Source organism: Drosophila elegans, unplaced genomic scaffold (genome assembly GCF_018152505.1).
Source record: "Drosophila elegans isolate 14027-0461.03 unplaced genomic scaffold, ASM1815250v1 contig_814, whole genome shotgun sequence".
Classification (NCBI taxonomy): Eukaryota; Metazoa; Arthropoda; class Insecta; order Diptera; family Drosophilidae; genus Drosophila; species Drosophila elegans.
The window spans coordinates 18,864,418-18,929,703 of record NW_024546167.1 but is presented as its reverse complement, the minus strand read 5'-3'; the positions used below and the strand labels follow the sequence as shown (position 1 = coordinate 18,929,703).

At 38.4% G+C, this 65,286-nt stretch overlaps 2 protein-coding genes across 2 annotated transcripts; one reads left to right on the top strand and one right to left on the bottom strand.

Annotated features, from left to right (window-relative positions):
• Positions 1–7,073: 7,073 nt before the first annotated feature.
• Positions 7,074–50,568, bottom strand: LOC108147946 (roundabout homolog 2). Its single transcript, XM_017274730.1, has 14 exons — positions 50,037–50,568; positions 23,713–23,903; positions 22,601–22,703; positions 20,891–21,175; positions 20,451–20,591; positions 18,856–18,987; positions 17,586–18,523; positions 17,403–17,522; positions 16,930–17,326; positions 13,239–13,334; positions 12,920–13,166; positions 12,665–12,828; positions 10,632–10,935; positions 7,074–8,219 (listed from the first exon to the last, which is right to left on the bottom strand). Exons 1-14 carry the CDS (start codon positions 50,329–50,331, stop codon positions 7,178–7,180), a joined length of 4,455 nt encoding a protein of 1,484 aa, XP_017130219.1. The 5' UTR covers positions 50,332–50,568; the 3' UTR covers positions 7,074–7,177.
• Positions 50,569–61,253: 10,685 nt separating this feature from the next.
• Positions 61,254–61,449, top strand: LOC108147904. The gene is given in 3 exon segments (XM_017274665.1): positions 61,254–61,301; positions 61,304–61,393; positions 61,396–61,449. Coding segments are annotated over 3 exon segments (192 nt in total).
• The last annotated feature ends 3,837 nt before the right edge of the window (positions 61,450–65,286 follow it).

The following is a 65,286-nucleotide window of genomic DNA, read 5'->3' as shown; positions in this document are numbered from 1 at the left end:
TTCAGTCTCTAAAACTCTGCGTTTAAGGATTGGTTTGTAATTTCGGGTAGATTTTTTGTCATTTTTATGATGTAACCCCTTTCTTAATATCCGAAAAAATCGTGTTTGCAGAAAAGTGAGCAAAAACCTGCAGTTCTAAATCCATAACTTTTCTTTCACGCATCCGATTTCAAAGTTGTATATCTTTAAAGTCTTGTCGCTTAAGCCTCTTAAAATTTGCATTTAAATTTTGTTTTAAAATATTGTTTATTTTATTTTTTGACATATTTTCTTAATTATTTCCAAAAAAATCACAGTAAAAAAGTTTCCAAAAACCCGCAGTTTTAATTCCATAACTTTTCTTGCGAACATCCGATTTCAAAATGGCATATCTTTAAAGTATTGGGGCTTCAGTCTCTAAAACTCTGCATTTAAGGATTGGTTTGCAATTTCGGGTCGATTTTTAGGCAGTTTTATGGTGTTACCCCTTTCTAAATCTCCGAAAAAATCGTCTTTGCAGAAAAGTGACCAAAAACCTGCAGTTCTAAATCCATAACTTTTCTTTCACGCATCCGATTTCAAAGATGTATATCTTTAAAGACTTGTCGCTTAAGCCTCTTAAAATTTGCACTTAAATTTTGTTTTAAAATATTGTTTATGTTATTTTTTGACATATTTTCTTAATTATTTCCAAAAAAATCACTGTAAAAAAGTTTCCAAAAACCCGCAGTTTTAATTCCATAACTTTTCTTGCGAACATCCGATTTCAAAATGGCATATCTTTAAAGTATTTTGGCTTCAGTCTCTAAAACTCTGCATTTAAAGATTGGTTTGAAATTTCGGGTCGATTTTTTGCCATTTTTATGATGTAACCCCTTTCTTAATATCCGAAAAAATCGTGTTTGCAGAAAAGTGACCAAAAACCTGCAGTTCTAAATCCATAACTTTTCTTTCACGCATTCGATTTCAAAGTTGTATATCTTTAAAGTCTTGTGGCTTAATTTTCTTAAAATTTAAATTTTGTTTAAAAATATGTTTTATTTTATTTTTTGACATATCTTCATAATTAACAGTATTCAGTTTTTTAAAAAAAATAGTCTTTTATTTTGTTAAATATACTCCGTAGTAACTTTGAATTTCCTCCAGCTTCCTGCCTTCAAGACTTTGTATCCCCCAAGCTAATTGAAGTTTTCAGCCGAGTTTAATAAGCGTTGAGCTGTGAAAATTTGTCAGTCTTAGTCATTATGTGGGCGTGGCATGACTGGGCGAATACTTTGGGCCCCAGGTCAGAGCTCCGGGCTTAATGAGCTATAAGTATCTGAAAACTGTCGAGGCATTTGCATGATGATGTGGCAATCTCTGGCCGTTGTACTATACTGTATATATACTATATCTGGCTGCTACTAAGTATGCAACAAAGTTTTTGACAAACGACGACGACTCTCGACGGGGGCGTCACTGGCAATTAATTGTCCAACTTGATGAGACAGCACTGCGAAGGCGATCCAGATCCATGAGTGGCCCACTGAGAAATGGGATTCGTCCGCGTCATGGCCATCACATTACGTCTCATTAACGTTTTGAATGCATTCAGGAAATCATTCAGTTCCAAGCGAAAACGAAAATGAACAGAATTTTGACTGAACTTTGTGTAACTCTCAAAGTGATTTTTAAGCTAACAAAAAAGCGGCAATGACAACGCAGACTATCTACAAAACAAAACGAAAACGAAAACGAAAACCAAAAAACACAGAGTGAAAAGTCAACCCTCCAAAAAAGGGACAAAGAAAAAAAAACAGGAGGAGAAAATGTTTTTCAATTGAATTGATTTTGAATGCGCTCTGTCTGACTTGTGTCTGTGTTTGGCCCATTGAAAAGTGCGTACTTTACTACAACCAAAAATACCCACGCCTACCCTTTACACGGAGAATAATTTCTAATCCTAAGCTGAAAGAAATAAGTTACTATAAAAATGTAATAGTTAGAAATTAAAAGAAATTTAGGTAAAGTAAAATATGAAGTAATTGAGGTAGATTTCAATTTAAATCAATTGCAAAACTTTTGTTCGATCAATATTTACGTTTTTTACGTCTCAAAAATATAATTATTTTTATTTTATAAATATTATTCTTAAGAATTATCGATTATTTGAGTAAAGCAATCAACTAATTCCCTAATTTTAATTTTCGTTAAATACTGCACCAATTTAAATTGTTGATAAAAACCCATTGTTTTTTTCACTGTAACCTCCCCAGTTTTTGTCTGGTTGTGTCTGCCACGCCTACGGGAGCATTGCGCCACCCCCTGGGGATGTAGTCCGGCCCACTTTGCCCCGTGCCACGCCCCACCGCCTCCTGCCTCCACTCATCTGCTCAGCATCAATGCATTGATTGACTTTTGCGTTGACATTTGCGCCGGGTTATCACTTCTTTGGGGGATTCCCCAGCTGGTTCCCATACCCAATCCAAATCCCATTCCCCAGCTGAAGTTGAGTCCCCCACAATAAACGCATTATGTTGCCATTAGTTGAGTGCCAGAAGAGCCTTCCGCTTGTTTGCCAGCTTCCGTTGTTGTCCTTCGTCCTTTAGTCTGTCGTGCGTTTTGTTCGTTTGTTTATTTCCGTGTTTGTTTGCCTTTTCACCTAACAATAAAAAATTTCAATTCAAAAGAGGGGGGTTTTGAGGGGGGAAAGTTGAAAAGTTTTCATGCCTGGAATTGTTAATTTAGTTAAACAGCTCTCAAGTTGCTCATCGAGTTTCGGCTGATGCGTTTTCAAGTTGATTGAATTGGGAATTTTTGAAGCCTATCGATTAATTAAACTTTAAAGTTCTCAGAACATTGAAATGTCTGCCGTAAAAAGAACAAAGAGGCTAAGAATTAAGAGAAAAGAAATATTGATCCCTTGCAAAATAAAATAAATTAAAATATATAGAGTTTTTATACATAATTTTTAATGTGTCTTAAAATTTTTCTTTAAAGCTTCTATCACCTTGTTAAAATAGTATTCTAAAAATTATTATACAATAGATCACCTTTCACATAAACAACATTTTCATTTTGTATGAAATTCTCTGCTATTTTAGCTAACTCTTCATGCCAAACTTCCCATCATGGCTTATTACATCCCTTGAGCTTAAATTAAGCCACTTCAATTATGTAAACGCTCGAACAAAAATGGTTTTACTGCCCATTATAAGTTGCGATTAATATGTAAACAATCATGGGCAATTGCTGGCAGGAGTCTGTCCCTGAAAGTCCTTATCCCCATTCCATTTTACTTACTCCCTTGTGCTGTCAGCATAAAAATAACACATAATCATTTTATTAGCTCAAGGAGAACGATGCACTGAAGCATGCGAATCGTTACGCCGGATGGTCCATCCTGTTGCTATATAGTCGTCGGTTCAGTGGAACATCAGCTCGGCTCCGTTGTTATCCTTGCAAATCCTGCTTCAGCTCCTTCCCCTCGAAGTTAACATGTTGCATTAGGGCGGCTCCCATCCATGAGCCATGTGTGTGGGTGCCAGTGGAAGTTTTCTCGTTAGTGAAACTAATTATCCGTTGTCGCTGTCAGCAAATTTATCGTTAAACGTTAGGTGACAAGTTGAAGCCGAACGCATCTGTTGCCCCACCGAAAACCCATCTGTCTGTCCTTCAAGAGGATGCTGGCTGACTGGCTGATTTGCTTTGCTTTGCTTTGGGCACAAGATAAACAATGACTTTGTGTATTGCCACTTAAGCTATTAAATGATAATACATATATTGGACAGGACTAGCTAACTTCGAGATGTATCATTTAAACTTCAATCATTGAAAATAAGCTGATAAGATAATGTTAAACCTTTGGAACATGAAATTTAAAAAAATGTCACCAACTCTGATAAAAATAAATATCTTTTAAGCTTCAATAACTTCAAAAATAAGTTGCTAAGATATTGTTTACACATGGGCAGAAAATTTGATAAAATATTTTAGTAACTATTTATTATTCATCACTATTTAACTTTCGTCAAATTATTTTCTTTTCATATTTAGTTGATATTATTATTAAGACATTGGTTGCACTTGAACATAAAATTTCATTATTATTATTATTTATATTATATATTCTAATATTAAGCAGTCAAGTATATTTTCTAACCATTTTATATTATTTTGTTTAATTTTAATACTTGTTCTACTACTTCATATATTTTTTTAAAATTACAAACAGTTTTTCCTGTTTAATTACCTTTGGAATCCTTTTTTCTTCAACTTGTTTTTCCCTTCTCCTTTAGCTGATTAAATTATCATTAAACAATGTGATGCGTTCTTTTTCGCATTAAAAAACCGCAACTCACAAATGTTGTTCCGCTTTGTACCGCTCTCGCTCACTCTCCGTCCGGAATTTCATGCACCGGAAATGGTTGTCGATTTGCAACAAATGACCTCCGGATGTTGCCACATGGCGCACGTGGAAGCTTCAGCTTCGAGGGGCAAAAAATTACCGGATTTTTGTAACTCTAACCCCTTTGGGCCATTAATTGCCTAGCACGTAATTATTTTGTAGTTAAAATGGGCGCGGTCGCCACACACAAACATACACACACACAGAAAAACCCACACTGTTGCATTTGGGAGTCATGCATAATTTGGGTCCTGGAGTTTGCAGCTAATTAAAAGCGCGTTGCCGGCTGAAATTAGTCGCGCCATAAAAAGGATGGGTCATAGAAAACTCGTTGAAAATTCCAAAAAGGGCTGGCGATTAAGCGGGGAAAACAGTCACAGGTGGCAAATTGTGACTTTTCAATTAGCGAAATAAGAGCAAAACCGATTCTGTGGGTTTTGTTTGACGGCATTTAGGCAGCAGAGAAAAAGGGCATCCAAGAAAAATGGCATCCAAGAATGAAATTACTATTTTTGCAGAGGAAAAATTGAACCGGTGGATGTCAAGTTACATATATCATACCATAATGAAAAAAAATGGAACAGTAAAAATAAATACCTGACTTTTAAATTCAAAATTTTATAACAAATACTTAAATTTAATATTAAATCATAATAATAAATACAATTAAAATAAAAAAATAAAAGTAAACATTATTTATTTCATAAACCTATATTAGTATTCTCCTTTTTCCTTTAAACAACAATTAAAGTTATCTATGTACTTTAGTTACGCAAGAATAAAGAGATATCATCAATTAAGATAATATAAACATACTCACCATTTCATTTCAATCATTTCAGCTGCTGAATATTTACCCAACTCAAAGTCAACAGAGCCCAAACAGTAAATAAAAGCTTTTGTTTGTTTTAATTTCATAATTATGGCATTTTTTATTTTTGCTTTTGTAATTGCTACATTGTAAATACGTATTCAATATCAATAATTACAATTACGCATAGACACACATACAAACGCACTTAATTTCCATCAATTTGGGTGCAATAAACAACATGCTAAACGAACCTGTGTTTGCTGAAAATTCTCGAAAAGAGATATTTCGGCACAAATCGATGGATATATCTATAAATAATTGCCTGCCTGTGAGTACAGTTCATTAGTGCGAACCAAAGAAGTGGACAAAAATTGATTTCTTTGCTTTCCTTGGCTCGAAATTGAAGGATTGTTTTTCATATATGCCTTGGTGGTATTTTTGTTTAATGCAATTTCTATTACTATATGTATTCAAACAACAACTAATTTAAGGGGGTGTGTGTGTGGGCTGCTATAATTATTACATTTTAAATTACTATATGCACAATTTATTCACTTGTCTGTAACTCTTTATGTTTAAATATTATTTGTTATGTCTACTCATTTGTGTTCACATTTGCATAATTAGATTGAATAATTCATTTGATATTTATAGATGTATATGTATATGTATATGTACGTATAATTAACTACAGCTAGTGCATTACAATATGTACACTTAGTGGATAAACATTCATGGGTATAGAATCGATATAAGCCTAATTACGAACCCCTTAAGTAACAAACAAAATGCTGCCCCATCGATCTATCTAAGTTGGGTGTTTTCTATATATATGTATATGTATCCTAAAGCTAACGCAGCGTTTTGGCTATCATCGTCTGCATACTTGGAGGAACTTATCATACTTTTTTTTTCGTTTAATTTACAATGATCTTTGCTAGAGCTAACCTTAGTCTACAGTGTAACGAAAGCAGTTTCTTAGTCGGAGATTTAGCGCGAGTTAGAGAATAGGTAGAGTAGGAGAGTTGGAGAAAAAGGGTAATATGTCTATCACTAGCATAGGGCCGACAAATCGGCTTCTCATCATATAGAAACGAAACTTTGTAATACTAATCAAATTAAAAGTAATCCTCACACGATTCTCGCACTCTGTCAGTCTCAGTCTTGGTCACTATTTCAGTTTGTGACAATGGCAGCAAGGGAAACGAGCTACTTCTTTTCAATGAGATGATGTTTTTTAGTTTGTTAATGGAACAACCATTTTCTTGGTTTTAATGTGCATTTGACTTAAAAAGTTGGTTTTAAAACAAATAAAATAAAGTTATTGATCAATGAAAACGACATATTTTTTGAGATATGACCTTATTTGAATTATAACACTTGCTTGAAAAAAAATTGGTTGACTTGTTCTGCAAATTAAAATGTTGTAATTAATTTCAATCGAACTCGGATTTTAAAAACATATATATGGAATAGTACTATCCTCTCAAAAAATAGATTTCTTCTGCAAAATACATACTTTAAATGCTTTGATTTAAAAACTACTTATGAAATTTCATTTTTAAACCTTTAGACCAATAAGAAATGACTGCAAACCAATAAAATCTTTTCAAAAGTGTTTAAAATTGTTTTTTTCTGATTTTAATTTCTGTAACCCAAAAATGGATAATTTGTAACCAAAAACAGTTTACATCTAAAAAACACTCCTCGTTCCCTTGGCGCTCCTTTCTTTGCTTTTAAATCAGAACCCCTCTACCTTCGCATACCCTTTCCTCAGACATCAACCTCTGCAAATACCCTTTCCCTTTCCCAATTTATTCAAAGTTTTCCACACCTCCATTGTTGAAGCGTTCGCACCAGGCGAGTAATTCCCGCACTTCGCGTGCATAAAGTTGCTCCTGTGAGTGCAAATCGCTCTGGGATTGGGATTGTGATTGTGATTGTGAGTGCGGTTTCGATTGAGATTGGCCCAAGGATGCTGAACCAGAGGGCAAAGGTCAGACATTGTGGCCAGCTGGCTGACTGCTGGTGCCGCTGCCCGAATTGCTCAGCAAACTCCTTTCGCTGGCCACACTTCCCGGGGCATAGATCAGCTCGTTTGGCTCCTTGATGGACTCCTGGATGCCGTTCTTTCGACTGCCCCGTGTGCTCTGGTTTCGCCAGGATTGCAGATGTCCCTCGCCAGGATGTTGTGGCACGAGGGGTATAAGTTGTTGCTGCTGCAATGGCGGCTGTTGCTCATCCACCTTCACGTACAACCGCTCCATATCATCCAAATCTCCATCCGCCGTGTGGTACAGAGCATGTTCATCCTCATGCGACATCAACATGGCCATGGGCGATGGCGAACCGCCACAGCCCGAGTCCGCCAGACCATTGTAGCATAGGGACGAACCATCGAGATCGAGGAGATTCTGCTGGTTCTTGACCTGATCCGTATTGAGCACCTTGAAACGGGCACTATCCCTGCCAATGCTGCAATTTGGCGGCAATTGCTGTCGTCGCACACTGGCAAACTGCGAGGAAATGGGCGAGGATTGCTTGGCTCCAGGAGCTGCCTCGTAGGTATGACAATTGCTCAACTTATTCTCGGTTATGTGAATATGTCGCTGCTTATCCTTCGGGTAATAATACTGCTCCGAGTAAACGGAGCGTGGCGGACCCACATTCGTGGGATATATCTCGCTGGTGGTGGACATTTGCTGATAGATATTGCTCGGGGGTAGTTGCTGGTGCTGCTGATGTTGCTGGTGTGCCTGCTGTTGCTGCTGCTGCTGTTGCTGTTGCTGTTGGTAGTGCGGATGCATGGGACGTTGCAGGCCATAACCGGCCACTACTGGTCGCTGTTGATAACGCGATTGCTGTTGCTGTTGCTGTTGCTGCTGTTGCTGCTGATGCTGCTGGTGGGGCGTCAAAATCGAAGAGGTGGCATAGGGCGCCGGTGAGGCATTGCCGTGCCGCCCATATTCACTGGGGGCCTTGCCAAAACTGGACACTTCCGCATAGTCAGTGGGTATGTTGGAGTACTCGCCCACGTACCTGCAAATGAACAGATAAAAACAGAACAAAAAACACTCGGTTATTACTTGGCTTGTTTATTACAATATTCCCCTGAGTTGTGCCTCCCCACCCCCTTCCCACTTTGGTTATAAATTTGTGAAATTTATGACTCGGTTGGAAATTTGCATTCGGCTGCTGCTGCTGCCTGCGTGCTTTTCCAAGCGGGAAATATGTGAATTTAGTTGGGATTTCCCAAAAACATACATTTTCAAGGCACACATAGACCAAGATCAGGTGGGAAAATAGTGCTGGAGACGGTTATCCTTACATCCATTAAATAAATTACCAGCTTAAAACAAAGGTGAAAATGCTGGGAGCTTTCCTCGGAAAGCAGCCCCAATTTCCATGCCACACCCCTTCGTTCTCGCATTTTTAGCATTATTTTCGTATTTAAATACTGAAAACGGATTAACCTGGCGGGGGACCGACTCAAACTCAACCCGAAAAAAGGGGGAAAAAAAGCGATTTTAAAACTCTGAAAAGCTTGTAAAAATATATGGCGCATTGATGGAGTTGCCATGGCGAAGGGGATAAAGCCCAGCCACTCCACATAGAAGGCTTTTAATGCCCTTAATGAGTGCCGCCGAGGAACGAAAGTTGGTCCTGTGTACACGGAATAGTAATGAGCTTGTCAAATGTCTGGCTCAACGGCGGAAAAAGCATTTAAAATTATTAAACGAATTAATTATCATAAAGCTATTCGAGGAGAGCACTACATTTATTTCTTAAAAACCTTGGACTTTCGTTATCCTTGGCCTTCCTAGAGTAGAGTATTTTCAGCTCTGGTCAGCTCATCAACGAATTTTCGCCAACACATATGACACTCATTATTGCATGATTACTTTTATTGTTATGGTTATTATTTTGTTGCAATAATTATTAATATTTCTCTTATATTGCACACACCCACAGCGACTCATTTTCAATTTGCGTTTTAATGGCTAATTAAGTGTGCAAAAATAATTATAATTATCTGGGCTGTGTATTTATTTACAGTAGTCGCTGGAAAAAGTGCCAGACATTGCATTTTTAAATTAAACATTTTTGCTTTGCTTTTCTCGATATTTAACCCCTGCATTTTTAGTGTGACTTTTTGATGGCTGATTGGCATTTAATTGCCATTTGTTGGGCAGCAGCTGGGCTGGCATGTATATTTTTTCATTAAACAGATTTCATCATATTTTTCTGGTTGAACTGCTTTTAAGAGGAATGACAGCAAAATGTCATTTTTATAATTTAGTAATTTATCTTCGTTATCTTCTCACTTGAATTTAAATCTGGAGTATTTAAATCATATTAAAACCACTCGAAATAATTTTTGGTTCAATTTGCGGCCAGTATAAAATCAGCCGCAAATAAATAACAATTACAATTCGATGCCAGAAACATTGCGCCAAAACAAATTCAAGCCGATACAATATTTTCACTGCCCCATTTGGCAGTATTTTCATGCATTTGCCAGGGGCCAGACAAATAAATTAGATCGCCTGCTACATGGTTTCAACTTTGATTCGCCATCTACCACAAAACTAATTGCGAATTCGTGGCCAAATTATGCATAGCATACTTTAAACCAACCCTGAAACCTTTTGCAAATTTTTTCAATAACCTTAAATTTGTGTTAAAGCCGACACTCGGAGGCCTTAATTATTTCATTGCTCTTTTTGCGGTGCGAACTCAACTGGGCTTTGGCGAAAAATCAACATAAATAGCGTGGCCAACATTTCTATTCGTAACTTGATTTTCCCTATTGCCCAGGGGAGAATGAAAGAAAAACTCTGCCCAAAAGTGTGCTTTTTCGGTGTGTTTTCCTTTTTTTTTTTTTGATGCTCCTTTTTCTTTGCTTTTTTTGGTAGTCGCCGCGGCAGAAAAATGCAATTTCACAGTTTGGTGAATTTTTATTGTCGTCGCTTTGAGCTGCCGTCTCGCCGAAACACACTATCTTTGTAGGAGGTTTAATGTTGACGAGGTCTTAAGGTTTATGGATTTATTAAATCGTTTTACCTTAATATATATAGTCTTTAATTTTGAAATTTCGCACAAAATTAGAGAATTTGTTTATATTTATGTTAAGTTAAGCCGAATGTTTTCTAAAATTGCCAGGGCCCTTATTAAAAACTTTAATACAGAAATCTTTAGGGTTATGAAATAATTAACAAAGTGCCCAAGTATGCAATAAAAACAAGATTGTCGACATTTGTAATTAATCCATCAAACTTCCGCCTTAAAAATAAATTGTTGCATACTTTTTGACACTTTTATAATTGATTTTAAAACCTTAATTTTTAATTTTTTCAAAAGAGCATCCCTAACTCGTTATTGTTTTTAGCTCGTCAGCCTTTATCCGCCCCTCTATATTGTTGGATTGGTTTTTTCTGGGGTAAAACTTACCGCTGCTGATTGCGTTCGCTGCCGTGTCCTCCGTGAATGTCATCGCCGCCGCTGGCACCACTGCCCGCACCGCCGGATCCGCCGGAACCACCGGAACCGGCACCACCAGTACCGCCGGTGGTGGGAGAACCCGGGGCACCGCAAACGGGAGCATAGTCCGCGATGTGATCCTTTTGCATCTCCAGCGAATCGCCGCCGGGCGAGGGACGCCACACCATTCCGCCGGTGGAGGAGTCCAGCCAGTAGCCGTTTCCATTGCGAGTCGATAGACTCGGCATTTTAAGCACGTCGCTCGTGTGATTGCCTGCAGGTGGGTCGAAAAGTGGGAAAAAACGGAGGGAAAACGGGGGACAGTCAGTCAGAGCAATTAAATGTGGTGCAACAAATTGTGAGCCGAATAAATTGCTTTCCGGAAATTAAACAAAAACATACAAAAGAGCTGCCTAGACAATTGTGTGTTCCGCCAAAGGATTTCGATGGGATTATTTTAAAGAGATTCTGGGGGATAACGATTTCCAAATCAATTTTTTTCAAAATAACTAGCATGTAGTTTTAGAAATTTTCAAAATATTGTTTTAAAAAAATGCGGAACATAGGTTTGTTTGAACAGATGATATATTTAAATAATAAAATTGTGCCATTAATATTAATACAAAAAAAAATGTACATAAAATATATATAAAATCTCAAAAGAATATATTTCCCCATCGAAATTTAATCCTGGAACAGTTAAAAGCCACTGCTATAAATTGAACACATTAAAATAATATTATCCCCATTCAGTGAAGTCGCGGCTGGATATTTTCCTCACACTCACAGGCTACAAAATCAAATAAATTATTGTCAATTTTCCACTTGCGTTGCCTGCTAACAAAACACAACCAATGCAACGGCGGGGGCTGCATAAAAAATGCAACCAATTAAACTCTCCCCGGGTTTTAACTGAGCATCAAGCGAGTGTTTTATAGTCCGCCACCTCCTGTCTAGTGTTCCCTCATATTTTTGTCTGTTTTTTTCAGTTCAGTTGCCTGGCAGGTGAATATTCTGATCTCCCTTTCTGCAGCTTAGTTTATGGTAAATGGCGCCCATGAATATGCAACTTTTTTTGTATTTTTGCTGTCCTGTTTTAGACCATTTGGATTTTTTGGCTTTGGCTTGTCTACGCTATTGTCGAGTGCTGAGTTTTGACAGTCGAGAGAGCCGCTTCATTGTCAGCTTTAAAGATTAAAGTTCATATTCTTTTATTTAACTCCTTATTATCACTCTTTAAAGGCTTTAAATGCTTGAAAATCTAGGCCATTTCCCCGGACCATCCAATCCAAAATGCCCAGTTCCCCAGTGAACAGGCTACGTTCCCTTTCTCCCTTTCCGCTCACCTCGAAATGCTGCTAGTTTCAATTAGACCACAACCCTCCCTTCCTGTAGCTATACATATATAGCTGACCAGCACACACACAACTTGTTGGTTAATAATGCACACAAAACTAAATGCATAATTGCAATGGCAGCCATTAGGGGGTTGAGTCGAGGAATTCCGAACTAAGGGAAGTTGGCGTCACGTGCAAAATGTTAATTTCTATTATGTGTGGCATGTGAGTGTCGAGCGGCTTCTATGCTCTGCCTGCTAAAATATTTATTCGCACCTATTTCGGTTTCTTTTTTCTTTTCCATTTTCCGTTCCCCGCTCTAGTTGTTGTTGTTGTGTCCAACAATGGAAAATTAGCGTTATTTATATATGCAAATGTGTGTGTGGCGTGTCTGGCGAGGAAGGAAACGAAAACTAGCAGCTCGCAACGGATGCAGAGCTTGAGGGCCGCAGTCGGATGTCCACAAACCCCCAATAACTGTGGCACATGCATATGTATAGTGGAATAACGGAGGATTTACACCGAAAATATTTTTGTTTTTAAGTTTTTAAGCAACCTTTAAAAAGCAATTATTCGCCACAAGTATTATATTTGGCGCCCAATTTGGGACTTTCCTATAAAAGCCACACGTTGGGCGCCAAACAAAAAGGTTTTCAGTGCACTTACCACGCATGGTATTTAGGGCCGACTGCTTCATCATCATGTGTTTGCGCTTTACAAAGACCATTGCGCCAAAGGACAGCATAAGGATGGCCAGGATGGCGCCCAGGAGTATTATGAACCAGGGCTGTGTCAGCACATCGTTAACATGGTCCTGATTGATGGGATATCTGAGAACGAATAACCAAAATTATAAATAGAAATTATCCATTTACAGGGGGCAACAGATATAAACTAGTCCCAAAAAGGACTCCAACTTACCGCTGATTGATGAACGGATCGAGCCGCTTGGTGATGGGATCCAAACGCAAAGTGGCTGGGACACAGTAAGGACCGATTCCGGCATTATTTCCGGCTGCCACGCCCACCGTGTACATGACGCCTTCGGTGAGATTGGCCAAGACCAAAGTAGGCGAAGCGGCATCGATGGTGACGTTCGTTAAAATTCGAGAGAAATTGTGGGCAGTGTCTATGCCTCGCACTATAACATGATAGTTCAAGAGAATGCCTGAAAGAATATAATAAAATAAAAAATATTTTTAATATTTTCTATTGTTAGTGTATTTTAAGCTTTGCTTACCATGCCGATCCTTAAGTTCGGGTGCCTTCCATTTGAGGAACACCGCTGAGGAATTAAGCAGCAGAGCCTCCATTCCATATGGTGCCTCAGTGGGAACTGCAAAGGAAAACGAATTTTGGTTTGGTTAGATTTGAATTTTGATTTTGAGCTGGGGCAGAGATTGAGGAGCAAATTTAAATGGCTTTTTGATTGTGGTGCGTGATGTCACCCAGCTGACATCCGCTCTAATGAGATTTGGTGGCCGTAATTAATTAGCATTTAGTGTGTGTGTGTGTGGGTCGCAAAGGGGATCTGGCTGCAACTAGTTCCGGGTGTTGGCTTGAAGGGTTTCCCGACCATTGCACTACACTCAGACACATCCTGCCAGCACATCGAGTGCGTACAAAAAAGGAAACAGTTGAAAAGGAGTCATAAAATCCTTTCCTTTCTCCCAGTTGCAGCTCACTTCACACACATACAGAAGAGCTCATCTTCATTTGTTTATTTATTTCCTGCTGTCGCTTTATAGAAGTGGATACACTGTGCAACAAAAGCTTAACAAAAGTATATCCCTTTACTATCTTTAATTTTTTTAAATTTATAGTTTAAAAAATCATTGTTAAATGAAATTATTACTTTTGTGAGACTTTTAAATTGTAAGAATTAATTTATTTTTTTACTCTGTTCGAAGGACTTATATATTTTTGCCGAGTGAAACCCTCATCCCTTACTGCTCCTCATTCCCTGTGTTTTGTATCCTTTTTGTGTGTGCGGCTGAGTGAAGCAATTTCTTTAAATAAACACACACGTGCAAATTCTCAACGAGACAAAAGTGGGAGACCGGGAAAACAAAGCGGAGAAAGCGGGAAATCTCTAAATAGGCAACGTCTAGCGATATTCAACTGGAGTGTGAAGTGGAGTGCAGTAGTCCTTCTTCTGTCTTTTTTTTGGCTTTGTTGTGCTACCCAGCTCGCTGAGTTTTCCCCTTTCCCTTCGGCGACATTGCGACATGCTAAAGTGCTTGTCGTGCTTTTGTCTATGCGGGCGTTTTTCGTACCCCTTTGCTTTCTTCCTGGTGATGCTTTCTGCTTTTTCTCCTTTTCTTCCGCTGATGAGGCACCGCGATGCTTAACACGTATCTGCCATTGTGTGGCATAAATGACCCCCGGGCACACGAGATTCGACAATTGTCTCAGACACACACTTTCCAGCAATTGAAAAACTCCAAATTGGCTCTGTGATCACTTCGAAATGCAACTGCAACCGAAGACAGCTTATCTAAACGTGGAAGTCTAGTGGGTTTCGATTCAATAGCCTTTGCAAAAATATGACTCATCTTGTTTCGGGGGTTAATTTGATAGTGCAGAAAAGTGACTCAGATTGGGTTGCATGTGACTGATGGTTAAAGTGACCACTCCTTATTCAACATATTCGGTGTCTAACAAAACAAGGGAAACACTTTTGGAAGGACTTAAAAGAAAAATAACTATATATTTGTTTTGAAAGCATGCTTAAAGCAGAGTATATTTATTTCTATAAAAATTTAATGACTGAACCATATGTTTAAATAAAATATTCGGTGTCTAGCATAACAATGGGAAACACTTTTGGGAGGACGTGAGAGAAAAATGGCTAATATCAATTAACTTTAAAAGCATGCTTAAAGCAGAGTATATTTAATTCCAAGAAATATAAAGCACATAAAGTGAAATTATATTCATATATTTAAATACAGGGCATTCGCTAGTCATTAGTTCCCAGACTAATCTTCAAAATTAACCTCCTTTTGCTACCCTCTAACATTTACTCTGTGGAGCACACCTTTATTTGCCAACTTCCGACGTGGGTAAAAATGTTTCCTGTTGCGGGTGCAAAGGAGTCCTAGCCTTTTCTCCTTGCTTAAGCAAACTCGCATCACATTTGCATTGCCAGCACTGCACATTTTTGTGGCTCACTGTAACATAAAAGAGCGGGGTATTCTGGGGTACTGAGTGCTTCATATAGCAGCAATAATTGTTGTTTATCTTTACACAATTGCGTTGGCAATTTCTTTGGGTTGTTGTCAGCCAAGTGAAAATGTGATGCATGCGAAATGAGTTTTGATTTGATGACAGCAGGGTGCAGAGAAGGGGTTGATCCTTGAAAGGAGCAGGTGGCACAGAGATTCGCGACGTTTGTGCATTTTATATTGCTGCGGTTTGTTGACTTATTTGCGGCACTGTGCGAGCGTTTCCCTTTCATACTTTGTTTGCCTGGTTTTTGTTTTTTAATTATTTTCTTTTTAATTTCCCTCGCCCTTTGAGATACTTTGCTCATTGAGAATTGTTCACTTTTCGTTGCACTTTCGGAAGTTTTTGTATCTGAACAGCTTTGCTGGTGATGGAATGAAGTGATAAACCTGTCTGGAAAGTTTCCTCTTTTTCCCGTTGAGTTTGCATTTTTCTTGGCTAGTAAGTTTTTAGCTTTTGAAACAATCTTATCTGACATATTCCCTGGTTGTCAATGATATTTTTAGATAGCCCTAAACCGTTGGCTGAACTGCAGACAATCCTTTAACCACCCCCATAAGATGTATAACACATGTAAATCGCCGACATCAAGTATTCCGCACACAAACCGCATTTGATTTGAGACTCTTTTTGATTCCCCAACTGGAAATGTTATCCTCCGCCCCTTGAGCAATTGTTTTTCACGTGGATTTGACATCCCTACCTTGCTGTCCTTGGTGTATCATCGGTTGGGCGCTTCTAACATTGTTTGGCATTTACGTACGCATGATTCGCTTTTTGTCGGTGCTCAGTGATTGACATACTTTCCATTACTCGCCCTATAACATGGCCCCCGATTAAAAAGAAAAAAAGTAACCAACTGCCTACGCCCTTTTTTTGTGTTGGGTTGTGCGACCCTGGCAAAAATAATTTGCGATTATGCGACCCGCATTTCAGCGCAGCTGATGTCCGCCAAGGATAAAGGCTCAGCCGTTTTCCTTTTACCGCTCATATCCTTTTATTGAATTTGGGTTATTGTTGCAATGCAAAAAGTGCCCTGTAGCCCGCCTTCTGCATTTGTCACATGAGGCTCATGACTGGGGGTTGGGGTTGCTTTCACTCGGATTTACGGGGGTTGTTTCCTGTAAAGGTATTTATACGGTTTGTTGGATTGCGCCTGGATTTGATGCACATGCTTCATTAGCTTGAGCGGGAGAAAGTCTAGGGAAAACAGTGCTCACAATTGATTACAAATCCTGACTGACAGTATGAAAAAACAATCCAAAAAGCTGGAAATGGAATTTTCTAAGCCCGACTGCAAAGATAACAATCAATGGATTGAATTCTTTGCGTGCAAGTTACTGAAGTCTAAATTACAAGCAAATATCATAAAAGGATTAACCTATCGAGTTAAACAATATTAAAAGTGATACGGACTTCTTTATACAATTTTTTAATATGTATAAAATCTATTAGCTTTAGCTTTTAAATCGATCAATTCGAAAGGTTAATCAATATAAAATGAGACAAAGCTTGTTAAGTCTAACTATCTATAATATCGAAATTACATTTTTATCGATTACAGAGTTTCATTATTTTCGATAAATCTTCAGCATGCTCATACCCTGTACGCACTGTACGCAGTCAAATATCCCATATCAAAGGAGCTAATGGTATTTCTAAGAACCCTCTTATTTCTATCCCTTAAAATTTGTTCAACTCACCATCTTCAAGGGTGCGGGCGATGCGCGAATTCGAAGGCTTGCCCTCGACGGATTTGTAGAACGGCACGATGAAAAATTCATACAGCGTGTACTGGACGAGACCGGTGATGGTGCAGGATGAGGCGCCACCTCCATTTAGAATCGTCAGCATGCGGTACTTGGTGCTCAGTGGTGGGGATGATACTCCGCCACTTTGACTCGATGTTTCCCCATCACGTTTGCCGGCAGCGGCAATATTTGGCTTTGTCGAAATCAATGCGGATGCCGAAGCGGATGCGGATGCGGAGCCCAGCAGCGGATTGACATTGGTCGTAACGGGCGCCGGATTGTTGACTATTGGATTTGGCAACTGTCTCGCATAGACATAGAAACCCTCGACGTATTTGCCGTTGATGATCTGCATGAACAAAGGGAAGGTGACGGATGAGTAATGGAATGGGTTGGGGGTATTGTCTGTGAGGTCGATTACATACCTGCCAGGTGAGCTTCATGCTGGTGGAGTCCACCACACTGGCGTTGCTTAGCTCCACAACGTCTCCGGATAACAAACTGGCTCGAGCTTCGCTCAGATCCAGACCACTGTTGAAGTACCTCTGCCGAAATGGTAAGAAAAACAAAATTAATAAAAAAAAAAAAAAATACTAATAATTACGCACCGTTCCCACTGTAATGGGTTCCGACATTGGACTGGGAAGGGATAAGCCATGAGAGTTCTCCGCTCGAATTAGGAAGAAGTAATTCACACCCGGCAGCAATCCAGTTTGGGTGAAGGTTGTGTTCTGCACTCGCGTGCCCACAGCCACCCAGCCATCCGTTTCGTTTTTGCCAAACATCTCGATTACGTAGCCCACCAGACTGGAGCCACCCACCTTGTTGCTCCTCGTCCAGCTCAGAGTCACCGAGCTCTCGCCCTTTTCCACCATTTGTGGTTTTCCCGGCGGTCCAGGATAGGTGGAAAGTTCTGCTGCTCGGAAGAACTTGATATTGGGATTTGTGGGAGTGTCCAGACGAAGGTAGCCGCTCCACGAGGATTTGCCATTTCGATTGCTGGCCACACAGGTGTACAGGCCTTCGTCCTCGTGACGCTGAAGATCCGAAATGGTCAGAGCTCCAGCATCTGAGACATTACGTCGCTCATGCTCCTGCACATCGATGGGTATGCCGTCCAGATACCACGAGACCTCAGGCACTGGGGTGCCCAGTGTTCGACAGGGCAGAACCACAATCGACTTCACGGGCAGCGTTTGATTCACCGGACCCTGCTCGATAATCGGCGGTGGCAACTCGAATTGCGTATCCACACTGACCACCGTTCGACTGCTGACACTGCCCACGGCATTGAGGGCATTGCAAGTGACCACCTTTCCGGAGTCCTCGCGGGCAAATCGAGCTATCGAAAGCACCGAACGACCCTCGGGGGTCAGGGTCACTTCCATGCGACCATCGCGGTAGCCGGGAAGCAGCAGGGAGCTGTTGCCCTCAACCGACCAGTAGAGGGTTGGCCGGGGATGACCATTCGCCTGGCACTCGAACAGCACTTCATCACCGATCTCCACCAGTTGATTCTTGGGGCGTATCACAAACTTGGGGGGTGCTAAAATGGGGGAGGGGAATGGATATGTTAGCACTTAGAGAAAAATGTATAGAAAAATTTATAAGAATTTTTTAAGATATGTGCAAATTAATTCAAGAATTTTATAGCAAAGTTGGCGCTCAACGTTTTCGTTATGGTGAAATTTGTATTTATTGATTTTGAAGAATAGTTCAAATTGTTTGTTCTTTATTCTTCTTATTTTTTTTTTTAAATTTTGAGTATTAAGTGTATTTCTAAACTTTAAATTTTTTCTCAATAAATAAATGGCGCTCAACGATTGTTCAAAGTGCACTCCTTGAGCATTGGCCGCTGCTTTCTGGCAATTAACTTACCGTGAACGGTGAGGATGCCCGTGGCCGTGATGCCGCCCACCGCATTGTCCGCCTCGCAACTGTACTCGCCCATGTCCTCCAGCGTGACGTCGTCCAGCTTCAGACTGCGGTCCTCAAGTACGTGCACACGACCTGTCGATAGAATGGAGAAAATCGGCCAAATGAATTTCATGTGTGTGTGGATGTGGGTTGTGGGGTGTGGGTCCATCGGCCCAGACTCATTCGAAAGAAAAACAAACTTTCTGGTTGTCTATCTGTCTGCTGCTGCTGCTGCTGCTGCTGCTGCTTCTACTTCGTTAGTAGTTCAAGTGGCGGAAAAATGGCCAAGCCGTATTCTCCACAGCCGGAGAGCCGAATAACCGCAGCAAAGTAAGCCAAGACAAGATGCGACATGCCCTCCATTTCCCTCCCTCCATCTCAATGGAGGAGCAGCAGAGCACCTTTTGTGGTTTTTCCCGTACAATAAACAGAAAGAAAAGACAAAGGTTTTTGGGGGGGTTTGGCGGCAAAACTGACTCTGCTTTCTTTTTGGTTGGCTGACTGCGAAATAGGTTTTAAATGTGGGTGCACCTTCTCGCTTCTGTGTGTTCCTGGCCACTCTGTGCCAATTGTTTGCTTAACAAAAGTTTAGGACAACAACCAAGGCGGCTCCATGGCCCATCCCCCGAGTGGCATCTTTTCTGCTACTATTTTCTTTGAGGTCTTTAAAGAAGCGTAAACTAGCTGGAGAAAAGTGTCAAGGGGGTGAGAGATGGCATGGATGTCTCCCCTGAAAGAGGGGTTAGTGGTTGCACTGCCCTTCGGGTTGGCAACTGACTCCGTCTGAAGGACAACATTGCAACAGTCGAGTGTTGTGCAAGCAAAATTGTTGATTGCTGCCAACAGAGATTGGCAATTAACGGAATTAAAAGTTACAGTTGTGTTTGCCCAGCTAGGACGGAAAAGGGGGCGTGGCTGGGGTCTAGTCTGGGAGAGAGGGTGGCTACCCTGGTCCGAAAACCGCACCACCCCAACCGTGAACCCAAACTAACAACAGCAAACGAAATTGCAGGGGGGAGTAGTGTTGTTATAGAGGTGTTTTGTGCACTGGGAAAAAATAAATATTAAATATATTCCTAACTTCATGGTTTAGTTTTTTATTTTTTTAAACATGTATCTTTATAAATTTATTTAAAACTACTGAAAACTAGACAAAAGTTCCTAATAAGTGACCTAAAATTTTAAAAAATAAATGCCAATATTAATTTATTCTCAAATCGAAGAAAATTTTTTAAATATTTCCCAGTGCATTCCGTAAACACAACCAATTGGCAACACGAAAAGCCACAGGCCAAAGCAACCGCATAAACTAACTTTTTGTTTTGTTTTATATTTTTTTTTCTGTTTTTTTTTTGCCTTCTGTGTGAGTGTGTAACGAACCCTCGACTATACTTGAGCCATGGGTAAACAAAAAAGCTTTAATTTCATTTGAAATTTCGACCTGTGTATGTGTGAATAACTGGCCCAGTAAGAGAGCCAAACCACTAACGTTAGCAACATGGCTGCCCGAGCATTTCCGGTTAATTGAAGCTGAATGAGAAGCCAAGAAAACTTACGCAGTGGCATATTGCCGCCGGAGGCAGTGCGTCGCCAGAGGACATCTGGCAGGGGATCGCCTCCAATGCGGCACTGGAAGACCACCGAGCTGCCCACGACAGCCGTTTGATTCTGGGGTCCACGGATGAGGAAGGGACGAACTGGAAGGGAAATAAAATATAGGAAAATATACTTTCAGTTAAGATAACATTGAAAAAGGAAATTAGAGTAATAGAAACTAGAAAAAACATTTTTAATTACAGTTAAACCTTTAAAAGACTCAAAATATAGAGATGTAATATGCTGGTTGTATACGGTGCATCTGCTGATTCAGCCTTATATGCTGTAAGGCTGCTAAGGCATCGTTTATCACCAGCTTTTAATAAAGCTTCAAGTCTAGCTTTTGGTTTGATTTGATTTTTCTTAGATATTATAAATAAATGCATTTATTTTTACTCACCATGAACTTTGAGAAAGGCAGTGGCCGATTCCCTGGTTCCGACCACGTTCTTCACCACACACTGGTACCGTCCATCGTCGGATTGGCGTGCCTCCTGGATGGCCAGATTGCCGCCATCCACAATGCGAATCCGCTTGTTGCCGACCAGATTCAGGGTCTGTCCGTTCTTGCGCCACGAGATTTGCGGCTCCGGGGATCCTCGGGGGGCACCGCATTCCATCAGGGCCACTTCGCCTTGGGCCACACGGGTATTTGCCGGCTCCAAGCGGAATTCGTCGCGCAGAACTGGTGGGTGGAAGGGATGGGAAAAGGTGGACAAACGAAACGCCAGTGAGTATGAGAAAATGGCCCGGAGTAAGAGCTTTGATTGATTCAATATTAATAACTGTCAGGTGTACAGGCAGCAACGTCCACTTTGCCCGGCTACAGCTACATCTCCTCCATATTTTATAAGCCATCCCATCCCAGGCCATGCCGTCCCTCGACTGCCTCAATACGCCAATAAAAGCTTGGTAATGATGCCCAGGTTTCAGGTTTACGGCTTTGAACGGACACAACTCTCTCGCTCAACGGAAATATTAATAAGCTTTGGCATTTGCAATGCTTATTTTTATTTTTATTTATACTTTTATTTATTCGCCCACCACTCGCACATCTTCTTCGCTCGCATTTTTTATTGAGCGAAAATGCAGAATGCAAAATGGTTGGAGAGTATACAAAATGTAAAATGCGAAATGCAAAATGCACTTCAATAAACGCATAATGCGCTCCACTGAACGCCAAAGGCACCGAAATGAAAACACACCAATGCATTGGCTTCTTTTTGCCATAAGTAGGATAGAATGCCGGCAAATGGTCAAGTTTTTATGGCTTTAAGCTCTGTGGAAATCGGAATCCTTTACGGTTTACCAGATTAATTAATCTCAACTTGCGCCTGAAATCTGCACAACTCTAATGAGTTGGCTATCGATTACAGACAAAAAAGGATTTCTTCCAACTTTATTTTATTTATTTTTTATTAATTAGAAAGCACAGTGGAGAAACCAAGAACCCCGAAAAGGGGAACTTGAAATGCAGCTGCCCGATTTTGGGGTAAATTTCATGAAATGCAACCCTCCAATTAGCTGAAAATTTTGCCTTGGCCCAAAGGCCAATCGATCAATGTCGTTTTTGGGTGGTTGATGCTCTGACATTCCTGCTTTTGAAAACTGAATTATTTTTCTAAGCCCTAAAGAAGTTGTCAAAATGTTGTAATGGTTAAGCTGCTAAAATACATGATATGCTAAAAGAATTGCACTTGATATATTTAAATTTTTGGAATTAAATTAATGGATTATAAATTTATATAAAAATTCGAGAGCTGTCATATAAGTATTTTCTGTTTTAATATACTATCAATTATTGCCAACAGAAATGGAACATAATTATTAAAGGTATAATAAGCTGAATAACTGCAATTAATAACCCCAGTTGTATGGAATAAAAACAATAAAACATTTTTTAAATTAAATACAAAAATTTTACCAACAAAAATAAATCATTGCTACTATAATAAACTGATGAAACTGCATTAAATATCCCCGAACGATCGGAATACAAACCATAAAACATATATTAATTTATAAACAAAATGGACAACTGCTGTACTATGCCATAAACTTTATTGCTACATAAATATTTAAGCAGTTATTGTTAATTTTGGTTACTTACATGCCACTTGCAACGTTGCATTCCTGGAACGGGCCACTCCAAACTCGTTTTTGGCCTGGCACCAATAAGTGCCCGCATCGCTCTCTCTACGTGAGTGGATAACCTGGGGGGAAAGCGAGGGGAATACAGATTATTAGATACACGAGTTAAGAGATTTAAGTAGTTTTTGGGCAGCTTAGGCCCGGGTCACGTGTCAGATCAAAAAGTCTCAAAATCGCTCATCCGAAATCAAATAAAAGTGAAACGTGCCATGGCCCATTGTCCCACTCTTTTTGTTCGTTCGCCGTTGTCCAGTCTGCGTATACGCAATTTAATTTAATTAAAAAATACACTCAAGCCCAAGGGGTAGCATCCTGCCTCTGTTGGGCCTTAATCACTTGGCCACTTCAATTTTAATTGGCAACAAACTGAATCTCGCCTTTGGATGGGGTTGACTTACCCCAAAAAAAATTACAAATTACAGAAGAAATTGTTATGGACAATAATAAAAGTAAATTGTTTGCCTCGGGCTTGAACTTGAAAATTTGTATCTGCTAGATTTGTTTTTTTAATATTTGAATTTAAATTTAAACCAGACTTTAAGACTCACTGAGCCATTAATAATTTGTGGAAAAACAATAACACAGACTGAATTTGTTGCATTTAATGAAAATAACAGGGAGATGGAAGGATAAAAAAAAACGAGTAGGAATTTAATATAAACAGAGTCCGAGGATATTGCAATGTCTGATGGGAAGAGACACCCTTTCTTTGCAGGGAGTTTGGGGATTTCGAGGAGTCTCGTTAGCTGAAATTGCGCAATGTGCACGCACGAAATGATATAGGGGTTGGTCTAGTACTTGGGGCTCTAACCCCCAAAACAACAACATCTTTTGTTTGTTCATCAGGTTGTTTTGCCTATCAACCGAAATGCAACCAACCAGACGGAAGCCCATAAAATAATATGGCCAGGCCAAAAAAAAAAAGTAATGAAGAGAAAAAGAATTGCTTATAAGCAAATGTTGCGTTTCACATGGGAACCCAAATACACGCCTCCTCATCGACAGCTGTAAAACCACTAATGATAGAGTTGAATCGAGAATCGAAATGAGTTGATTGGTTATGATGCGTACCTTGAGAAAGAATAAACCACCGGCGGGCAGCATTATGCGATGCGAGCCCGTATCCGTCTTCAGTTCGCGACCGTCCTTAAACCATTGAATGGTTGGTGTTGGATTGCCCTCGGCTTGGCAATTAAACGTAAATGGATCATTTTTTGGCACCGTCGTGTCCATGGGATGCTCGATGATGCGTGGATTTTCACCTGGAATGGGAATGGGAAAAAAAGGAAACGTTTTTTTTTTGTTAGTATATTTCTGTGAATGCAGTGTAACCCTACACTGAGTTGGCCACTTGAGTGCGTGTTGTATTTCATTTTGAGTGAAGAACCCTACTCATCACATCATCGCTGGGGACTTACCCTACACAAAAACTCATCTTTGAGGGCTAAACAAGTTTTGTCACTTAATGCAGTGGCAATTAAGAGGCCATTAAGTAGACTGTGTAGGGAAATCCAGTCAGAAATTATGTTAAGCAGCAACGAAATTTCACTTGAGGCAGCCACCTCTCATCTCACTTTGCCTCCTCTCGAATTCAATTAACTTCATGAAAATATTTGCCCGCCCACGGCTTCTTCGCGCACAAAGGACCCCACAGGACTAAACATAAATTTGTGCATGTCGATAAGGATGAAACAAAGGACATCGCTAGATAAACTTTATTAAAAGCAGCAGCAGAAAAGCAGTTAAAATCGGACGAACCAGCGAACGAACGAATACAGTTGTTGGGCAACAGCTGAAATGTAATTACGAAAAGCGCTTAAAGGTGAAAAATGTGTGTGTTTGCCAAAGAGCGATGGAAATCCGAGGTCTGAGGTGGAACGGAATGCCTTTGGTTGGTAACATCATTCAGCCGGAAATTAAGTTTTCCAGATTTATTGAAAGCGGATAGTAATGAGAGCTTGCAGCGACGGAGAGGTACGGAAAAACCAGAGCAAACAGTGCATAGAGATGGACATTGGGTATCACTGTTGGAAAATCGGGAATAAATCACAGGATGCAGGGAGTTGTAGGGTATTTGGGCAAGTAAAGACGAAGTTCATAAGTATAAATATTTTGGAAATGAATAATTAATAAATAAATTAAATTGATAAATATATTGGAAAAGAGAAGAAAAAAATAAACAAATTCTAAGAACGCTCGCATTCAAATCTTATTTTTAGATCGCAATTTTTTTGCTTAAGCGATTTTAAGTGTGTCTGGTCAGTACTTATGCTAGTCGAATATTTATAAATTGGTTAATATATTTAAAGATTAACCTTTCAATTAGAGCCAAAGCCAAAGAATAATCTTCAAATGCTGTTTCAATTTTATTCTAAGCTTATGTTGTAATCTTCATTTTATAAATAACCCTTAAAAAGGGATGCAACCTTGCCACTCTAAGCTAAAGCCATCTCCTATTTCATTAACTCCACCAAAAGTAACAAGATCTGCTCGCAATTCGACACCCAAGGCGTGACCTTTGAACCCCTGGCAATGCCAATATGCAAATCGAATCGTGACACTGTTATCACTATGGGAAATCACTGAATCAGCATCCAGTGATTTCTATTTCGAACCAACAGCAGCAGCAGATGAACGATGACATTTGTCAAATGTGTTTTGGGCAAAAAAGAGGAAAGAGGCTGGTGGGGAAATAGAAGGACTGAAACTGCACCTTGGACATTTGTCAATTGCTGTTGTACTTGGCTTTTGATGTTGCTGTTGTTGCCTTAGTGTTTGTTGTATTTGCTGTTACCACCCGGACAGCAGCCTTTTGTTAAATTTGCAAAAGTGGGGGGGTGGGAAAAAAGGATGTAGTGGATGGGCTTTGAGCCATTGTCTGAATCTGATTTTGGCCATGTCCAAAGGCATTGTGCCTGCCCCTTTTGTTCCATTTGCCCTCGTCGTCATGGCTACACTCTTGTGTGCTAATTTAAATGATGAAATATACTCCAATAGTTCTGTCATGCCAACGCATAGCTTATTAAAAACGCACCACAAAGTCTACGTATTTTTTCCTGCTTTCGTAACCAGAAAATTCTCTCTACCCGACAAACAAAATATTTAATTAAGCAAAAATCTGCTGCTGTTGTATAAATATTTCAGCATTTTTTTGTTATCCCACCAAAAGCAAAAGAAACCACACAGAAAAGCAAAACTAAAGCGAGACAGGACTTCGATAAGCTAGCCAAAACTAAAAGCAAAAAAAAAAAAAGAAAAGAAAGAAAAACAGGTAAAATGTGTAAACTTTCCAGCAAGAATTTTCCACACGCACAGACTGCGGCAGTTGTTAAATAAAGCGAGTGAGTGAGAGTGGAAGTTTTTTATAATAATATGTAAAAATGCAACTGCGAGAAAATATTCAACAGAAAAACTTTGCCAGCACTGAAGAACAATAAAAAGAAAGTGCATTTGGAAATTTCGATTGTGACTAGTTAAACTTAAATCAGATTTTTTTAAAAGTTTAAAAATTAAGCATGAAAAAGTTGTAATATTTCAAAGATATACTAGTAATACTTTGTTAAAATTGTTCTAAAAAATATTTTTGAATTTAAGTTATTCTTTTAAGATGTTTGCATGATATACCCTTAACATTTCCCAACAAAAATATAAATTTTGTTTCAGCTTTTTAAAAAAATAATATTTTTGCAACCGAATTTTAACAATTTCTCAGATTGTACCACACAATAACCCATTTATCCTCAGCACTTAATTACGCTCATTTGGCATATATGCTCTTCATTTGATGTGCGTGTGTGTGTGTGTAGGTGAAAGTATGTGCATGTGTGTGGGTGGTATGGAAATTTATGCATGCATACACCGTTGGGGAAAATGTAAAAGAAGTTTTGAGTAAATAAACAGCAACAGGAACACAGAGGCAAAAAGTGCTGCCGGCGATGAAATCATGCAAGCATGCACCTAAGCAAACAATCGCGCTCACATTTGGGGGCCAGAAAGAGACAGTCTCTGTGAGGGGGAAAAAGAGACAGAGATAGGTAGGGGGTCTGCAGAACTCATAATGCACAACTAACGTGTTGGGGAGTTTGGTTGAGTTTTGCGGGTAGCAGCAGCAAACACCAACAATAATAACAGGAAATGCATTTCGTATACTGGCTGTTAAGAAATCGCCGGGCTGCTGTCTGTTATCTTAGCTTATGTTGTTGTTCTCTCCGTGTTTTGTTGTTTTTGTTTGCCGCCGTTTCTGTCTGTTTGTCCAACATAAGCATAAAAGAAATTGTGTAGCCCGGGAGCAACATAAGAGCACTAAGTAGCTATCACCCGACTGTGATTTACTTAGTTCATGGCTCTTGATTTCGCAAGAACGGGCTTTTGAATCGTTATGAAATTTGGAATTCCAGCTTATTATGTCTTTGGCAGTCTGTATCCCAAAAGTTCTGATCACATTCCAACAAAGTTAGGTGATATGGGGTTTTTTACAAATATATAGCCTGATTTCTTATGAATCATTATTAACTTTGGTATGTCGGTAGATTATACCTTTTGTAACTGTTATACCAAAAATTGTGTTTGTGTCTAAAAAATTATAGTTATTATCCAGTTTTATAAAATATTATAATGATATATACTATTTTTTAATTCCCAAATTCTTTAGATGTTATAACTGAACCTAAAAACAATATACCCCATTATAGGGTATGAAAAAACACTAGAAGCATTCACATCTGCAACTACAACTTGAGCTGCTGTTTGATGCTGTTGCATTTCTGCTAATTTGCTGTTGCTCCGTTGTTTGACTTTGGGCCAGTAGGTGCTAAAAGAGACCCAAGACTCAAAACTCCAGGGGTTCTCAAGCATCTTATGCCAATATGCATCATTATTAGCATGTCAACAACATACTATGCACACAAGCACACACAACAAAAATCACAACTTTCCCAAATGACGGCAACATTAAACGTGTATACGAGCAGCTGCTCAAAATGCATATGCAAATATGTTGTCCAGTTGCTCACCCACAAGACAGACTTGTAATCAAACAACGAATAGCCGCAATTTAGGGGGGATGAGGTAAACAGGTGAGCAGGAGAAGTTGTTGGGGGCAACCTGCCGGAAAACCATCAACTAAGGTACATATGTTCAGATAATTGAAGACGTATGTATACACATATCTTGTTGTTAATGCATTTATACATATATGTTTAAATTTAAAAGATTTTTAATATCAACCTCAATAGGTTTCTAAAGGTATAATTTATTTTCATAATTAAATTCTCTTAAAATAAATACCTTACAATTTTATAAAAATTCTCTTTACCAAAGATAGGTTTAAATCAACAGAACACCTGCCACTTAAATGTATTGTAAACAACGTACTACAAATACGTTTGAGTACTAACAGAAATTTTAAAATTCATTTTTCAAATTATTTAATTTTATTTAAATACAACCAAACTTTATTTATCCCTCGTCAGAAAGTAAAAGTTTTTATTTCTGCTGCTGGCCTCACAAATCACAGAATGTCAAACTGTGGCAGCTTGAGTACTGCAACCATTTTCCTTTTTTGCGCTCTGCCTTTTCTATTTTTCCCCCATTTAAAAAAAATAAGGGGAAAGCGACAGGTTGGAAAGTCCTTGATGTGAACTGTGACGTCAGGCGAGGAGGGTCTGTTAAAAATTAACTGAGCTTCAGCTAGTCCTGCTCCTGTTTTAGTGCCATTTTGAGTTTTCGTTGTTCCCTTCTATTTGAACACCGAACAAAATTCCAAAAAATATAAATTCAATAAAAAAATATTATATTATATTTGATATTTATTTAATATAATATTTAGCATATAGAAATATTTCTAAAATTTTATATGGTGAAATCAACATAATTTTTACATATCATATTTTGGTTTTACCCATTCCCATTTCCAAAAATATATTTTTTATTAATACTTTTTTGCCTGTACTTTCTTTCCCCAATGTTGTTGTCGTTGTTCTTATTGTTTTTGCATTGGCTCAACAACAAACTGAACAATAATTTATAAGCTTTTAGTGCAACGCGACTTCTCGGGCAAAAACAAAAGCAACACAGCCAAGTTTTTGATTTGCCGCCATCTGATGGAGGTTGCTGCTGTGTTGTTGCTGCTTTCAACTTTGTGCTACCATTTATTTATTTATGCTGAAATGTTTAATTTATAATGGGCATGCAACTTGGCCGGGAAATTGGGGGCATGGGTATCCTTTCAGTTGAGGGCTTGGGCTTCTAAAAGCTGAGGAGTTCGTAAGCCTTTTGCACAACTTTTGCCACTTAAGCTTTTGTACAAGTAAAATGGAAAATAAGAGTGGGTGTTTGTGTATTTTCGTATTTCCGTATATGAGTATTTCAGATTTGTGTTTTCTGACTGCTGTTTGTGTTAAATAAACGAAGGCGCTTACAATTTTGCACTCGCTTTTTAAGCCAAGCTTTTGAAAAGAAAAGTGTTAAAGTAAAGTCTTAACAACCCGTTTTTGAAACTCAAAAGGGATTAAAGGTTGAAGTTAAAAGCATTTCTAAATATTACTTTAATTTATAAATAATGTTTGCCCATTTAATTTATATTTGTCTTTACAAAAAAGTATGCCATAACTTTAATACTTGAATTTTAAAAAAAATGTATACTTAGAGAATTTTTCAGTCGGCACATGTGATATTATTTTCCCGAGGCAATGTTTCAGGAAAATTTTTTACGCATTGTTTTTTGTTTTTATTTGTTTGCCTTTGTATTTGCGCGCCTTTGAGTTTGCTCTTCTGCGTCTTCGCCTCCTGCTTATTGTTGTTTTTTGTTTGCTTAGAGGGAAAACTGGAGGGAAAATAAGACGAACAACAACAGCTTCCTGGAGCGGAAGCTGCCCGGTTGCCAATTATTTAAATGCTGGTATTTACCTACCAACACGGCGGATGTGGGCCAACTCGAGAGGGGGAAAAAGGGAGGGTAAGCAGCATAAATCATTATCACATTTATGTAATATGCACAACGGGCCAAGATTTTGGGAAAGAAAACCAGCACCGACAGACAGAAGAGCAGCCAAATATTTGCCCAAAACGGAATGCCCTTGGGCAGCAATAAAAACCGCAATAAACCAACAGGGATTATGGTCCGTAATGTGAGGATTTTCAACAAGCTTCGGGAAACTCATACGATATATATCCCTATCGTTATCCCTTTCCCTTCCCGCTTTCGATGACTATGGCTTTTATTGTTTTCGTTATTACAGCACACAAAAAAATGCACAAGAAATCAAAAAATCAAATAAATTATTCAAAATGTTGTTTGGACCCATGCACGCATATTAATAGAAGTGAAACATATTGCTTATCCCAAGAATACACCCAGCTGAACCCTCAAGAACCTTTGCCAGGGACTTCCCATCTGGAGTCAATCCCGTTGGGCGAAGCATTTGATTAGGCAAAACAAGGAGCGAGAAACCGCAGGCGACTCCCCTGCTGAGAGCTCTTGAATTAAGGCGGCCACAGTGGGCTAAATGTGGGAAAATTAATTTGAAAATATCACGTAGCATATCAGAAGAACTTCAAATTTTTATAATACATTTTTAGAGAAATTTTTTAAAATATAGTTTTAGTGAATTTTTCAAAATCGATGCTTGGTGTGTTTGACAGTGTCTAAAATATTTAATATTTAAAAAAATGTAAGGAAAAAAATATATATATCAAGGCAACCCACTATAAATTCCTTTTTTCTTTAAAAGTATTTATACACAAATCCCTATAGATAGATAGTATAATGTTCATCTCTCAGAATATTTATTTTGTTATGTAGAATTCCTTTAAATTTTTTTATAAAATCCATTGTTATATTTTTATTAGACTTCTCAATCAGACCACTGTTTTGGGGAGCCATTTGTCTAGTCTGGAGCATTTTCATCTCGCATTTTCAATGTCAAATTTATGCCAGGGCACGCCAAGTCGAGTCTGGCGGAGTCGCTAATGAGCCAAATCGCCCGAAGGTGCCAGGGAAAATGCTCAGACTAGAGACTACAGACTTCAGACAGTCGGTCTTTCTGTCTGTTCCATCTTGGTTTTGGTTTTGGTTTTGCTCTCGGATTTTTTTTCGCACATTGTACGCATATTGTTAATTTGGCGCCACAGGGTACGAAATTCCCAGACCACCGACCCCGTTTTCCCCTGGAATAACTTTTCCATTGTCTGAAGGGGTTTTGCTGGGGTTCTCTGCTCTGCTCCATTTTTGTGCGACTTTTGCGCTGTTAATTAAATTCGACATTCAAGTCTCATGTGTGTGTTTGTGTGTGTGTGTGCTTTTTTATGGTAAAAGGGGGAGGAAGGAGGAAAACCACTTTCCGCCAAAGGGAATTCGGGATTCAAGTTTCCTCTCACTCACTTTGCTTATCAGCAAAATATGCATTTTTTGATATAACGAAAAAAAAACAGGGCAAGAGAAGAGAAACCGCCACAAAAACGTCGCCAGTTTGCCTCGGCTCTTATCAATAATTTCATAAATGAAAAACACTGAAATCCTTTTAAAGGTTCTCGGCACCAATATATTTACAATCCAGTCCCCAGTCATAAATATATATGAGAGGTGCTCGCAAAAAGGGACACATGTGGCTGGGAAAAGAAAAAAAGAGGGGACTATCAATGTCATATTTTTTACACAGCTTTTTTATCAACTCTTTTATAGTTTATATCTTTGTTTTCTATCTGACCTTCCTTTTTTCGGGCTCCATTTATGCGAAATGGGAAAGGGTCCCTGAGTGCTTTATTGAGAAATTGCATTTTGGCCAAGAGAACGTTTAACCGGCTTGTGATGTAACCAAAAAGCTTATCCTACACACAACATCTTTTATGAAGTCAGCTAAGAGCTAAGAGCTATGCTAATCCAAAATCTGCATTATAATGTGAGATCATTTGTCAAAAGATGAAGTGATAGAGATGATGTATGGTGAATACTGTGCATAATGAAGGTGAGAATAGGAGGAGATGGCGTTTTAGTTGCTCTTTAGATGATGAAGATGTTTTAATTTGTTTAGAGATAGAGTATTTGAAGAATATAACTCATAAAATAAAATATTTGTCTTATTTTATTTACTTGCTATTATCAGTATTTTATTTCCATATCTGTTTCTAAATAAACTTTGACGTTCAAAGGGGATATAGTGGCACTCCCTTACTTATCAAAATATATATCATGTCTCTAACCCTCACAAATGTCTAATAATACTACCCCAGAAAACTGCCAAATCATCCCACCCTCAACAAAGAAAAAAATTAAAAAATAATCCCATCAAGCCTGTCATTATCACCTGCTGAAAGTTCATTTCATAGCAAAACCAATATGCCCCACGCTCAACTTAAATAGAGTATGTATTGTGACAACTGAATAATAGATGGAAAAATGTCTGCGTGGAAAAAAACTTTAAACCCAAATCCAATTAATCATTCGGCCTAATCTCTTAATTGTATTTTATTTAGATTTTAATTTGCTATTTCATAAGCCGATTTGAACGATTTCCCAGTTTGCATTGTGCGGTAAACGAAATCCGAAACCGAATCAAAAACCAGAATAAAATTCATTTGGAAGATGTAAAACCCAGCAAAGTTCATAATTTGTCAATTTTTCTTGTGGCTTCAAATTAATTACATTTGTCGTCCCCATTGACATTTCGACAAGTTTTCTATTAATTATTTTTGATAGATGTTGGAACTGTTAAAAATACAGACCGAAAGCTCTAGGAAATGTGTCAATGGCTTGTGTGATTTATGAGTGCGACACAGTTTCCAAAAATGCTCCACATTTAATATTGGAATTTGTAGATCTCTCCAACAGATCTTTATATATATGTTTTTTGCTTACCTAGAAAGAGAAGAGAAGAAAGAAAATTTATTAGTGAATCATGCGGAGAATGGAAAATGAAGTGGTATTTTTCGGGGAAATCTTGGAACAGTAGCCACCGAAACTGAAAACCAGACTCAAACCAGAGCCATAAACAATTGCACATAAACGTAAAGCCCGTTTATGGGACGGACTGTCGCATGTGCAGCATAAATTATGTTTTGTCGTTTTGACATCCCTGACAGATATGCATCTACTATATATGCTATAACCCCCGGATCTGAGCGAACAGCCAGCTGCCTGCCTGCCTGCCTTCCTCCTCCGAATCCAACAAAGAGATCATTATCGAGCAGGGTAAGGGTCGACTGTCGACTGTCGACTGCCGACTTGGAGCAACACAGAAACACAGAAACAGAAAAAATGCTCACAGATGTCGTTTATTGAATATCGATTTACGTTCTGACTTCGTTAGAGAAAAACGCATGTTAAATGTAAATATGAATAAATGAGCTGAAAAACGGCAGCAGAAATAGCCATTGCCATCCGACTGCTATGATCATAAATAAAGCCAGCCAGTTTGGGCACCGAATGGTGTTCCTACTTGAGTGGCCCCTAACAAAAGCCAACTTGGAGGCTCTCAATGTCACATGTTGCATGTCCTGCAGGCAAAGGCTGGAATCGGGATCGAAATCCAGGGCCACTCGAAGCGCGAAACTCAACACTGACCAAGGAAAAACGATGGAGGGATGGCAAAGTGGATGAAGTCGAAGAGGAAATGCCCTTAAAAATGGGTATGGCAGTGGACATTTTAATGGTTTGCCTATTGTGATTTCCAGCTCAATGATTTTCGTAACACTCGCTGCACAAAAAGGGATCATTTTCAGATACTTACAAAACCAATAAGCTAATGTTTTGCTGTCAAACAAATTTGTTTGATTATATGAAAGGACTTTCTAATGTTGACTTCAAATGGTTTTGTATCTGAGCATTACAAATTTGTAAGATTATAATTTATATAAACTGGCATTGGTTTTAAACAATTTTAATAAAATATAATTTTTTTTTAGGGGCTTATATCAAATTTTCGCTTTTTATCATTAATCCAATTTAAAATGGATTTGTTAGAATAACATAAGTTATGTTTATTTATTTTAAATTAAGATTTTATTTATGGCTAAATTATGTGGTTCTTGTTTTATTTCAATATTCGAATTGATTTAAAAAAAACATTTACTCTCTAAACTTTCAATCAATTAAAAATGAATTTCATGATACCCTTTATTTAGGGCATCCATTTAGCGTTGAAACACAAAGCGTAAAAATAAACAGCCTCATCGGCCCTGGGCAAGATTTGCTCGTCGGATAAGCAGAAGGCAGGACAACGGCGAGACTTGAACCAAAAACTAAAAAAATAAAATATATATGGCAGGCTGGAGAAGAAAGAAGGGTTGCCGTCTCTTGCGATGATTGATTTCATGCCAAAGTTGATTTCAATCAGCAATGTTTATGCAGTTTTTTTTTTTTCCCCTCGTCGCCGCCGCCGCTTTTTTCTGTCGTCGGTCGTCTGTGGACTTCAGTCGCTTGGGGGTTGGCTTTTGACAAGAATTATGACACTAGCCATATTTGGAGCCAGTCATTTTTGCAGAGCTGCTGGAGGAAAGGGCAAGGGGGCGGGGCAACTGTCGTTTAATTGCCAAAAGCGCATAATTATAAGGCGTACCAAAGCGTTCACTGAACCACCGAGTCGAAGTCAAAGTCGATGGCGAAGTCGAAGTCGGAGCCCCAAGCCATGGAAAAAGGAAATCAAAAAGCTAATAGGCTTTTTGGCACTGGTCACTGGTCACTGGTCTCCATTGTCCGAAAAACTCGAGTTCGAGTACCAGCAGCTTAAGCGACACAAAACGAAAGCGAAACAACCTTAATCAAGGGCCATGAAATCGCATTGAAAGAGAAAACACAACTCGAGCATGAAAGAACCCACAAAATGCGAAGAAAACACCAAACGAAATAAGCAGAGGCAAATCAACAGATTCTAAGCGTTATTATTGGAGTCCAGAGACCAGACTTGATGATGATACAAATTGCTGTTATTAAAGCCAGAGCGGATGGAGATACTTTTTAAATGAAATGAGATACTACTTCTTGAGGGGGAAATCGGTGGGTAAAGTGCGGCACAGGGGAATTTATCAAAGAATCACTATTTCAGAGGGATTAAATGGCTTTTAGCTTATTAATAAAAAACTGAAAAATTTACTAGCATGAGAAGAGAGTGTTAAAATTTATATAAATAAAATTAATTTTATATAACTATAGATTTATTTAAGTTAAAAAATCAAACAAATTTCAGCCTGCCCAAAGAAACCGAATAAAATTCAGAAAACCAAAATAAAACTTGATGAAATTTCAACCAGTCTGTCTACCCTTGAGCTGATTTTGGGTGGCAAAAAGCCATTAAAACGAACCCTTATTATCCTCAACTAATGTCCAGTGCTGTGCCTTTGGCCCTTGGCAAACTGATTTAAGCTTCTTTTGGCACACACAACATTTAATAAGCGTTAAAAGTAAATGTCATTAGAGAGCAGCCAGAAAAGGCGTCTTCTCCTCTTTCGTTGGCAGCGTTCACCACCATTCTGCGCTGACACTTGATGAGCTGTCATAACATTAGATCATGAAGGTCTACTATACCTCCCTCCCGTCACTCCCACTCTGTAGAATGGTCCCTCATTAGTCTTGGCAGCAACTGTTTACTCAGCTTATTACGATAAACATTGAGAGTGCAGACGGCCAAGACTTTAACGCACTTTAACTTAATTTTTGCCCCAAAAGAAAACTGCTCTAATTGATTGATTGATGGGGCGAATCGGGTGATTGACTGGCCATATGCCAGAGTCAAAGGTGTCAAAGAAAGTTTTCCTCTCTTTTAAAATAAACAGATGAAATATTTATTTGACTTTCCTCCCAATTTTCGGAATATTTCTGTTTAATATTTGGAGCAGTTGTCATCGCGCGGGGAAATTCGATGCGCTTAATGAAAGCGACACTTGAAGATTGGCTGGGAAATGCTCATGGTCGAGGGGAAAATGAAAATGGTACTCACTGGCCTGACTAATCAAAAAATCATGAGACGATTTGTTACAGCAAACTATTGAGTGGGCAAGGAAAATCTCCTAAGAATGAGAACTTGATTAAGATGTGGGCTCTCATAAAGCGTGCATGATTTTGAAAGGGAATAAATATATGTATATCCCCCATGTCTAAACTCTCTGATTGCCAGCTTGTAGTTTTTTCTCTCTCACAAATGACTTCCGCCACAGACACAAATTATAATGTAAATCGATGCAACATGAACATGAAATATAATTGAATTGAAAATGTTGCCACACACAGGAGCAACAGCAACAGCAACTGCAGCAACTGACAGCAGCAAGCAAAGGGCAAAATGCTAATAAATGCAAACAAAAACCGCAGCAACTGCAGCAACTCCAACAGCAAACAAGCAGCAGCAGCAACATTGGCAAAGACAACAGCAACATGAGGCACTGAGACAGCGACAACGTCATGTAACTTGTAACTGGGCATCAAATATGGCCAGTCGAATGGAGGGGAATGGATTGAAAAAAAGAATGTTACTTGGGCGGCAATATATCATCAAAGTGGATAGTCAACGGTTCGGATCATCAGCCATGGAGCAGCAGCATCAGCAGCATCAGCAACATCAAATCAATGCAATTTCCATTTGTAAATGACCAAAATGAGCAGCAAACAAACGAATGTTAAGTCTTGTTGTCAGGTTTTCTTGGCTGGGACCACCTGGAGTAGCAAACTGATAGAGTTCTTAGAGCTCTTCCCCTTTTTTTTCTCCAAACCACTGACATTCCATTTTCGCTATAATTAATAAACACATGGCAAAACAATTTATCAGTTGCTGCCGCTGCTGCTGCTGCTGGCGCCCGAGTCATGGCAAATCGATTAAGCAATCTCCGGCTTTGCAAAAACCAAAAAAAAAAAAAAGACTGAAAAAGAAAATGAATTAAAAATTACAAGAAAAAAAACGGGCAGTAAAACGGCGACTCATGTGAGTGCAGAAATATGAAAAACGACGCCGACTACGCGGCGGTGGTGATGCATGTTGCCAAAGGGCAGCAGCAACTTCAAGACTTCTTTGCCCCCCCAGCAACTACACAGAAATACCAGAGGAAAACTTGTCTGCTCGTTGGGCAGATTTGTTTGCTTTTGCTTTTGCTTTTGCTTTACTTTGGCGGCTCTAAAGCAGTAAGAGGAGCAAACCAAAAAAAAATTCAATTTAAAAATTATTGCTGCACTTTGCTTGTTGCACGGCAGCAACATGTGCCTCCTCCTTAGTTGCACCCCCCCGAAAAAACATGTTGATTATTTTAAAAGGCCGCAACGGCAGCCAGAGAAAAATGGCTTTGCCAAGGAGCAACACATAATTTGTTGCCGGCAACATGTCCAAAGTTCGCCTTTTTGCGAGTGGCAGCCTAAAAGTTTAATTTCGCATTTCGCATTTGGCTCATTTGCATTCTACTGTCAAATTAATCCAATTTAACACAAGATCTTCGCGGACTTTGGAAGAATTTCAATCCATTTCAGAGGGCTACGCAAAATGCGGCCTGCCAAAACGAACAACATAATTACCGTTAAGAATTGCGAGCAGCAACATCAACAGCAGCAACAGCAACTATAAAAGACATGCCCCGGACAGGCTGGAAAACACAGAACGTTTTGGGCTCCTTAATTGCCATTGGGAGACTCCATTTGGCATGGCCAAGAAGTCCGAAGTTCCAAGGCAGCTGCCCAAGAGGCCAAGAGCACGACTTTCAGCATTAGCAATATGGGAAACGAATCGCGAGTTGCTAGTTGCTGGTTGCTGCTGCCTGCTGACCACAGCAACATTGCGGCATGTGCAACATGTTGCTGCCTGCTCCCTGTTGCACGTATCGATCGCATTCCGCGTTCCTAATTCGCTAGCATTTTACCAAAGCTTCTTTACCATATTCAGCTGGGGATCGGATCGGATCGGATCGGATCGGATCGGAAAAAGGGGAAAAACGTAAGGCAGCAGATAGCGCGACTTGACTTGACTTGACTGTCGCAAATCAGATACAAGAAAAGTGCTCGCCAAGGGGGGTTGAGCGGTGAAGAGAAGCCCGGAGAGACAATGCTGGACCCTGTGTTTAGCATATGCAGATGGGTACGGGTCTGGGTCCCCAGCTCCCTCTAAGCACTGAGAAAAATTGCGATACTTGGTCCTATGCTAGCATAATTTATTAAAACTTGTATGTAATTGCAAAATATTAAAGCTGTATCTACAACAAGGACTAGTATTAGTCTTAAAAATATCAAAACAAGTCTTGATCAAACTGATCCATGATCAATATCGAATAATTTTTTATTTAAGAAAGTATTGGGTCTTTTGATTCGGTTGATTGAAATATCTGTTAGTTAGAATTTTCTCTCGGTGTGTCTCCCTGGTTACGCACGCTGGATTTGCAGCTTAAAATATTTGCATACGTTAGCAACCCCACCAATCCCCCTCCCCCACCCTCTTTCTGTGTCTTTTTCCGCAGGTAAGAAATATATTAAATTTAAAACGGACCTCGAAACGAAACGAAAATATGTTAAACGCGTGACTAATGTGAGAACGTTCCATGAGATACATTTGGTTCGTTAGCCTTGGCTCTCAGTGCCCAGTGCTCAGTGCTGATCAATGATCAAAGACCGACAACATTGGCATTGGAAGCCGAAACTCTGGAGCCGAAGCTGGCTAATTAGCTATGCAAACTATGAGATACACAGCACAAGATACCATGTATCTCAAAATGCCTCGAGCTTCGATGCGTGCAATTCGCTGCCTTTTTTTCGGTGTTTTTCTGGCTTAGCAGCTTAGCGAAAGAAAGTTTAACTCGATTTACTTCCAATTAGCTGCCATTTTCGGCTATTTGTGTGTGTGTGTGTGTATCTGTGTGGGCGCCAAATTTGTAGCTCAAAATTGCACAGATACGGATACGAGGCTCGCTGGGGGAACTTGAACGAACTCCATCCCAAAGAGTCTGTAATTTGACTAAAGACCGAAATTTGAATGATCGCTTTGGCTAAGTGGAGTCTGTAGTCTGCAGTCTGGAGTTTGGAGCTTGGAGTTTGGAGTTTAGCGTTTGGGATATCGCAGAGGAAGTATCTGCGAATTAATGCGATTTGGGGCTGGTCGAATGCGTTCGTTTAGCGATCACTTAAGTGCCTTGGATACAAAGTATCAGCGGTCTGGCTAAACTGCATACTTGTGGTGGTTTCGGTTTGAAAAGTTTTGTAGAGGAGGCATGTGCTGATCACTGAGGTTATTTCATATTTTGGTTCTCTTATAAAAGTAATAAACTCTCTAATATAATAATGGCTAAAATGTGACAATAAACTACTTCAAAAAACTACTTCCCTATATTTTAAATAATAATAAAGCTTATTGAAAATTCTTGTTTACACCAAAAATACAATTCTTTTATATTTAGCTTACAATAAAATTAAAATTTTTGTACATTTTGTATAATAAAATGTCTTCCTAACACAAAAAAGAAAAACTTTTCTATATTTTGTACAATAGAATACATGGCTTTTTCCACTTGCCTGCCCTGGCAATACAGGTTTGTGAGTTGCTATTATAGAAAACAGTTGTAGAAACCTTTTCCATTCTTGCATCTACACAAAAGATCTTAGGACCCTGCCAGCATGAGTTCATCCTAGACCGAAATCCTCAAATATCTTATCCTAATACAGTTTCCTTTCCCTTTTCCCTGGCCATGTGTTTTCTTCTGCGAGTAAATACTGTGCCCTGCGGCCAAATGACACCTGCATGGCTCTACCTAAGCCGAAACCTACTTAAGATACTTTAGATATTTTAGGTACTCAGATACTTAGATACTTGGCCAGCCCACGAGTGCAGTTATCTACTATATCCATCGAATGGCTGGCCGCCTACCTACTTTTCCGAATCTGTCGCCGTGGAGAACCTTTTCAGCCTCTTTTCCCGGACTATTTGCTTTTCCAATGTTCGAGTCTTCGATTCGTGTTCTCCTTTTGTTGGCTTCGTTTTTATTGTTTTTCTTTTTTCTGTTTTTTTTTCGGGGAAAATTTATGACTTGCTCATGCGGGGAATGCGTTTTCTTGTTTTTCCGCCATTGTTTGACTTGGTTTTCTTTACTTCTATAGCTGTGAGATGATGCTGCCCCTGCTGCACCATAGGAATTCTCCTCTACCTACGCAGTAGTGTCTATAAAGAAAACAGATTTTCCACTCCTTTTGACCTTGCTCTGGGCGGCCATTTTCCAGGCGGGCGAACATTGAAATAGATTTTCCCGCCACAATTAGGCAACTTCTTGGTCTTGGGCATTAAACGAAATGGTAAATGGAAATTGTTACGAAGCGCACAGTCCTCCAAAAAAGGGAAGAGATAATCATAAAAATTGTAGAGGCGGGGAATTGTTAAATTTTATTGCCAAAACTTTTGCCCAGGCGAATTTAATTTGTGGAAAACAAAAAAAAAAAACATCAAAAGCAGCTGGTTTTCGGCAAAGTCTCCTTGGAGCAGAGAAAAAAATATATATAATCATAAATACTTTTCGGTGGGATTTAGGTGTGCGTTTTGTGTGTGGGTTTCTCTACCTGCTGGGATTAGACCTGCCAATGCGAAATTATACAACTTTTATGTCTGGCCTTTGTTTCTGTTACTTATTGCTTTTCCGAGACTGTGGAAATTCGCTAAGCCAAGTTAAGGCAACTTCTTTATTGGCAATTCTTTTGTTCTCCCTTTTCACCTACGCACTTTTGGGGTCTTGACCTGTCTTGTAGTTGCAACTGGCAACTGTAACCGCATTGCTTTTGTATCTGCGGAGCTAATAGAGATACTGAAATTTAATTTATACATTAACCCTTTGGGGCATCGTGTCACACGATTTGCATTGCATGTTGTCACGTCATGCTGTCAACAGTCAGCCAGCAGCAACAGCAACCAGCAACCAGCAACATCGACAGCAGCAACACAAAATGTCGCGCGCAAGTTTGCACCTTGAATGAGATACAGATACTCCCTGCAAAAAATAAGAGGAAAAAAAAGAAGAAAAAAAGGAAAAGATATTTTCCTGCCTTCTGGCTACTGTGAGTAAGCCGCATGCCTTTGCCCAGTCGTTGTCCCTTTGGGCCGGCTTCAAAAAAGGCAAGCCGCCTTGGTCCTCGCCCAATTAAAGCTCTATAAAAATCACTTAAGGGCCGCATTTGACAATCAACTTTAATAATAACACGAAAAGCGACATTTTGCCCCCCTTTTGCCCACTCAACCTTGACCCCACACACAAAACATGGCAGAAAGTCGGAGGGGTCGGGTTCGAGTTCGGGTTCGCTTTGGTGAACAAGTTGCGATAACAACAACAGCAGCAAAGGGTGCAAAAAAATTATGAAAAATTAATTTCTGCCCGACGGCAGATTTTCGTTTTTTTTCGTGTTTTTTCCCTGCGTTTTTCAGTCTGAACAGACAGACAGAAAATTGATGCCGGTTCGAGGGGTTCGGGGATCAGGGAGATATTGCAATGGGGTTTATGCGTTATGCGTTGGCTGATAAAGGTTTTGCTAATAAAAACGAATGGCATGGAGATAAAGTCGCCGATGAGTAGGATTTGTTGCTGATACGGGAAAAGATTGGATTGCTTATTTTATGACCAACGAATTTGGCAACAATGTTTGTAGACGTTTACTTTAAACGTCGTTTTGATAAATCAGGTACTTATTTTGTTTCTTAGGTCAAGTAGGCATTTGAAATACTTTTTTGAATCCAAATATTGGTAATAATAACAAAGAAAACTTTGATTAAACGCAAATTTTGTTCATTAAATACATTTTAGGTTTATAATGTCCATATCCGGAATCAGAGAGGTATTTAAGTTAGTTTATTTAATTAAAATATTTGGTTTTAATGAAAAATGCCTTGGAATCATGTTTAGAATGTCTAGTTGTAATAAAGTTATATTTTTTACATTTTTCAGTTTGATTTTTAAGTATACCTAATTATTTAAAAGATATTCAAATCATTCCTTTTTTAACTCTAATTAGCTTTAAAAAATGCTTTCTTTCAAAGAATCTCTGAACTATATCTGGTATTATTTTTTATAATTCTTAATTTCACTTCCACGCATAAACATGATTATCACACATTCCACAGACACAAAATTCTCCCATCATTTGCAATGGGCATCGCTTTTTTACCCCCACTTTAGAAGCAATTGCTGCTTTTCATGGTCGTTCCATGTGCTTTTGCCCTTTTGTGCAGATGTTTTACAATGTGCTCCACTGTGTGTTGTGGTAACGATGACGATTGCTGTCGATTGCAACATCAACAAGCAACAACAGCGAACAACGAACAACGAACGAGCAAAAGCGGTGGCAACTTTGGCCTGCAGCCTGCAAAACCTTCGATTTGTTGGTCTGTCATCATGCCTCATCATTGTCAGCCTTTCATTCTCATCCTGGCATGTGCAACATTTTCATCATCATTATTTTATGTTGCAGCAGGCAACCCCAAAGGCCTTTCGTTCCCATGTTCTTTTCCCTTTTCTCCGTTTTTTTTCTTTTGGTTTTGTTATGCATTATTAAATTTTTGTTTATAAGAAAACGAAGACGACATGTTTGGGTGTCTGCTGGTGGGGCAATGGCAATTATTATGACTTTGCCTGAGAATGTTTACAAAATGCTGGGCCATAATGTTTATAAGGCTCCCGCAAGGCGATTTCCGTTGAGATCGATCAAATGAAGTTATCACCCTGCCAGCCAATTGGCAATTGTCACAGGAACCGAATCGCAGCCAATCCGAGTGCCAAACACTGTCAGTCAATCCTCGATCCTCGATCTTCGATCCCCGATCCGCGTGTTGATTTCAGCCAGTTTTCCTCTTAATTCCCCCCATGGATTCCACATATCCCAGAGATGGCAGATTGCAGATTGCAGATCGCGGATCGCGGATCGCTGGACGTTGATGCCTATTGACAGCTCACAGCGGTTTATTAATGATCATGCTGCGGCTGCCCAGAGATCGCGATATAGTCTCTGTGGATTCTTTTTGCCCTGCACGCGATGTGCATCAATCTCAGATAAAGAAAGATCACTCAGCTGTCGGACGATCACTTTAAGATCGCCGATCGTCGATCGTCGAACAGTCTATGCAAATTCCTTCCCCTTTTTTTCTGTGTCCTTCCTCCACTTGATTAATTGCCGCTGCAATTTTAATTAATTTTTTATTTTTTATGGCCAGCGCATTTCTGCGCTTCCTTGGGGCGTTCATAATCGAAAGGAAATATAAATTTTAGCATTTCCTAGAATATATACAAAACCATTTCCCACAAGGTGCGTCAGCTAATTAAATATTTAAAGACACACCTCTCGGCTTTCGTCTAACCCAGTTCTAAATTCTGATTGCAATGTTTACCAAGTTCTCCAAGGCATTTACCAAACCGTAAACAGAACTACACTGGAAAAAAATTGGTAAATTCAAATAAATTTAAATATTTTACGCTTTGATATTTATCCATTACGGTTTTTAGTTAAGTAAAATATTTTAAAAATTTTATTTGAATATTTACGAAATGGATTTTATTATCTGGAAATTTAATTTAAATTTAAACCATATTTAACTTAAAAAATACATTTAATGAACAGAAAATATTTTAAATCTAATTTTTTACATTTACTTAAATATAAGTATTAAAACTTGCAATTTCTTAAGCATTGTATTTAATATTATGATTTAAATATATAAATTTACTTTTGTTTACTTTTACTATTCCATTTTTTTTACCAGTGTACACACACAAATGTCAGAAGAGTTGTGTAATTCGAAACGATCCCCAGAGGGACAACCAAACAAACGAATGCAGGTCTTTCGAGAGTCTTCAAAATGTAAATAATGCTTAAAACAAAAAAAAAAAAACAAAGAAGAATCGTTCCGAAAGGCGACAAGTAAGGCCTTATCTTAAATGCATGCCTCGAGTGAATGAATTGGGAGAAATGGAGGAAACTCGAGGGGAGATGGTCGGGAAAAGTGTCGCCGCACTCTCGAGTGATTGGCATATCGCATTTCCCCATTTGCCGTCGTCGCAAAAGTGCAATAAATTAACTCACAGGAAAAAAAGGAGAGAAAAAGTCGAATAAAGAGGGAAAAACCAGTAAAGATCTTAAGCCTCAGAGCAGGTTGCCCGCTGGACCATCCTCTCATCATCAACTAAGCAACTAAAAACCAAATTAATTTTATGACAAACTCGTTGAATGGCAAAAGCTACCAAATCTCCAGACGAACGTGGGCAGTTTGTGCAGCCCACTCTTGGCATTTTTCCCACTTTACTGAGTGGAGAACAACAACAAAAAAAGGAATTATAATACACAATTCGATGCGGCGATACCTGAATTAAAAGTGTTTAACTTTAGTGGCCAGGCTTTGGTTACCTAAGAAAATTTATGCGTAATTTGCTTGAAAGGTTTATGGAATGCTGGTCTGAAATGAAGTTGTTGAATATTTGATATTGTTTAATCTAATTTAGGGGATAGTTTAAGAGGAATACATAATTTGTATTGAGATTGTTGAAATTAGTGGGCTTACTTTTCTAACCAGTTAAGTGCATACAGTGATAAAAAAGAAATAATAAAAGCTGGCTATTGAATACTAAACTATATATTTATTTTTTATAAATAAATTATAAATTGATTTAAATCTTAAAATAAATAAAATAATCTGAATAACCTTTTTGCTTTATGTAATTTAAAATGTAATTCATTTAAGAACTACGTCCTCTAATAAAAATACATATATTACTTTTAAAGTTAAGTTATTAATTTTGTATTTCGTGCGTTCAATTTCTTTATTATTTAAAATGGCTAATAAAATATTTCAAGCTCTTCAATTACTTCTTTAAAATATGGCGTCCCTGTCTATTGCATCTTATGACTTTAAAGACAATCTTTTACATATTTCTCTATTTTTTATTGCAATGACATTCCCTCCCTACCACTCTATAAGAATTCCTGCAGCTCCACTATGATCCCTAACTAAATGCTTTTTTGCTTTATGGCACTGGCAATGCCACCGCAATATCAATATCAAGTTTATTTTAGCTTTTTAGCATATTTTAGTGTCTTATCAGCGGCCGCCAATGGCAGCAAATGAGTGTTGTGTTGTGTTGTGTTGTGTGTGCAGTGCGGGTAGGGAGTAAGGGTAAGGGGTGAAGTAAGGGGCGAAGTAAGCGGGGAATTGGCAACATGTTGCTGTGCTGCAAGAACAAGACTCCATTGTGGGTTTCGCCTGGGTTGACAGTCATTTAGATTTATGGCTGATTGTCTGCAACGGCAGCGCCTTTTTATAGCCAACTTGCTTGGGTTCTTGTGCTTTTTTTTTTGTAGTTGTTGTTGCCTTATTTGCACGCAGATCCAGCAATCCAATTTTTGCATGTTTGTTGTCGTTGTTGCTGTTGTTGTTGTTGTCGTCGTACGCAGGTGAGTACAAGGCACAACAACAGCAACAACCGCGAAACTTGTTTAGCAACATTGGCCAATTTGCATGTGTCGCACTCGCTGGCAAGACTTTAAACACGGCTCTTGGATATCTGGCAGTTGCCAGTCGATGCTGAAGCTGAAGCTGAAGTTGAAGTCGCAGTCGATGGGGATACCCCCATCCAGATATTAGATATCCCCAATGCGATAAACGTCTCGACTCTCCACTTTATTGATTTAAATGCCGCGCATCTTCTGTGATTCGAGGATCGCACAGCAAGTCGCCGATTGAGATTAAGCCGTTTGTCAACTTGTCATAATTGCCGCGACTTCAGACCACGGCGCCGATTCTCTTTGGGGCTTGTTAACAAATTATAAAAAAAAAAAAAACTTTTGTGAGACCCCCACTCTGCAACGCCAACGTTGTTGCCACAACTGACTGCAAACGATGACTCAAGGCGATTCTTTGAAAATTTTTCATAATTTCCCTGCCGCGCGTAGGCAGCAGAAACTTAAACGTAAAACCAAAACGAAAAGACCAAATGGCTATTGCTGGCGGCCATGTCTGTGGCACAGCAGCAACTTGCAACCAGAAACTTGCAGCAGCAACATCATCAAGTGCAAATATGCAAATCTCTGCCGACGACTTGGCTTAAGGATAAATGACAAAGACAAAGACAAACCCAAACCTCTTTTTGGGGCCAAGCCGGAAATTTCAGATTTGTGTAATTAAATACGTATTAGCCGAGCGAAACTTGTTGATCTTCCCAGTTAACTCATTTTGCCTAACTGTAAATGCGTTTTCCGGCAGATTAAGGATGGTATTTTGGTGTATGGGAAATACATAGTTGCACTAATTTATAAGCTATTTTATAATTTAAGGAAAATAATTTAACTTAAAGTCAAACTTTTATATATCTAATATTTTACTATAAAAGTTAACTATCGTTAGTCGAATTCTTCGAGGAGTGAAATCAAATGCTTTCCAAAAATGTAAAAACCTTTGTTTTTATCTGAATTCATGCTAAATAATTTTTTAAATTTATATAGTTGGTGCCTTTTTCAAATGACTTCATAAGATAAGTATTTATTATGAGAAGTTTTAAGTATTTTTACCTTATCTTAAGTGTATTTCAATAAATAATTTCCAATATTTGAATCAAAGTTAAGTCGCCATTCAGCCACTTTTGCTTACTGCTTTTCCCATAACTTGTGCATCAAATTTCCATGTTGATTGACCTCTCGAGAATTGCATATCCTCCTCGGGTTACACGCCTCCTTCAGCTCCTTTCTCGCCTTTCTCTTGACGATTCTCCATCTCCGCCTCCTTCACACATAGCATTTCCAATGCAATTTGCGAACCTTTTTCTCACCAAGCTCAGATTTGCTCCAAGCTAACACAGCCAACCAAGCAACCAACCAACCACCACGAACGAATATAAACGGGCAGTGAAAAAAAAGGCTTTTCGGAAAATGCAGTAACGCCTTCTCAAAAAAAAACGAAATAACCATTTTCCAGGCTGCATTGCATTGCATGCAAAAATGTGGCCAGCAGGCAACAACAGTAACAACAGTAACAACGGCTTTAAAACGCCAACTGGCATAACTGCAACATTTCGGATGCAAGTTTGCATTTTACGCGGCTGCCAGGCTTAATTTTCCTTTATTTTTAATATCACAGCCAAAGCAACGGCCACAAAATGTACATAAAACCCACGGCTATATCAAGTACGTCCAGCCAGCAACAACTACATAGATACAGATACACAGATATACAGATACACAGATACAGATACAATACTGAAGCGATGTGGACTGGCTGTCAAGCTGGGTCCCCCAGATCTCCAGGAAGCAAGAAATAACAAAAATCTTTGCGTAGGCAAAACTTGGCTCCAACTACCCAGCTGACCATGTCCAAGTAGTCGCCTTCTTCAGCCAGACTTTGCCATTACTCGCTTCTGGCCGCAGCCTGTAAGACTGTTGTTTTAAATAATTAATTATTGTTTAGTTGGCAAATAGCCGACTCGAGATCGAATGACTCTGGGTAGAACAACTACAGCCATGGGTAGTTGCAATTAGTAGTAAAATGCTTCATCCCCGGGGAATGGGTATACATTTTCAGGAGCGGCCTTTTTAGAAGGAATTAGGTGCTTCTAAGATGTTTAACGTTAATAGATCACTGCATGAATGCAATAAAACACACTTTAATTTTAGAAATCGCTGCTTTTTGAAATGAACTTTTGATGTGCATTTGTAGTTGCAGATTAATAGAAATAATAAAAAAAAAAAATTTTAAACGGAGCCTTTTAAAAGAAAGTAGTACTTATAAATTTACTTAATGTAAAAAACAACATTTACCCAAAATAGTTCTTTGTATGAAGGCATAGAAATATATACTTTTATAAATATATAACACAAACTATTTCCAGGAAATTTGCATGCTATGTTTTGTTTATAAAAATAATAATTACTAGGACATTTGTATGAATGGCTTACTTATTTAAAATTTGTTTTACAACTATATAATAATATTTAAAGCGCTTGATTGTATTTAACAAAAGATACAACTAAAAAGGCAATGACTCCTCACAGAAAAGTAATTTATTCTTGTAACAAGATTATTTTTCTTTAATTTATAATTTTATTTAATGTCAATAATGAAAATATTGACAACCCAATGTCTTTATTCTGCTCTTAGTAGGTACTCTCAAAAATCACCCAAAAATACATCTTTATACTTGGCAACCTTTCGCCAGTCGACTAGCAACACCTCCACCCACATCCGAATCCAAAAGCCGACTTTCAATCACATTCCTGCCCCAAACTGTGTGCCAAACATATCGGGGCAAGCTATAGCTATAGCTAGGTACTATATAGCCCCTTCATTATGTAGCCTGCAGTCTTGTTGTTGCAAATGGGAGATCTCGTTGAGTGGCGTTGGCGATTGGTAGGGCAATCATGTGATTGAGCAAATAACATGCTACGGAGCTGCCACAGCACTTGACTCCATTTCCATCGCCAGGGAATGGAAAGTAAAGTAAGACCGCTACTTAGCCCAATTTTCGCATAATGCACATGAGAAAATTGCACAAGAGCCGAAAGGCACACAAAATGCCAACAGAAATTTGCCAAGACAAAGGATGGATATATAGACAGACTGCCACCCCCGAAGTCACGAAAAAAGTGCACCGAATCCAGTTAGCTGGAAAAACGCTCCCCAGAGTGGCATTATATGGAATATGGAAGGTTAGCAGCTAGACTTTTGTCAACCCTGAAACTTTGTGTCAAAGGGCGATAATTTTTATGACCCCTGCAGATTCTCAAGCCGACTGCGATTGACCCACCACCCAAAAAGCTGCCACCTCGCTGGTCACACACCACACACCATACACCATACACCACACACCACCAGCAGAATACAGTGTAAAGTAAGGAGAGGACTCAGAAATCCTGTCGTGTGCCAGTGCAGATAATTTTATACAATTTATTATATCAAACGAGCGACGTCGCGTGCAACACTTGCCACGTCACTCGGGATGGGAAGATACAGATACTATATAGTACTATACTGCCACACCGTACAGCCTCAGGTTGCGTGTTTAAGTGCTTAACTGAAATCCGAATTCAAAAATCCGAATTGCGTGTGTCCACGGCCGATATCGTTGGTTTGGCATTAAAAAGCGTTTAATAAGCATTAGATTACAACATTCTCAGTCCTCATCCGTGGCTAAAAATAAAGGGGTGTGACGGCCTAAGCCTAAGCCCATTTAGATATATGTTTTATCGCCGGATTTGTCGAGCCATGAAATCGCCAAAGGAATTACTTAACCCCCCAGTCAACTTTAAAAGCCTTTTGCTCCCAAACTCCAAACCACAAAAGCCACAAACTCGATTCTTTGTTTGATTTTCTTGTAATCAGTTGTACGATTACTGTGGCTTCGGGAAAACTATACGCGGTTGATTAGTCTTTTTCGGTTGTGGAAGCGAACTGCCAACTCATTAGTCATTTATCTAAAGTTCGGCTTTTGGTGAGTGATCTTTCCCGTGATCCTCCCTTAGGGGTTTCACATTTTTTGTTTCGAACTGCCCTACCCTCATCCATATTTTTTTTTTCTGACATGCATTTTGATGCGTAATACGATCTGTGTATTCTTTGAAAATTGTATTTAGTTTTCCCAAATGTGATCCCTAAGTGGGTTCATTGGGTTAACATTTTTGGGTTTTTGTTAATGTGGTGATAAAGAAAGCTGATTTGGGTTAGTTAGATTAGGGCAAAAGAAATGTGGTTTAGAATGGGTAGACTCTAATAATTTATAAAAGAAATACTAGTTATTATTAAGAATAGAAACAAAAATAGGTAAATAATTTAAGAAAAGGAAAATCTGTACAATTTCATCTTTAGGAAAATCCTCAAATAAAACTAAATTTAGAGAAGTTATACTACCCAATAAAAAATCTTTTTAGTATTATAATTTAAACAAAATCTCCAAATCTGAAGTCTTGAAACAAACTCATTCAAAACGATCCCAACGAACTTCTTAGGCATCTTTAACCTGCCAATATCTTCTGTGATGCCTTGGTATTATGTTAACGATATCCAATCCCAAACATTCAGCCATATCTACCCAAAAAAAATAAAGCCCACAATGTGCATCTCTAATGAGAATTTGAGAGAGAGGCATGAATAATGGGTCTACGATGTCGCGTTGTCTATAAAGCGGCCTTAAAATCCATTAGCGAACGTTGCAGGCATAAATAAACCGCAGTGCCTTAATTTCACTTTGTTGTTTGTGTGTTGCAGCCGAAAATAGCCAAAAAGATGGAGTCGACGAGAAAAAAAAAACGTAAATGGAAACAAATGACGCTAATAAATAAATGCGGAGTGGAAAACTCATGTGCAGGCCACAAAGGATTTTGCTTGGGCCTAAGGAGGAAACAGTTTGTCATATTGCCCTTCAAATTGTGTCTTCTATGTGCAACTGCAACTGCAACTGCAACTCCGAATGTATCTGCATCTGTTGACACTTACCCTTGAGCGCTCCAACTTGTGTTAATCCATTTAATCCCGTGAGGAGCAGCAGCAGTGGGAAAATCAGCCGTCGACTGCGATCGACTTTGATTATTTTTAGCCGGTCCCCAACAGCAGCAGCATTTCGATTGTTTCTGTGCCGGCGTTTGATCTCGCTGACTCTGGTATTTTTATTTTGATTTTTATTTTCATTTTCCTTTTCCTTTTTATTTTTACATTTACTTTGAATTTTAATTTGGATTTCGCTTTCGTTAGCTAAACGCTGGGGCTGCACACGCACCTCGCACAAATGCATTTTGTCAAGTATTCTTCTCTTTTGTTGCTTCCTTTAATTGCGCACCATTTAAAATAGATTTGCACTCATTTCCCGTTATTCTTTTGGCACACACACAATATTCGTCCGATTTTAATCACTAGAATGTGAGTCCATGGCGCCACAAAGTCCGTTAGCCGGAACGATTCGCGGAAGCCGACGGATCGAACGGATATAGCTACTCCCCCAAACGCATGCGAACCGCTTGAAACTCGAAATTCGACTAAACGGCAGGAAATTTCTTCCAACAAACTGGGTAGTTTGGATCTGGTTTCGGTTAACATGAGCCGAGTGGAATCACGAGTGGATTTTGTATGGCTGTTAACAGTGCGCTCGAAGAGTGAGTGCGTTTTGTATGGCCGCTAACAGTGAGCATGAATTATGTGTGGATTTTGTAGGGCAGTTAACAGTGCTATTTAACAGTGAATGCGTTTTGTGTGGCGATTAACAGTGTGCTAGAACAGTTTGCATGAAAGTTAACAGAAAAATGGAGTGTAAACATAACATTCGAGTGTATTTCATTCGTTTCACATTTCATTTCGCATTCGTTGGTGTTCGGCCATCAACTTCGGGTTTTACTTCGTTTATCACTTCGTGAGTTCCAGTTGTACCGCTTGTTGCATGCTGTGGAACGCATTGGACCTTTGTTTACTTGGTGGACTGCAGACTCGGTTTGTTTTGTTTCGTTTGCAAATGTTCCACGTGCCCTAGGTTCACCAAGTCGGGCAACATTTTGGATTCGATCCAAGTGATGATGCATCACGATGTTGATAAGACAGAGTCAAGAGATCTGTTTGCGAATTATTGTTTTCCAAGACTATAGTTGTACTTTCTGGAGGGTAAATTGGCGATTCAGAACATATTATTCCAAATATAGACAATCTTAACAATTCAGATCAATTTGGATATTTTTTCTAAAACATTTTATATGTATTTATTTGCTGTATTTAATAGGAGAACTCGAGCGATAAAAACTAAATAAAAAATTTCAGGTTGTATCGTTAGGCTTTACTTGAAGTTTTTTGCAAGACACTCAACGAAGGGGAACGTCTTATAAATATTTAAGCATATAAAATTATAACAAAAAAACTGTTTGCTTGTTTGGCATGTCATATTTGATCTGGTGATAAGAAAAGACAAAAATGTGTTTTCATTGATGGTATTTGCGAAAGGAAATGACTAAATTAAAAAAATATTTGCATTGCCATATAGATAAGGCATATGGTGTTTATAAATAAAATGATTTAATGGTGGGACTTTAGACTAATGTAGCTTAATAATAAAAAAAAAAGTCTCTCGAGGTATCGACATAATAGCGTTATTTCCTTTGATAAGTAAATAAAAAGAGGGCCATAAAAATTCTGTTTTGTGTGAAAATGCAACAAATCGACATTCAAATGGACTTTAACACGAGGCCACATCAATTTCTCAGCTCGAAATGTTTATCCACAAACTCTTTTTCAATCTTTTTCGACCATTTAAACTCTTTTTGAGGTTGTCAAGCCAACAAATTGCCAACCTTTGTGCTGCTGCTGAGCTTGGATAGTTTCCATTCGAAATCCGAAAACATTTCGAGCTTGGATAATCCCTACTTGTTGCATTTGATTGCCCCCTTGGCTCCATTGTTCCCCCCGCTTAACCCCTTGTGGTCCCGGTCCCCTTAACCCTCCGGTGCCGGCGACAGTCGAGAAGCGCCTCAAAGGGGCGACCATTTGCTATCTAATCTGCTCGAGTGCCGCACTCACTCTCCAGCTGTTAGCTCATCTATTTCCAAACTGCAATAAAGCCAGAACAGACCAAACCAGACACACAAATTCTAGACGATCCGTTGCACAATGCGATGAATAGAAATCAAAGTGGGAGATGGAGACCCCGTTCTTGGACACTTCTCCATATCGAGCGCGACTATATCACAGAATTCACCGACGCGCTAATGAATTTCGAAATCAATTGAATGGCCAGCCAGCCCAGACGATATTGTATTAATTTATCAAAGTGCATATCCGAAAGGGCTTTCCTCTATAAATCGCTGCCTAATTTCCCAACGTTTGTTAAATAATCAATAACTTTTCTCTCCGCCCAGGTAGAGTGTGAAGTCGGTTCATTAATGCCGGTGCTCAGAAAAGATACAGATACAACGGCCCAGGAAAGAAGTGTAAAATAAAGGTGTGTTTCTTCGTCCATAAAGGAATAGGCATAGAAGTAGGAATTGGAATCGGAATTGTGCGTGCATTTAGGAGCGGGCAGGTGTGGATTCCCCATCTCAGAATGCATCACAATGTGCATTGTCTTTGCCAGAAAGAAAGGTCAAAGTGCGTTTGCCTTCTCAAGTCTCCCGATACCCGATTCTCCCGGTTCTCCTTCTCGATTCTTACCTTTTATGGAGGAGAAGAATGCAGGTAGAGGCAATGAGGGAATTTGTGGCAGGTAAACCATATTTCAAATGCTGATAATTGGCCAATTTACAGCCAGGGCGAGTTGCTCTGCTTGAAAGGCGAGATATCCGAGAGCCCGGTTGCCACGCTTCATTAGCACTCAACTGAAGTTCGGCAACAGTGCAGGGATCATGTGTCGTATATAGAAATACAAAGTACAACATAAAATGGAAAAAGAAATAAATGTGTTTGAGAAATGGAAACATTTTGGCTTAAGCTAGTACACACTTGCCTTTTCTGGCATTTATTTAAACAATTTATAATAGTGAATATTATTTCGAGCTTCACCAGTAGAACATATATACTTACTGGGCTGATGTTATTATTGTACTATCTTAATATACCTTCATTAATATAATTTCGGAAAACGTAATTTAAAGGGTCCTTATTTTATTGAAATAAAAAAAATTCAGAACATTGTTTTATTTAGAAAATAAGATAATTTCTTCAAACTACACCTCAATACCCAAAATATTTTCAGCGTAAGTTGGCCCGATTAAACCAGCTATAACCCATGACCTCAGCTAACTACCTTCCCAAGAAGTTTGGCAACATGGCATTGCATTGGCAGTTATCTAGGCTGAAATGTTGACATTGCCTTTGTCATGTTTGGACCTATCTCCCTCTCATTCCCTCCAGATCTACCCCTCTCTTTCACTCACAATCTACTGACTGACTGTTTGTCTGTCATGTCGGTTGCTTTAAGCCATGTTAATGACATGTAAGTTGCGTCTCAATTGCGGATTTGCGAGCTTCCCAAAACGAAATGGAATGACATTTTGATTGTCAAGCCAAAGCCGAAAAAGATGAGAGGAAAAAGCAGGGAATCACGAAACTTATAAATGCACTTTAATGTACGTGTTTAACTTTATTGGAAGGATGCGGCTGCCTTCTTTGTTTCTTTCTTTGGGACATTTGTGCGCTCAAAAGTAAACAAATTACGTATACGTGCACACTCAAGATAATTGAAATTAGCGACTGTGACAGCATGATTACCTTCCCCAACATCTCCAGAGGGAACCGCCCAGGCCACAAATCTCATGGACAAACACACACACACACACACACACACACACGTGAGGTGAGAGGGCGAGATACAGATACACGGATATGCGGATACGCGGCCAAAGATACAGATACACACGCATCTTGTATCCAAAGACTTCAAAACGCCCACTCGCCGAGTGCCAAACCCCTATTGAGTGGGTTTTTTGGACAGGCCACGAGTGTGGATGCTTCTGCCTTCCCGATTGCCATCCTCTACACTGGGAAAAATGTGCCAAAATTAGGGAAACTGGTTAAATTGGCTGGCCATTTCTAGCAGCGCAAAACCCAATAAAAACAATAACTAAAAACAAAAATGTGCTGGTATATATAATGATAATATTAAATAATTTAGAATAGAGCAGTTTATGTTAAATAAGAGTATAAAAACATTATGATATCATTAAACAAATATATGATATTCCGGCATTTGTTTGATTATATTGTGTTTATTTTATATATATATTTTGTATTTATTTTTTTTTGTTATTGTGTATCAATATGAAACCAACAAAACCCAACCCAGAACGCATTGAGATTGTGTCTGAGGTTTTTGTACAATTGCTGGATATATGATAATGAGCAGGAAATGAGTTGAGTGTGAAATTTATGGGCAGGAGTGCTGCTTCTATGATTTCCACAATGACTTATGGTTGTAATTAAAAAAATTTCCTCCATTTATTTATGTATATAAAATATTACGCCTTTCAAAGGTGTCGGGTTGAAAGCGTAAGTCCATCCCTTTCACACATCATCTATCACACTCACACCACACACATCGCACACACCACACACTCTAATCGCGTCGATCCTAAAAATATGCACAGATGGCACTCAAAATGAAAAAGCCACAGCTCTGCCATAAAATTGTAATCCCATTAGCATAAACTAAATACAACAAATGAAATTAAAAGTCAATAAAAGTTTAACTAACTCGAACAATAAAAATCAATGACTACTTTCCTCCTATGCTCATAAAATGAATCAACTAACAAAAAACAAAAATATTTCAAATGACAACAATTGAATGCGTTATAAGGATATAGCCAGCATAATTGCACACAAATAGCCATTGTTTTTGTTTTTAATTGCAAAACTAAACAAGCGAATTCGTTGAAGCGTAATAATGATTATTTTTGGACTTTGGAATTTACCAAAAAGTTACTAAAAGAAAGCTAAAAATAATATAGGGTTAAGTTCCCCTTACTTAAAATGCCAAAAATATGTTTTTTAAATTTTTTTTAAATATAAATACAAAAAAAAATGAAGCATAAAGTTAAGCATTTACTTCAAAAAAAATTAAGATATAAATAGATTTAAATGCGAAACAATCGCACTTAGTTATATAAAATGCAAGTTCCCTTTCTGTAAATAAATACAAAAAAATGTTTATTTTTGTACAAAAATAATATTGTTTTAAAGCTCATTTAAAACTTCTCACTGCCAACTTAACGACCTCATCTACCCTCTACTACGCGTAATTAGAGCACATTTATTTGCAAATGTTTTGTAAAATTTGCATGTGCTTTAATATTCATTTGGATTTCCAATTGGAAATGCACGCGATGATAACTGCTTATTAACATTTTGTTGCTTTTTATGGCTTTTAATTAATATTTTCAGTAGTTTGCCGCCGAAAAAGACCACCAAGCGAGACGGCAATAGGGGACAGACAGAGATAGCGATAGCGATGGCGATAACTCTTCATGCATTCAGTCGTGCATTCAAGCTTTTTGTTTGTGTGGGCGGGAGTATTTCATTTGAATGGTTTATTGTGTGGCGCTTTTTGGCTTTTTTTCTGTTGTTTTTGGGGAACTGTTTCGTAATCAAGATAATCATAGAGTGGATTCATTAAAATCGAAATATGAGCAGCAACAAAAACAAAAAAGCGACGCTTTTAAAGCTGCTGGCGGTCCCTCAAAAACCCAAACACAACAGTCCCCCGACTTTTCAGTGTGTGGCAAATAGTTTTGTAGATTTCTATCGAAAAAATAATGTTTGTTGTTCAATTTTTTATTTTTTTTTTTTTTGGCTTCAATTTTTGTTGTTGTTTTCTGGTAGCAGAAAATAAACAGCAGGCGACCACCGCCTATGGGCATAATTAATTACATATTTCAATTGTGCGACATTGGGGATTACGAAATGGTTCGAATTGTCATTTGTTTGCTTTTCTGCTTGCCCTTTTCATATAAGCATTTTTTCGAGTACCATTGAATTGCGATTGAAAAGTTCAGCGGGTTTTGGCTTTGCCTTTGGCTTTCTGGCTAATCCCCTTTTGCTTTTCTAATCACTTAATACCCGCCAATAACCCATGGTTAGAGGAGTTCCATCCAGACGGACCAGGGCCAGTCAATTTAACAACCATCTATCATTAAATAATTTGTTAAATTTCTGCCAAACTAACAGCGCACCACGAAAACCCTCGGGAACCGCAGTTTCGTCTCCTTCGACGTTCTTTTTCACTTTTAATTAGCTGTGCAGTCGATAAAAATGCGCTGAAAATGAAGCGAAACGACTCCGGCCAACAACAATAACAAAGGGAACCGATCAGAAGCGGCGAAAGGGGATAAAATGTATAGATATAAGAGAATAGAGGGGGATCACATCGCTAAGCCGGCAAAATATTCGCACGCAGACAAGTCGAAGAAAGGAGAAGAGCGGGGTTTCTGGATGGCAGCAAAGGCAGAAATAGAAGTACAGTAACCACTGGCAAATGAAATACAAATAACGTATATAAAATATATAATTTTCAATTTGTTCAAATTTAATAGATTAATTAAAATAAATAGAGTAAATAATATAATTTAATAGATATCATTTCTTAAATTAATTTTGTTTTTGAATATATGACTTTTCCAAAAACAGCAATAACAAAATGTTCAAAAAAATATAGTTAAGTAAATAACCCGGCTAGAACTCGAAACCATGGCAATTTTTAAATCGATCAATAAAAAAATCCCTTTATTTTTCTGTACTTGCTTAAATTGCTTATTATTTTTGTTTACAAAACTACAATTTGTAAGAAATTCAAGAGTATTTTTTCCTGTTATATCAAAATGTGTTTTTTTAGCGATTGACCACTGTGCCCATCTTTAAAAGAGGGACAGATTTTAGCAGTGCCTTTGGCAATAGCAAAGGCGCTGGCGAAGTGATCGCGTCTGAATGGTTAGTACGTGATCGGCTCATAAAACTAAAAGCAGCCATAAACTGATAATATGAGAATTTATAAAAAAAGAGGAGGAAGATGCAGACATTGGCGTTCTATGGGTTTCGGTCGATTGATCGACTTGAGTAGCCAAAACACGGACAGGAAGCTCCGAACATCACTGATGATGATGATTATGAAGATGATGGTGATGGTGATGATAATAATAAATGGGATCTGTATGAATTCCAGGAAGCCAATCTAAGACACCCACGAACCCAAAACAAAATTAAATTAAGTTTAATTAGTTACTAATTAAAAGATAAAAGTATTTTTACTTTGTTATTATACTGAAGAAGGCATAAAAATGACTAAGCTCCCCTTAAATTGCACTGACTTTTACTACCTTCGTGGGATTTAAGCCCCTTTGAGGCAAAAATACCTTACACAAAAACTGTAAAACGTCCAAAGTTTGTTGACTAATCTCTTTGTGGCCCCAAAAGAATGTGTTTCGAATTTCATTGCTAAACTTGATCCGTGATCCCTGTTTATGTTCCAGTTAGGCGAGTGAGTTTCATGATTAAATTTTAATGCATTTTCGTTTTAAGGCGTTCCATTGTGCAAACTCTTTTGGACACAAGAACAAAACTGTGGAGCTGTTGCTTCTGGCAGATCGTAAAACGCTCACAGTTTCTTTTCCCCCGCTCGCTGTCGAGTTTAATGATCGTCGTCGAAGCTAATTAAAATATTTGGCCGAGACGATTGCTGCAGCGGAACTGGGCGGAGAATGCACACACAGAAATGAAATTCGTGTTAATTTTTTTACGGCCTCGATTTGCAATTTGCCATAATTAAGCATTAGCTGTTGTGGTGTGCCATAAATCGGGGCTGGAAGTACGGGCTGAGGAGTAGGGAATCGTTATCTGGCAGGTCAAGAGCGTTGGCGACCCAAGACGCCTACAAAAATTGAAAATTACCAACGCAACGAGATAGAGATACAGATACAGATGCACAGACACAGATACAGATACAGATACAGATAGAGATTCTTTTACAGGGTAGGAGGGCATCTGAAATCGCAGCCATGAATGAAATGCGTACTGAATGAAATGGGTCTGGGAATCTCACAATCTCTCGACTCATCGCCATGGCAAATTCGAGCTAAAAGACACAAAAAACAATGCTCTCCATCCCCATCCGCATTTATGATTATAGTTTTTGTTTAGCTGTGACATCCTCGGATTCGAAGTCGGATTCCCGTGTCTTTCGTCTGCATTTCAATCGTCGCAGGACCGGGGCATCGAATCAGGGTTGTGTCGCAGAGGCGTCGATAAAACCACAGGGGGTCATAAATTTTTCGAGCTTCTTGCGTTTTGTTTGCCTGAAAAAAATAATATCAATTGAAGTAGCCGCCGGCCGTCCTGCGTCCAAAGTTATCGCCAAAAAAATAAAGAATGTTTCACTGGGAGATACAAGTTCTGTTCTTTCTTTCAATATAACTTTTATTTTTTGTTTTCTGGTTGTATATTTTATATTGGTATGTGTCATGTAAGAGAGAAATTATCGGTGAAGGGTATTTCTGAAACGGGTATTGACATGACAACTTGAGCTGAAGGGTGACTTAAAATGAGATATTAAACCCCTTTAAGTTAGGGGATAATGGAAATATTATTTTATTATAGTATTAATATAAAAATAAAAGTTATGTTAATAATAATACAAATGTAATTGAATAATAAAACCAATGAAATTGAATTTAAAACGTTCAACTTCAATTTATTAAAATCAAAAATAACATGTTAAATTCTTAGCTTTTTATTTGTTTTTATTTTTACATTTTATAAAGATTTTTAAAGACTAATAAGATAAAGATTGTTTAAGAAATGTATTTAACATTTCTATATATTTTTCTATAAATATTATATTATTATATTTTAACTATTACATTTTTCTTGTTAATAAATATTATTTATTTTTAAATGTTGTTTTAAATTATAGGTAATTTTCAATTCTACCCTTGCATTATTTGTTCCATCTTTCCTGCTGCTATCGCATACGATTTAGTGTCGTCTTTGTTGCTTATCTGCGGTGGCTTTCTTTCAGCAGAAGACTCAGATCCACCTTTCAGGCTGTTTCTTTCTTCGCCCTTAGCCCCCTCTCCGGCTGTCTCTTTCTTTACGCCCAGCCCCGTCTCTCTCACTTACAAGTCGTCTTGGGAGCGTGTGTCATCACAGTTAAGTGGCGCGGCAAAGAGTTAATCTCGTCGATAATTATAATTTATGGCTCGCTGTGGGTTCACCTTCTTCAAAAATGCTCCAACTAAGTCTGGATGCAGTTCATTTTTTTCTTCATTTACTTCTCCTTATTTATTTGATTTTGTTTTGTGGCTTCTCTTGCGTCTTCGCAGTGCTTCATCATAATCACAATTTTAATAGGAGTTTCGGCATAAAGAAAAATCAACGCATTGAGTAGTTTTTTTTTCGTTTGTTGTTATTTCTTTTTTTTTTTTTTTTGCTGCCGTCAAACTGACAATATTTATGATTCAGATTGCTCATTGTAATTGATCATTGTCTGTGGCGATCATAAACTATGTGTTTTGGTGTACGGTGTAAAGTGTGTGTGTGTGTGCGTTTATGGTGCGCCCAATTATGTCAATCACAGTCATGGGCTACGGCTACTGCCACTTTTTTCGTTGACCAAACTCACCCACATAGATACTGGCGGGGCGGGCATTATATCTATATCGTAATTTATCAAATTGATAAGGCCCCTGAGAGATAGAGTCTCCGCGATGTCTGCATCTGGAGGTGGAATGATCAATGGCTGCCCTATGATCGCTGCTAGTCCTTAATCTCGGCCACATTAACTCAATTTGCGTGATAAATAATAAGCGCAGCTCAACAAATGTGCGCCCCGGCATTCGAGCAAATCGTCTGCCCAGCCACAATCATAATTTATCAGTTTTACCCATCGCACAGTGGGCGAAAATTGGGGATAAAAGGGTGCATAAATATAATCAAATAAATAAATAACTTATAAATAAGTTGTAACTTATTGTCAGCAAGATCCTTTGCAAGCGATAAGAGAAAGTATTTATTTAAATTCAGAACTCAACATAAATTTATACATAATATTTACCTAGTTTAAATGCTTCAAGTTAAAACTAAATGCTTTTAAACAGAACACCAAAAATATCATAAGTGCAATATTTTGAAGCCTAGAAAGAATGAATTTATTTAATATTTTTAACAAATTTCATAATCCCTTAAAAAAGAATATTATTGTAATTATTATTAAATAACACAAAGTACTTTAAATGCCTCCAAATTTATTTGATAAATATTATTTTTAAACGAGTTGTAAGCAATTTAACTTAGTTTTTTTAAATTGCATAGATCCCACATATTGTAGTGGTGTTTCTCATGAATTCAAAGCCTGGACAGAACGAATCTATTTAAAGACCCACTCTTAGCAACCACCACCTCCCATTTGGCTGGCCCACCTCCATTTCAATGTGGAATTCACATCCACTTCCACTTCCACTGCCACTGCCACCTCGACCCCAACCTCCTCCTCCACATCCATATTTAACCTCCTCCCGAGTGAAAACAGGCCCAGAGCACTTAATCATGCGAGTCTTGTTGCAGATTAACTCATTACTTAACACTTTTCCACCGACGATGAAGACGACGACTACTACGACGACTGACGGATGTTGATGAGCATAATTGTGTGGCCACAGCGTAAATCGGAATGGCCGGCTAAACGGGCGAGATGAAGACGACAACACCTACAAATCAGCAGCGGACTGGATTTGGATTGCTACACTTGGAAAAGTAAACTATTTACTTCTGCACTAGCCTTCCAAATAATTAAATAACATTATCTGAAATTTTAAATTGGAAACTAAAATATTGCTAAGAATGTTTTTTGGTAAATCAATACTTTGATTTACTACTTAACTTAATTTTTAATATTTTTCGCTTTGATTGTCATTCAATGCGATTATTAGTTATATTAAACATTGCAATATTCCAAGTTTTTCAATATTTCATTTAACTATTATCGAAATAGATTTTAATGTCAAAAATATGTAATTTAATTTAATTTTTTTTTACTACTCTATTACTTATCATTATATTTTTTGCCATTTCAAGAGATTTGCAAATCGTCTGACCAATTGAATAATATTTTTCATCAGTGTATCTGCCCCATGGGGGCGTGCCCATCGACATCGATTTGTACTGTTGCGTGCGTTGGAGAAAAATGTTTCAAAATTGATGTTCACCTTCTGCCATGTTTGCCAACCCTCCTTAAAAGTTGTGGGGCATGGGGATTCCTCCTAATGACTGGAAAAATGTTTTGTTGTATTTGCAGCATTAACATTCCTTTGCAGCCGAAAATGTCTTACAGAACGAATGGTATATGGTTTATATTACGCAAACAGGCTTAAGTAGAACTCATCCGAGTAAGTAGTTGTTCGATGTCACTGGAAATTGTATGTGCTGATGCTTTTTTGGGATTGGCTCTGCATTTGCGGTTAATTATACTTACAAAGATTTTGTGTGGCATATCCGGAATTAATATTAATGATCTGCGATGGCAATCAACCCAAAGCTGAACTTCATTTGCATAAGGAAGTGCATAACCGTCAATTGAGACGAATTGAGAAGAAGGAAGTGCGGAGATGATGATTTTATAGGGGAAAGAAACAAAGTTCAACGGGTGATGGATTGTAATTGTATTTAAAAAAAATATGTTAAATATATGTGAATGAAATAAAATGAAAGTTATAAATAGTATATACTTTTTATATTTACTTTATTTTGTACTTTGATTAGTATTAGTATTTGCACTTGAATTTATGTGGGTAATGCATTTATTAAGCTATTTAAAAAGTGATTTCTTAATAAATCAAGTTTTCAATAAAATGCATTATTATTCTGTTTGCATACATCCCCAACATTTCCTAGCAATAAAAATTATTCAAAACTCCAAAAATTGATATAATTATTTATTGCAACTTCGATTTTCAACAGGTAAACGAAGCTCTCGAAATTCCGTTTGTTATTTATTGAATTCATAACTCAGACGAGTTTCTATTCCAACGGACAGGATTTATGTGATTTGTAGGCAGAATTTACAAGCATTGATTGAACAAAACTCTCACGCACACACTTCGGGCCATATAAAATGCGGCTGACAGACGTCAGAATGGAGAAATGCGTAGATAACTACTGGGAAATCAAAGCGATTTTTCCCCCCCTCCAACTCGAGAGTATTTCATTTCAATTGTTTTTCGGATTTTTCCCGGCGTAGCCTGCATATTTCGTACCATCACCCATAACCAATTATTTGCCAACACTCTTCTCATGTCCCGAACATCCTGAACAATCGGAAATGCAGTCAAGGGTGCCGTTTCCATGGCCATTGCCGTAATTATAGACATTTTTGCCAGCAATTGTGCTACAAATTTAATGGCTGAATCTACCTGAATTGCGTATGCAAAATGCGAAATTTATGGCTGCCACCTTTGTGAAATCTTTTACCGATTTTGTGGTTTTGTTCGACTCCAGTGATCATTCAAGCAAATGATTCCGATCTTTTTCACCCTCCTCGCCAACTGGAAATAATAATCCCCCCGATCAACTATAGGATATATAGTAAACGAGGAGATTGAGGAACTTTGGCCAACGTTTGTGTAATCCCTTAATGGCCAACTATAAGTGCACAAAGCTTAGGGGCCAACTGATAAATTTCCACTCATTATTTCTTCTATCTATGCCTAATCCATTGTGTTTAACCGATGACTAAGAACTCGCATTTGTTGTGGCAGCCAAATAAGGAACGAAAATAAAACGATGCTTTATCGAGAGATGTCTCTATCTAAAATTAACTTTGAGAGCAAAGATTAAATGTTGTATGGAAAAAGCATAAACAAGACAAGTTGATTGACACAGGGATCTTAAATATTTAACACATTATAGATACTGACAAAAATTAAAAATTAATTTTATATTTGCGCTACAACTGTAATATATAAATCGATTTTAATCACAGTTAATATTTATATAATGATATTTTTATGAATTTCCTCATTGACTTGTTTATTTATAAACCAGATTTCCCACTCATCTTTTCTTAAGCATTGTTTAACCTATTTCCCATATCTGAAAATGCGTTTTTCCTCGATAGGCCATCAACGCATCTGTAAGATGCGCCGAAGAGTATCTTTTCTTGTTGACTTGCTAATGAAAGCAAATGCATATGATTAATTACAAGGGAGTCTCTGTCCCTGTGACAGCAACAACAAATGAGCATTTTTATGTTGTATAGTATGTGGTCTCAACCCCTCGACTTCCCCGCATTTTTAAAAATAACATCAAAGCAAACAAAAGGCCAGTGAAAATATGAACTGCAAACTGCAAGCGATTTGGTGAAGATGCAGGGAAAATTGGGAAGTGTGTGTGTGTGTGTGTGTGTGTGTGTTGCGAGTGGAAAACCCAAGGCACTGATGAAAATCTTGGCGACAGTTGAAAAGTTGAACAGTTGTTGTTGTGTTTCTGTTTCTGTTTCTGTTATTATTGCCTTTGGGGAGATCGTCTCATTGGCATGGGCCAACTTGTTTCAGCCACATCTTGGTCCTCGTCTTCGTCTTCGTCCTCATCTTCATTTTCATCTGACGACTGTCTGGCTGACAGGCGACTCCACGTTTGACGTTTGACAGTCGACACTGTCCAGGAAATCTCCGGGGGAAAAGAGCCAAGGTGCAGCGATTTTATGGAGATGGAAACGTGAGACCCAAAGTGATGTTCAAGCTAACGCAAATACCCCAGAAACTGTGTATAATTGCTTTAAAGTATGTAATATTGGTTACCAGGAAGGATAATCAAGATAGTCAGAAGACTCAATTCAGTAAAACTCTTCATTAAAATAATATTATTCAATGGTGAAAATTAATAGGGATATAACAAAAAATATCAAGTAAAAATTTGTTTAAAAAGAATTCAGTAAAACTCAATACTAATATAAAAAAAGACTCACAAACCTAATTTCAGAAAACAAATAGGTTAAAGTTTTAAACAACGATTACATTTCTTATGCTTTAATTTTCTTTAAGAACATTCTTACCTGGAATTTTATATAAAACTAAAATGGATTTGTGTGCGGCCTATTAAGCACCTGTCGCTTTTGTTCTTGTGAAATGCCAATCAATTTCTAGCGTGAGTCACGCTCCCATTACCAAAAGGCAAACCAGACGACACTTTTGCTTCCTTTTCAACGTTTTATTTTATTTTATATACATTTGTTTTTTGTTTTTTGTTAGCGGCTGCCAAATTCCGATGGCGAGATGTCGAGAGATGGCGATGGTGAGATGGCAGCATGCAAATTGCGAATTGCGAACTGCGGATTGCAAGGGGGCCAACGCACAAATCGAGTTGTCGTAAAATTAGCACTTAATGCTTTAATTAATTACTAAGACGTGCGATGCGGGAATCGAGCCGAAGTTGTTGTTGTTCCCGTTGATTGTTGTTGTTGCTGTTTCTGTTGCTGTTGTTGTGTGTGCGCGGCATTTAATGCATTTCGCATTTATTTATGGCCATTGGATGCGCGTAACTCAACGATTCCCATCCTCTTTTTCGCCCGGTGTCTCATGTTTGGCCACGTCAAGTGTCAGGCCATTTCACCAGAAAGCCAGAAAGGCCTGGCGATTCGAAAATACGAAAATACAAAAGACTAAAATATACATATACCATACCCGCAATGCGACGGAAAAGAGAGATATTCATTGGGCATCTCACGCAAATATTTCACACTTTCACAAAAGGGCAAATCTCCCTTTGTGATGTCGCCTTTATGAATGGACTGTGTTTTCTGGCTAAAGATATTGCGGTTGCAGTTTTGTATTGGCCTGAGTTGTATGCATATTGTCTTATCTGCGGATGCTGACTTGAACAAGCTGCAATTTGGCTTAACTGAAAGCCTTGCAATGACCTGAATTCGTACTTTGTTTTGTCAAGTCAAACAAGTTCTTTAGACTTTGACTTATATTAATTGTTATATTTCTTATGACCTCTTCGACTTTAGTTAAATCTTAAAAATATAAAAATAAAGTAAAATAGATTTTTAAAACCGATATAATATACAAGAAAATATAAGATTAGCTAAAAGTTGTTTATTTATGTTTCATATTGTCTATAAATACATAAAATCAGATTGTGGGATAAATAAACTATTTTAGTAAAGGAAGTGAAATTCGTTATTTACATATCATCTTTTCCAAATTTTACTATTTTTAAATAAATCCACATG

Excerpts from the sequence above, each read along its gene's own strand:
- LOC108147946 (XM_017274730.1), bottom strand. The coding sequence starts at position 50,331 with ATGCATTTGTGCGAGGTGCGTGTGCAGCCCCAGCGTTTAGCTAACGAA. Across the intron at positions 18,524-18,855 it reads GGGCATCCTCACCGTTCACG|CACCCCCCAAGTTTGTGATA; the intron begins GTAAGTTAATTG and ends CCCCCATTTTAG. Across the intron at positions 13,167-13,238 it reads CGAACTTAAGGATCGGCATG|GCATTCTCTTGAACTATCAT; the intron begins GTAAGCAAAGCT and ends ATATTCTTTCAG.